The sequence below is a fragment of the Nicotiana sylvestris genome, chromosome 4, assembly GCF_000393655.2.
Source record: "Nicotiana sylvestris chromosome 4, ASM39365v2, whole genome shotgun sequence".
NCBI lineage: Eukaryota > Viridiplantae > Streptophyta > Magnoliopsida > Solanales > Solanaceae > Nicotiana > Nicotiana sylvestris.
In genome coordinates, this window is record NC_091060.1 from 18,406,403 (window position 1) to 18,478,491 (window position 72,089).

The window sequence follows — 72,089 nt, forward strand, 5'->3', positions numbered from 1 at the left end:
TGAAGAAGATGGTAGAGAATCACAAGCAGTGGCATGAGAAGTTACCCTTTGCTCTATTAGGGTACTGCACCATAGTTTGCACGTCCACTGGAGCAACCCCCTACATGCTGGTTTATGGTGCCGAGGCTGTCATCCCAGCCGAGGTGGAAATTAATTCTTTGGGAATCATACAGGAAGTTGAACTCAGCGATGCATAGTGGATAAGGAGTCGCTATGAACAATTGGCCCTTATAGATGGAAAGAGGATGAACGCAGTATGTCACGGTCAACTTTATCAGAATAGAATGTCTAGAGCTTTCAACAAAAGGGTCAAACTGAGACAGTTCGCAACAGGGTAGCTGGTATTGAAGAAAATTTTCCTGCATCAAGATGAAGCCAAAGGGAAATTCTCTCCCAACTGGCAAGGTCCGTACATGGTTCACAGGGTCCTGACAGGAGGAGCACTCATACTTGAAGAAATGGATGGAGAAATCTGGCCAAAACTAATCAATTCAGACGCAGCGAAGAGATACTATGCCTAGATTATTTCACATTTCTTTTCTGATGTAATTGAACTACGCTTGACCTGATTCCCGTTTAAGATGGGATAAGCTTGACCTAACCCTAGTCATTCCTCATAGCCCGCCGCCTCTGAAACCTTTTGTCTCCTCTCTCCTCTCAACCTAACCCTAAATCCTTTTCAACCGCCTCTCTTCTCCAATTTTCTTCGGCAACCACTCTTCAACCCCAAGCCTCCAATGGCTCCTCAATTGCCTTGCTCATCCTCTCTGAGGCCTTCAAGGGCCCTGGGCTAGGCTGACTTGTATCTAGGGTTGTTGTTTTGGCTGTTCATGGCTTCTTCGGCGTGATTTTGGGCAAAGTCACACTATATTTGTTACGATCTTTGAAGTTTTAAGTAGGTTCTTCCATCTTTATTTAGGTTTCTTTTGAAACCCTAATTTTTGTTTGTATCTCTTAGATCTGGGCCATTTTTTAACGATTCGAGTCTGTTCCTTCTATGTTTTACACTGTTCTCGAACCTCTATTGAAAAATCATCTACTTCAAGCTGTTTTTACTTTCTTTAAAGTTAGGGTTTCTTGGAGTTTCTTCTACACTAGTTCAAACCGATTTTTTTTATGTTTAAACATCTATCCTTTGCATATCTCAACTGATTCTGTGTTTCTACTCCTCTCTTTTTTAACTCGTCTACGTGAAAACCCTAGTTCTTGGTCTTAACCCTGGGTTCTGAGTCTGTATTTGATAATTTGTTTGTATGCTTGCTTGTTTCTCATAAATCCCTGAGTTTTCTGTGATTTTACCCTACTATACTCATTAGGGTTTCTAATTTTTTTGCTTCTTCCGCCTGTACTATATTTATTCTGTTAAACTTCTCTAATCAGTACTATGTTCCATGCGAATCCCTGATTTTATGTGATTTTTACCCTACTATGCTATTAGGATTTCTGATTTTTGCCTCTTCTTGCCTATTGTATGTTTATTTCGTTTGTTCATAGAAATTTATGGTAATTCCCCCCTAAATCAGTACTATTGTCCATCGGAATCCTTGATTCCCTGTGATTGATATGCTTCTAATCACTTGTAATATTCTCTACTGATTTTCAACCTTTAAGTTATTTTTCTTGCCTTATTTTATGGTCGACTATGTTGTCAACCGACTCTTATGTTATTTCCTTAATTGGGATATTATGTACTTAGCCTTAATTACATGTTCTATACTTGCACTATGCTGAAACCATTTCCTTGTGTGTTACATCCCAGTCTTATGTGATCTCTTTCCTTATTTGTCCTTACCGTTTGAAATTAACTCCCTTAATTAAGGAAGTACTTCTACTAATTTTATACTAATTGATACCTAGTTCCATAATTACTGCTTGATTTTGGTTCTTACCTTATTATTCTACCTAGTTTCAAACTATTTATATGCTCTCTCATTAACACACACAGACACGAACTCTTGGTTCAAAACTATCTCCCATACTTAAAAATTTCTGCTCTCTCTCTCTTGTGCTACTTGCTACTGCTTTAAGTTATCCGGCTGCAAGCCAAGGCTAACCATTTTTTTTCTCTTATTCTTTCATTCTTCTCACTATCCTCTTTACTAGTATGTCCTAGTTTGAATTCAAAGTTCCAATAACAATATGATTCTCTTATTGTTTCAGTTCATCTTGTTTCTAGTTTGCTTCTATTTGTGGTTTTGTTGTGAAACTTGTAGTTGAGGGTTACATTATTAGCATGTCATCATGTCTTCCCCTCCCTTGAGATCAGTATATTTCCCTTTTTGTTTGTTTTTGAGCATGTCTACACCAATCATCTCTTACTTGTTATATGTTTACCACCATGAATTCCCCAAATCCCTATCCCCCTGCATGTAAGTCTGTTCTTTATGTCTGATTTTTGTGACTATGTCTAGTTAGCTGCTTCTGGGAATGACTATACTAATTCACAGGTATTTGCTTAATTATGTGTCATATGTATTCCCAAACCCCCTTTACCCCTATTTGTGACCATCAAACCTACCTTGATGTTGTGACTCCTGGTTGTGTATGAACCTATCCTAAGGTGTTTGGACTTTGTTAACTACTCCAATCTCTTTTTCAAACAGTCTTTGTTGCTTTACTAAATTACTTTCAAAAAGACTTTTGTTTTAATACAGTTTTTTTTTACTAAAACCTTCCAACTTGTGTAAATTACTTTCACTCTACTCTTATTCAATAAGTCCTGCCCCCTCCAGTATGTGTACTGCCTTGGGATCCTCTTGAGAACCCTCAGAAATCTGGCATACTGAGGTTGGTCCTTCCACACTACACTTATTCAATTCTTGGTTACCAAGTCTAGGTGTAAGCACTGCCCGGGATCCTTGAGATCCTTAGGGAACTTTGATGCACCTAGACTATGTTATTGTCTATGGAATTGAGGCATATGAGGTCATTGGAGGCTTTGGGGAATCTGGGCCTAATTGAAAGCTCCCTATATAATAGCTTCTTGATTTTTTATTTACTTATGTAATTCATTCATTGGTCTGTAATAATTTGTAAACAGATATTGGAGTATTTAGTGAAAAAGGTGGGTAGATACATGCTTATGGGGTAATACAAGTAGCCTAGGACCTTACTTTTAAATTTGTTTGCTCTACTAAACAGAAATCGTGCTCCTAGGACCTTACTTTTAAAATCTATTTGCTCTACTAAATAGAAATCATGATCATAGGACTTTACTTTTAAATATGTTTGGCTCTACTAAGTAGAAATCATGTTTATAAGGTTCTACATCTTGTCACGTCTAGAAACCATGCCTATAGAATTCAGATAATTTCGTAATAAGAATCATGCTTTCAATGTCTTAAAAAATCAGATTAACTTATAGATGTCATGCCTATAGGACTTAATTTGGATTCTGGTGCAACGAGTGTTATGTATGTTTCCACGCCTGCAAATCATTAAAACCAGTATTACACTTAGATATCATACATATAGGGAATCATATTCGAAATTCTGCCTTTCAATCTAATCTAGTCTAAATAAGTCAACTTGATCACGTCTAGTTCATTTCTGAATTGGTTTTATTAAGTATTTCATATTTCCTAAAACAAGTTCTTTAAAACTGCCTCAATTTCATTAGATATCGTGCATATAAGTATTATAGAAGTCTGTTTCAAAACCTGCTTTGTTTCTGTATTAATATAAATATCAGTACTCCGCGTATAGGCAAGCCCTTAGGGCGTTTTCAAAACTGCATCTCTGAAACTATCTCTATTGCTTAATGTTTTCTTATCCTAACAGGCTTTAAAAATCCATAGGCAATTGCTAGGGTTATAACTTCTGAGTCTAAATGAGGTTGTTTGTCTTCTGCATATTCACCTAGATATCCTACCTTAGGACATTGTCTGATAAAAGACCTTAACTGTGTTTGAGTCGTGCTGCTTATGTGTTTGTTTGAGGAGGAAACTCTGAGCCTCTAATTGCTCCCTTTATGTGTTGAAAGTCCTAAGTGTTTTTGATTGTCGCCTTAGAATTTTCGCCTTTTAAAACCTTAGGGGTCCGTCTAGAACCACCTATAGGTAGAGGTCCTAACTCCCTCCAGGACCATTAAGAAGGGACGGGTACCAGCACGCAATAGAAATCGTTGACCAAACACTCGCTTTGCATGACCAATAAGGGGATGGGAAGGGTAGATATGGGATATGATAACTGCGCGCTAATGTCACGTGTAGACCCTCATCGAGGAGTATTTACCAGACATTGTGTGGGGTAATCCTATAGGATAACCAACCTAGGACCCCTCCTTTACCAAAATTTCTTTTTTTATTTTCATTTAAAAACCTTTGTTTGGCAACTTGTCCAAATCTTTACTACTTGAGTTATCCCAACGTGCTTTGCTTGCGACCTATTTGATTCAATTGTTTACTGGTAATGGACTAATTTGTGAATATAAGTTTGGTTGGGACTCACAGCTGTGGACCAAGAGGGGTGCCTAACACCTTCCCCTTGAGGTTACTTCGAGCCCTTACCCTAATCTATGGTAATGCAGACTAACCCAATAGTTAATCATTCTAGGTGCTCTAACGCACCATAATCCGTTAGGTGGCGACTCTTCCAATACCCAATTCCTAAAAGGAAATGAGTTACTATCCCCATGAATGTCGAAACCCGGACTTCCTCGTCAAAAGGGAAAAAAGGGGGCGCGACACTATCTTTTTATACTGGTGAGACTATCTTTTTGCACATCAACCGTGGAACTATATTTTCAACACTCAATTGGATTACTAGTCTTAGTATTCTTCTTGAATCAGCTAGTAAATGTGTCTTAGGAAATCGAGGTTTAATCAAAGTATCATACATAATCAGTGTGTTGAAGAAATTGTTTGAGTTTGCAAGTTAGAGTAACTTGTAAGTCAAATAGTTGAAGTAGGAGAACTGGTGGTATTGATTGACAGGTCTTGTAATAAATACATTTTGCTCATTTATTTTAGTGAAGTTAAAGTTAAAATTCTACGTGGTAGGTCGTGGTTTTTGCACCTTTGAGCCAAGTAATTTTTTACGTAAATATTGTTGTGTTTGTTTTACTATTTATTTCGCTTACACTTAAGGAGTAAGGTAAAGAATCAAGTTCTTTAGTAATTTAGAAAGACACTCAAACTAACATGATTTTTTAAATATCAAGAAGGAATTAACTTCTTTTTTTCAAAGTTGCCCTTGAAATAAAGAACATAGGAGTATTTGTTATAATTCACATGAACAAATTAAGGTTTATATGATCAATTAAAGTAGACCAAGAGGGATTACATTTGTTCTTAATTCTACAAGTCATATAGTCATAGTGATGAACACAATTATTCTGCAACAAAAGTTTCGTGTATTAAAATTTCCCAACAACAAAAAGGTATTTAGCGCCAACTTTTTATATACACATTTAAAATAACACCTTTGGCATGGTCCTAATATATCTTACCCAAAACTGCAACAGAAAAAGGAAGATTTAAGCCTTTTCTTTTTGTGAAAGAAACAATCTTATTAACACCAACTGAAACAATACAGAAATCCAAAAAAAAAAAAAAAAAATTTCACTAGCTATCCCTAGAATATCTAGTTCAACTCTCAACCTAGTATCCTTCCGGGCCTTAGGGGTGTTCATGGTTAGGTTTGGATCCATTTTTTCCTAATAAGAAATAAAATTAAGTCAATTTTTAAAATATTGGAACCAAACCAATTAAGTTGGTTTTTTATCGATTTGATTTATGTTATTTTTTTCAGGTTTTCGAATTTTTCTTAAATATGAGACATACAATACCAAAAACGTATTCCGGCGACTACATTTTCAAACCAACTGCTCTTTGAGAAATCTATCATTTATCAAGATATATTGATAATAATTGAATTAGATAGTGATGAATAATTTAAGGAGTCAATTAAAAATAAATTATTTTTAACATGAAATATATTCTCGTACTTAGTGTAGACACCGGATTTTTGACCCTCCCCGAGAATTTTTACATTTTTAGCGTGAATATGTGAAATTGGGTCTAGTATAACTATTTTAACTATTTTTACTTTATTTTGTTGCAAAAAGAAAATTACAAATATATATATATATATATATATATATATAAATTTTAGTTTATGTATCTCTCATAAACTTGAAAAATACAAAAATTGCACTTTATTTTTGTACTTTATATAATTTCGAAAATTACAAAAAAATATAATTCTATTAATGTTTTGTAGTCATTTTAATTTGGAAAAAATGCAAAAATATTACTTTATATTTTATCTTTATATAAAAAACGAAAATTACAAAAAATAGTTTTATTAACATTTTGTAGCTATTTTAAATCTTGAAAAAATATACTTAAAAAGATATAGTTTTGTTTAAATATTAGTCTTATTTTTGTTAGTTATTTTGCTTACATAGGACTAGTTGAGCAACGTCGTGTACCTATTTCTCGGGTCCGGGCAAAAGAATAATATTCGGGTTCAAATTACCCGGTTTTAGGCCTAATTTTCGGACCTAGCCCATAATAAACCGAGTCCACGACACATGGGGAACCCCACCACGCGTGGGGAACACAAGCCTCGAACCCCACCACGCGTGGGGCTCATTTTTCTGGGCAAATGGACACAAATACACGGACTGGACAGATTTTGAAGGGAGGATTTTGAAAATTGAAGAGGGGGACTTGGAAAAAGAACCCACATGCACTGTTCACCTTTCTTCTTCAAAAGAAGAAGAGAACCAACGAACAGGGGGGAAATTTTTTGAAAACGACTGTTCACCTTGGAGGAGGACTATTTCATCGTCTTCCTCCTTTCCTTTGAAAACCAAAAAACCTACTGAACCCTAATCCCTCGTCGTCACGCCAAAACCACCCCAAACAACCAGCTCATTCTGCCTCCTCCATCACCACCGTCAACAAACCACCATTGCTACCCATCCAGCGTCGCCACCAGCTTCACCAACACCACTCCGTCACCTTCCCCGGCACCCCTACTATCGCAACCAAACTTTACAACCACCGGCAGTCCACCCTTGCTGCTTCACTCATCATCCTCCTCGCATCACCATCTCGTCCAAACACCAGCTCCCTCTCCGCCTCAAACCACCACCAAACGACCACCCGTCCCCTCCAAAACTCCAACGCCATAACCGTTGTCACCTGAACACCACGTCCAAACGACCAGCTGCTCCGACGACACCATCTCCCTCGTCGTCTCGCAACCAGCCCAAACCACCACCCGAACACCACCACCGCAGCTGCTTCCACCTCCAGAAACCACCCGTCAAGCAGCAGCTGTTGCTGCTGCATCGCCACCACCAAAACAACCATCGTCCCCAGCTGGCATCGCAGCTGCTTCTGCCTCCCATCATCACCGTCAACAAACCACCCAAAACCCTATGAGCCCCTACTCCCTCGTCGTCAAACACCTCTGCCCCCTCGACCCCTTCTGCTTCATCTCTTCGCACCAATCTGCTGCGTCGAGAAAAGTCAGTAGAAGCGAGCATGGCAGGTTGTTAGCACTTTCGGGCCGAGCTTTCAGTTTTCCGTGAGGTCGTTTTGTTCGTCGAGGTCCGGTACGTCGAGGTTGGTCGTTGAGGTCGCTGTAGAGGTTTGGTCCATGGCTCTATGCGTTTCTGTTTGTTCAGGTTAGTAAACCTCAATGTATTAGATAAAGAAACGCTATTTTAAATGTTCGAAGATGCAATATAGAAATTGGTATGATAATTTTCTGCTTATGTTTCACCGTATGCATTTTGGTTCATCTTTGTGTTATGTTATTCTTGTTTACTTGATGTCATTTGATTTAGTTGTATTAGGAGTTCTAGGACACAGTTTGACGTTGATTCGTTTTTCCCTTCGTTTTCCTAGTTTATTTGGACAAAATTAGTATTAGTACATGTTGTTACTACGCCCGAAACACTCATTCGCTTAACTTCTTTTATTAAACTTTTGACAAGTTATGAGATTTTAGTTGTAAAGAAGCGGTAAGGTTTAGTATGGTTAAAGGCGTAAAAATGACATCCTTTTAAAATAAAAATAATAATAATAAAAAAAACGAGGCAAGCTTCGCAAAAATAAAAATGTACATATTGCGGAGCCTTCAAAAAAATGTATATATTAAAATACTTAGATTCCGGGACGGGCCATTTAGCAAATTTCACGGCCCTACCAAAAAATAATAATGCGCTAGTTGCTTTAGGAGCGTCTTTAATAATGTTATCTCCCTGAACTCGGGTGCACATTTATGTGACCCAAATCCAAATCTCAACGGAATCGAAATGTGTCTCTAATCACGTGTACATTGATTGTGACGTGGTCTGAGATGCATTTCCATGACGTTGCAAATTCTGTTTTAAATAATGAATGAGACGAGCCTCGACAAACAAAAATGTAGAAGCTGCGGGGCCCTCTAAATGCATATATATTAAAAATACTTAGAATTCGGGACATGCCGTTTAGCAAATTTTACGGCCTTCCCCAAAACAACCATACGTTAGTTGCTTTAGGCGCGTCTTAAATAATTTATTTTTCTTAATTCGGGTGCACATTTATGTGACCCAAATCCAAATCTCAACCGAGTCGAGATATATCAATAACCACGGGTGCATTGATGTAACGTGGTTCGAGATATGTTTTCACGACGTTGCAAGTCCTATAAAAATAACAGTGAATGATAAAAGCGGTTAAAAGATAAAATTGGCACATAAGTTCACATTTGTATAAAATCAGATAATCAAGCCGAATATAACAGTTGAGCGACCGTGCTAGAACCACGGAACTCGGGAATGCCTAACACCTTCTCCCGGGTTAACAGAATTCCTTATCCAGATTTCTGGTACGCAGACTGTAATATGGAGTCATTCTTTTCCTCGATTCGGGATTAAAATTGGTGACTTGGGACACCCTAAATCTCCCAAGTGGCGACTCTGAAATAAATAAACCAATCCCGTTTCGATTGTCCTTTAATTGGAAAAAACTCCCTTGCACCCTCGCGGGTATGTAAAAAGGAGGTGTGACAGCTCTGGCGACTCTGCTGGGGAATAATGGAACCTAGAATCTCTGGTTCAGGGTTCAAGAATTCGAGCTTAAAATAACTGTTATAGTTGGCTTTATTTATTATCTGATTTTTACATGATATATGCTTAATGTGCTAAATGATGCTTTTACCGCTTTAATATTATCTGAATTGTGTATATAAAACTGCTACGAAACCCTTCTTTCTGAGTCTTCTGAATTTATGGTGTACACGTGCGCGTGGCCCACCTTTCTGTTAAAGTCATACCAAATAAGACGAAGTTGGGACAAGTAACTAGGCCGGGTAGACTTTCGTGCTCCCGGTACGTTGCCCCCACTTCGGCTCAAACTGTCCGTTTGGGTAAGCCAGGTTTAGAACAATATGCCTCAGGTTTTTACCTAGAATAACTCAGCCATGTACCGGATCCCTAGTAGGAACGTTTATTTGCATCATGTGCATTTGACTTAGGGGACTCAACACAGGGGTTGGGTCCGTCTAGGACAAGCAACCTGAAAATAATAGACCATCTTTCGGCATCCTATGTGCTACATGTTGTATTTAGTCAAGGGCGAATGGGTCATTTGGTCATTTCCAGCATGGTGTTATTTTAATCAAAGCATGGGGAACATTTGTGGAATCCAAGAAGCCTTGGAATTCCCTATGTCCCCCACGCTTCATTTTTGGGAAAAGCACCTAGGGAACATTTGTGGAATCCAAGAATTCTTGGAATTCCCTATGTCCCTCACGCTGCATTTTTGGGAAAAGCACATGGGGAACATTTGTGGAATCCAAGAAGTCTTGGAATTCCCTATGTCCCCCACGCTTCATTTTTGGGAAAAGCACATGGGGAACATTTGCGGAATCCAAGAAGTCTTGAAATTTCTTATGTCCCCCATGCCACATTTTTGAAAATATAATAAATATAAAAAATAAAATATATATGTATATATAAAAAAAACATTGAAAATTCAAAAGAAAGATTGTGTATGTTTTCATCATCATCCACAAATTAGAAAATAGTGGAAAATAGGAGAAAATAACAGTGTAGAGATGTGACTACTTATTGTTAGGAAAAAAAAGCAAATGTCCAAGTAGTGTCGAAACTCTGCCGGAATTTTGAAAAAAAAAATATATGTCTTATTAGTTTGTTTTATTAAAAGCAAAGGAAAAGTAGAAAAAATCATCATTCTTTTGTCTTATTTTTCTAAATAAAAAAAAAGTCTTGTTTTTAAAATAGGTTTATTTATTTGTTTATGAAAATGCCGAAATTAAAATAATCCAAAAATATTTTCCATTAATGAATTCTTTAGAAAGTCTTTCTAATTGTTTTAAAAAATAAATATATATATATATATATATAATAATAATAAAAAATCCGAAAATATTTTGATTCTTCTTTCAAAATTGAAAAGAAAATTCAAAATTCAAAAACATTTTGAGAAGCATTTCTTTTATCAAAAGTAAAATTCCGAAAAATACTTTCTTCTTATTCTTTAGAATAAAAAAAAAAAGCAAATGAAATTCAAAAAATATATCTTAGAAGTATTTCTTTCAAAAAGAAGATCAATCGAAAATCCAAAAAAAAAACACTTCAGTTATTCTTTTAAAGTAGTTCTTTCACAAAAAAAAAGGGAGTTAGTTCATCTACTTATTCATGATTGCCCGAACTACGCGGGTTTGATTCTCACCGGATGTGAGATACGTAGGCAACCCTCATCGGGTTCAACCCCACATTTTGCTAAAAAGCCAAAAACAAATAAATAATAATAATAAAAATATGTCAAATTTTAATTTTGTCATAAAGAAGTCGGGTGACGCTGTTTTGTCAAAACATAGCTGAATGTTCTCGAAAGGGACGCCGGAAGGCTGACTTTGCATAAACAGCCACCTTCGGGTCATTTTTTATTTTGATCCAGTTGACCCACTCAGCCTTAAAAAATCTTCGTCCCCGAGGCGCTAAAGGGCCGTGTTTGCAACACCAAGTTTTTATTATAATTTGAAAAGAAAAAAAATAAAGAGTCGGCGGTCAGGTGAATACCGTTTGAATTTTGTCATAATAAGCCGAGTCAGCTTCGGCCGCGTCTTAAACCGTTCTTGCCGAAATAGCCTTAGAGTATCTTTCATGTTGTCGAAAGGTTACTTTAGTAAAAGAATGGACAAGTTGGTAAAGTGTCATAAAATAATCCTCCTCGGCCTCAAAATTCATGTGAAATTCGGAAGGGGCCACATTTGCAAAAATAGCCATTTGGTTGCATTTGTCGAACAGAGAAAGGGAGTTAGCCTTTTGTTTTTGAGTTTATAAATCTCTTGATTAAAGTATATGGGTTATTTGATTTTCGAGTTTGTAGGTCATCTTCAAACCTTTGAAACCCAGTTTGTTTTAATATGAAAATTGAAAAAAATTGTTTGTTATTGTTTATCTCTTATTGGTCCGAACTACGCAAGGTCTGATTCATGCGGGGTCATGATACGTAGGCAATCTCCATAAGATTCGACCACAACAAAAAAATGAAAAAAAATCAAAAAGGAAAAATGAAAAAAAGAGAAAAAAAGAGAAAAAAACGGAAAAAGAGAAAAAAAAGAAAAAAGAAAAAAAAACATCATCCAAAAAAAAGAAAACAGAAAAAAAAACATCATCCAAAAAAAAGAAAAAGAAAAAGAAAAAAGATGTTGTTAATAATGAGGACCGACTGAGTCCATTCTAACCTGTTTGTTTCACAAATAAAGTTAAGGTGGTTGGTTTGTGGTAAGTCGAACAATGACACTCAGAATCCTTTACTTGCACCTCATGATACACACTCTGTGGGGATCAGGCCTGATAACAGAAGCACGTGAATCCTAGTGGGAACTTGTTGACGGAGGTTGATGATATTGAAGCTGGTAATGGTCTTGGCAGTATTGATGCAAAGCTCAGTGGCTAAGATGCCAGTTTTGATAAAGTGGGAGGACGCTCTGTTCCTTGGTTAACAAGAAAGAGGCATTGGTGGCTTATTTTGTTGTCATTTCTTTTGTTCGGATTATTAGGATTGTAATTCGGATTTTGTCCTGTGTCAAACTTTCATATCTTTCCATTTTTGTCATAGCAGTTTGTTTAAATTTTGTCCAGTTGGTGTTAGGATTTTATTCTGGTTGTTTTGTCTATTTTATTATTCAAACCATTTCGCCGGTAGTCTAATGCAAAGCCGGTCTTTTGTTATTTCCAGTCGTCTTTTGTTTAGTCCTTCTATCATTTCGTTCAATGCCGATTCTAGGGACATGACATGCGCACCCAGTTTGGGCCTAATCTTAAAAGTTAATCATAAAACCATAGGAAGGTGATCAAAGCATTCAAAGGAAATAAGAACGGTTTTGGATTATTTGAAGCCCGAGTCATGTGGAACTGGGGCAAGTTAAACACAAAGAAAACCGTTAAAAGCAAGATTCGCCAAATTGGCATGAGGGTCATTCATGATAATAAGAGTGTCGCCCAACGGTGCTTTAGAAGTGACAAATGAACAAATTTAAATTGTGTTGTTTGCACTTGGCATGTTTTGAAGATTGGAATGACGAAGGCATTTTGTTCTACTACCTAAACACTTTATCCTTCGTTAACCCCTTTTGAGCCTTATTTATCTTCTTTCATACCCCTCGTTCGTAATCAGTAGCAACGAAGAAAAAAAAGGAAAAGAAAAGAAAAGAAAATGATAACAAAGAAAAAAAGAAAGTCAAATGAAAAAGAGGAATTGGGAACTACGTTTGACCTGATTCCTCAAAGAGGATACGTAGGCGCTTCACGGCTCGGTCATAGTTTTGAAAGAAAAAATGAAAAAAATCAATTAAAATATCCCCAAGCAAGAAACTGGGGAAAAGTTGTGTTTGTTGTCAATAAATCTAATTCCGAAGGTTGTAACTAATAACCCCAAAAATTAATGTATTTTTTGAGCCTTTTATACCCTTTCTTTCTAGCCTATCCAAAACCCACATTACGGTCCAAAGAAAGACCTTCTGATCAGTCTTTAAAAAATGCCAAGTCAGACAAATGAAGAGTCTTACCGGCGAACATAACATTCTGTTCCACAGCAGAAAGGACTCTAATCTCCAACAGAAGGAGTCATACCAGCAACACTCCAAATCCCCAGCTGGAGAGATATAAAACGAGAGAGTCTTATTGGTGAAAACCTTCACAAGCACCATAAGGCGATGAAAGCTGAGAAAAGAACCAAAAATGAGAGAGACTTGATAGTGAAAACCCTTCGGGCACTACAAGTCGAATAAGATTGAGAATCATATGGGGAATCGCCAATTGAAGATCTTGAAAGATGATTGACGGTAGAGGATAGGCCACATACGCATGTCATGGCCATTAGAGTCGGTATCTGCATTTGATAGATTTTTATTTATAGTTTCTTTTGTAAAAGAGTCATCGTTTCCTTTGTCTTTTATTTTGTTTCTCTTATCTTTCTCCTTTCATAGAAAAACCCCCCAATAGAGTCTGTCTGGTCAGAACAAGTATGAAATGACTTCAAATATGCCATCAGCTTTTCAAGATGAGATTTGACTAGTACATCCAAATGGTATAGTCAGCAAGGAACAAGCGCGAGGCCAGTGTCAAAAAAGATATCCCTAGCAAAAGGAATTGACAAAAGGATTGACGAGCGTCAAGAGAGATATCCTTGCCAAAACCAAGGTTATAAACCTCAAGGCCAAGGCCCATGAACAGAGCAAGGAGAGCAGTGAGCATGATTTGGCGAAATCCATACTACACTAAAAGGTCGGGAAAATGCCAATTTCCGAGCTATGCCACAAAAGAAGAGGGATATCCCCAGCAGGAAGGGATTATCCCCAGCACACAATATCATCCCCAACAAGTTGTGGAACGCAGAGCAAGGAAGGAGAAATGGAAAACCATCCCAGTGGGAGTATCACAACCAACCATCGTGTTTTAAACTAACAGGTAAATAAAGTGGCATTGATGACAGAAATGCATGCCACAAGGGATTATCAAACTGGGGCAGAAAATTTTCTTTTCGTTTAGAAAATTTTCTGAAAGTCAGATACCCATTCAGGGAGGAATAAAGATAACGTCAGCCTCAAGGGAAATGGTCTTAGAACCAGTGTTGCCCCCAACAGCAAATGGATAAAACTTGAGCTCAGTGAAGCACTGGTTCTGAAGGAATCAGAATTCCCCAGCAGTATTATCCACGACAGCGTTATCCCCAGCTGATAACGTTTTACCCCCAACAGGTAAGTAAATAATCCCAACAGTGTTATCCCTAGCAGGTTTGAGGAGTCCAACACAAGTTTGGTGAAAATCGGTATCCTCAGCGGTTCCTTTCAGGTTAAGGCAAAACAAGTCTCAAAGGAGTTAGTCTTCAAAGGAAGAAGCTAATAATAATAATGATAAAAACAAAAGAATAATAATAAAAAATAAAAAATAAATGGGGAAGGTAGAAAGGGAAAATTCATCCCAATCCCCAACAAGTATTCAAGGTAAGACATCTTCAAGTCTTAAGGATATTTTGGGTTTATCCGCCCTCAAACAGGATATGTCGGGTTCATCCGCCCTCAAACAGGATATTTTGGGTTCATCCGCCCTCAAACAGGATATATTGGGTTCATCCTCCCTCAAATAGGATATGTTGGGTTCATCCGCCCTCTAATAGGATATGTTGGGTTCATCCGCCCTCAAATAGGATATGTCGGGTTCATCCGCCCTCAAATAGGATATGTCGGGTTAATCCGCCCTCAAATAGGATATGTCGGGTTCGTCCGCCCTCAAATAGGATATGTTGGGTTCATCCACCCTCAAATAGGATATGTCGGGTTCATCCGCCCTCAAATAGGATATGTCGGGTTAATCCGCCCTCAAATAGGATATGTCGGTTTCGTCCACCCTCAAATAGGATATGTTGGGTTCATCCGCCCTCAAATAGGATATGTTGGGTTCATCCGCCCTCAAATAGGATATGTCGGGTTCATTCGCCCTCAAATAGGATATGTTGGGTTCATCCGCCCTCAAATAGGATATTTTGGGTTCATCCGCCCTCAAATAGGATATGTCGGGTTCATCCTCCCTCAAATAGGATATGTCGGGTTCATCCGCCCTCAAATAGGATATGTCGGGTTCATCCGCCCTCAAATAGGATATGTCGGGTTCATCCGCCCTCAAACAGGATATGTCGGGTTCATCCGCCCTCAAATAGGATATGTTGGGTTCATCCGCCCTCAAACAGGATATGTTGGGTTCATCCGCCCTCAAATAGGATATGTCGGGTTCATCCGCCCTCAAATAGGATATGTCGGGTTCATCCGCCCTCAAATAGGATATGTCGGGTTCGTCCGCCCTCAAATAGGATATGTCGGGTTCGTCCGCCCTCAAATAGGATATGTCGGGTTCATCCGCCCTCAAATAGGATATGTCGGGTTCGTCCGCCCTCAAATAGGATATGTCGGGTTCGTCCGCCCTCAAATAGGATATGTCGGGTTCGTCCGCCCTCAAATAGGATATGTTGGGTTCATCCGCCCTCAAATAGGATATGTTGGGTTCATCCGCCCTCAAATAGGATATTTTGGGTTCATCCGCCCTCAAACAGGATATGTCGGGTTCATCCGCCCTCAAATAGGATATGTCGGGTTCATCCGCCCTCAAATAGGATATGTCGGGTTCATCCGCCCTCAAATAGGATATGTCGGGTTCATCCGCCCTCAAATAGGATATGTCGGGTTCATCCGCCCTCAAATAGGATATGTCGGGTTCATCCGCCCTCAAATAGGATATGTCGGGTTCATCCGCCCTCAAATATGATATGTTGGGTTCATCCGCCCTAAAATAGGATATGTTGGGATCATCCGCCCTCAAATAGGATATTATTTTCAAAGAAGGAAGAAACCAGGCGCCCACCTGAATAATGAGAGGAACACATTTAAGTCTTTAAATTTCATAGCAGGTGCCCACCTGAATAACGAGAGGAATACTTTTATGTCTTAGTTTAGACAGGCGCCCACCTGAATAACGAGAGGAATACTTTCAGTTCTAGGTCGTCCACCAGTAAAATGCGGGAATACATTTCAGTTCTAGGTCGCCCACCAGTAAAATGCGGGAATAATTTCAGTTCTAGGTCGTCCACCAGTAAAATGCGGGAATACATTTAAGTTCAAGGTCGCCCACCAGTAAAATGCGGGAATACATTTAAGTTTTAGGTCACCCACCAGTATAATGCGGGAATACATTTCAGTTCTAGGTCGCCCACCAGTAAAATGCGGGAATACATTTCAGTTCTAGGTCGCCCACCAGTAAAATGCGGGAATAATTTCTGTTCTAGGTCGCCCACCAGTAAAATGCGGGAATACATTTAAGTTCTAGGTCGCCCACCAGTATAATGCGGGAATACATTTAAGTTCTAGGTCGCCCACCAGTATAATGCAGGAATACATTTCAGTTCTAGGTCGCCCACCAGTAAAATGCGGGAATACATTTAAGTTCTAGGTCGCCCACCAGTATAATGCGGGAATACATTTCAGTTCTAGGTCGCCCACCAGTATAATGCGGGAAATACGTTTAAGTTCTAGGTCGCCCACCAGTATAATGCGGGAATACATTTAAGTTCTAGGTCGCCCACCAGTATAATGCGGGAATACTTTTAAGTTCTAGGTCGCCCACCAGTATAATGCGGGAATACATTTAAGTTCTAGGTCGCCCACCAGTATAATGCGGGAATACATTTAAGCTCTAGGTCACCCACAAGTATAATGCGGGAATACATTTAAGTTCTAGGTCGTCCACCAGTAGAATGTGGGAATACTTTTAAGTTCTAGGTCGCCCACCAGTATAATGCGGGAATACATTTAAGTTCTAGGTCGCCCACCAATATAATGCGGGAATACATTTAAGTTCTAGGTCGCCCACCAGTATAATGCGGGAATACTTTTAAGTTCTAGGTCGCCCACCAGTATAATGCGGGAATACATTTAAGTTCTAGGTCGCCCACCAGTATAATGCGGGAATACATTTCAGTTCTAGGTCGCCCACCAGTAAAATGCGGGAATACATTTCAGTTCTAGGTCGCCCACCAGTATAATGCGGGAATACATTTCAGTTCTAGGTCGCCCACCAGTAAAATGCGGGAATACATTTCAGTTCTAGGTCGCCCACCAGTATAATGCGGGAATACTTTTAAGTTCTAGGTCGCCCACCAGTAAAATGCGGGAATACTTTTAAGTTCTAGGTCGCCCACCAGTAAAATGCGGGAATACTTTTAAGTTCTAGGTCGCCCACCAGTAAAATGCGGGAATACATTTCAGTTCTAGGTCGCCCACCAGTATAATGCGGGAATACATTTCAGTTCTAGGTCGCCCACCAGTAAAATGCGGGAATACATTTCAGTTCTAGGTCGCCCACCAATATAATGCGGGAATACATTTAAGTTCTAGGTCGCCCACCAGTAAAATGCGGGAATACATTTAAGTTCTAGGTCGCCCACCAGTATAATGCGGGAATACATTTCAGTTCTAGGTCGCCCACCAGTAAAATGCGGGAATACATTTAAGTTCTAGGTCGCCCACCAGTAAAATGCGGGAATACATTTCAGTTCTAGGTCGCCCACCAGTATAATGCGGGAATACATTTCAGTTCTAGGTCGCCCACCAGTAAAATGCGGGAATACTTTCTGTTCTAGGTCGCCCACCAGTAAAATGCGGGAATACATTTCAGTTCTAGGTCGCCCACCAGTAAAATGCGGGAATACATTTCAGTTCTAGGTCGCCCACCAGTAAAATGCGGGAATACTTTCTGTTCTAGGTCGCCCACCAGTAAAATGCGGGAATACATTTCAGTTCTAGGTCGCCCACCAGTAAAATGCGGGAATACTTTCTGTTCTAGGTCGCCCACCAGTAAAATGCGGGAATACATTTCAGTTCTAGGTCGCCCACCAGTAAAATGCGGGAATACTTTCTGTTCTAGGTCGCCCACCAGTAAAATGCGGGAATACATTTCAGTTCTAGGTCGCCCACCAGTAAAATGCGGGAATACTTTCTGTTCTAGGTCGCCCACCAGTAAAATGCGGGAATACATTTCAGTTCTAGGTCGCCCACCAGTAAAATGCGGGAATACTTTCTGTTCTAGGTCGCCCACCAGTAAAATGCGGGAATACATTTCAGTTCTAGGTCGCCCACCAGTAAAATGCGGGAATACTTTCTGTTCTAGGTCGCCCACCAGTAAAATGCGGGAATACATTTCAGTTCTAGGTCGCCCACCAGTAAAATGCGGGAATACTTTCTGTTCTAGGTCGCCCACCAGTAAAATGCGGGAATACATTTCAGTTCTAGGTCGCCCACCAGTAAAATGCGGGAATACTTTCTGTTCTAGGTCGCCCACCAGTAAAATGCGGGAATACATTTCAGTTCTAGGTCGCCCACCAGTAAAATGCGGGAATACTTTCTGTTCTAGGTCGCCCACCAGTAAAATGCGGGAATACATTTCAGTTCTAGGTCGCCCACCAGTAAAATGCGGGAATACTTTCTGTTCTAGGTCGCCCACCAGTAAAATGCGGGAATACATTTCAGTTCTAGGTCGCCCACCAGTAAAATGCGGGAATACTTTCTGTTCTAGGTCGCCCACCAGTAAAATGCGGGAATACATTTCAGTTCTAGGTCGCCCACCAGTAAAATGCGGGAATACTTTCTGTTCTAGGTCGCCCACCAGTAAAATGCGGGAATACATTTCAGTTCTAGGTCGCCCACCAGTATAATACGGGAATACATTTCAGTTCTAGGTCGCCCACCAGTAAAATGCGGGAATACATTTAAGTTCTAGGTCGCCCACCAGTAAAATGCGGGAATATATTTCAGTTCTAGGTCGCCCACCAGTATAATGCGGGAATACATTTCAGTTCTAGGTCGCCCACCAGTAAAATGCGGGAATACTTTTAAGTTCTAGGTCGCCCACCAGTAAAATGCGGGAATACTTTCAGTTCTAGGTCGCCCACCAGTAAAATGCGGGAATACATTTCAGTTCTAGGTCGCCCACCAGTAAAATGCGGGAATACTTTCAGTTCTAGGTCGCCCACCAGTATAATGCGGGAATACATTTCAGTTCTAGGTCGCCCACCAGTAAAATGCGGGAATACATTTAAGTTCTAGGTCGCCCACCAGTAAAATGCAGGAATACATTTAAGTTCTAGGTCGCCCACCAGTAAAATGCGGGAATACATTTAAGTTCTAGGTCGCCCACCAGTAAAATGCGGGAATACTTTATGTTCTAGGTCGCCCACCAGTATAATGCGGGATTACATTTTGTCTGTTCATTCCATATTCTAGGTCGCCCACAAGTATAAATGCAGGCATGTCATTACCAATATGAGATGCACTTCCTCAGTTTTGTTTTACCATAGGAGACGCACTTCTTAAGTTTAAATCTTACCAATAGGAGACGCACTTCCTAGTTTGGCTTTTTCAGGTTATATTTTATTGCAGGAGACGCACTTCTGGAATTGAGATTTCACCCTTAGGAGATGCACTTCCTAGTTTGATTCATTTTAAGTTCGACCATAGGAGACGCACTTCCTAGTTTAGTTCATTCCGATTCGACCATAGGAGACACACTTCCTAGTTTGAGTCATTGAGGTTTTATTTTAGCAGACGCATTTGCTAGCAAAAGTTTTTGGTTTTACTCGTAGGAGATGCACATCCTAGCCTAGTCTTTAGTTTACTCATCATTGCATCAGTAGTGTAAATGAGTTACAATTTTGCTAACGACTCACAAATCTTCCCAGCACAAACTGGGTTAGGAAATTTTGTTTGTTGTGTTTGTTTTGGTTGTCAGGGACCCGCCTGGAGAACAAGGACAAAGAAAGGAAGAAATCAGGCGTCCACCTGGAGAACAAGGACAAAGAAAGGAAGAAATCAGGCGTCCACCTGGAGAACAAGGACAAAGAAAAGAAGAAATCAGGCGTCCACCTGGAGAACAAGGACAAAGAAAGGAAGAAATCAGGCGTCCACCTGGAGAACAAGGACAAAGAAAGGAAGAAATCAGGCGTCCACCTGGAGAACAAGGACAAAGAAAAGAAGAAATCAGGCGTCCACCCGGAGAACAAGGACAGAGAAAGAAAGAAATCAGGCGTCCACCCGGAGAATGAGGACAAAGAAAGGAAGTAATCAGGCGTCCACCTGGAGAACAAAGACAAAGAAAAAAAGAAATCAGGCGTCCACCTGGAGAACAAGGATAAAGAAGAGAAATAGAAATCAGGCACCCACCTGGAGAATAAGGGAATACAATTGAAGTATTGAAGTCAAAAGCCCGCTCATATGAGAAAGGAGCACACTTAGAATCAATAAAGCAGAGGAATACAACAGGAATCCCCAGCAGGAAGCAATAAAAATCCCCAGCACCGGGAAGCAGAAGGCTACAGCAAAAAATCCCCAGCATTCACAAAAGGCTGGTCACAAAAAAAAACAAGAAAAAAAGAGAGAGAAAAAAAAATGAATCCAAAGTACGGAAGTGGAGAACAAATGTGGCCTGCTCAAGAACTAGCGCCTACAACTAGCAAGTATCAAGGTTCAAATCCAAAGTCTGTATGAAGCACCATTCAAGACTCAAGACCAAGTTTCAGAAGACTTAAAGATAGGAATCCTTGTAACTAGTAGCTGATAGGCTTAGTTAGTCTTTTTCAGTTTTCATTTTTGTTGTAATGACAGGACCGCGGACCGGAACCTCAACGGAACGGCACCTCGATCGGCTCTTCACCTCGGTACACTCTACCATCTCTCATTCCCGAACTACACGTGGCCTGATTCCTGTATAACCAAGGATATGTAGGCAGCTCAGATACCAGGGCTCGGTCACATTCCCTTCCTTTCCTTAGTGTAGTCCGTCCAAGTAATGGTCGGGTCAAAAACATGTCTAGTCGTTCTTTGTCGGAAAACTCTTCGTGTTTCCAGTCAAAGAGGGGCAGCTGTAGACACCGGATTTTTGACCCTCCCCGAGAATTTTCACATTTTTAGCGTGAATATGTGAAATTGGGTCTAGTATAGCTATTTTAACTATTTTTACTTTATTTTGTTGCAAAAAGAAAATTACAAAAAAATATATACATATAAATTTTAGTTTATGTATCTCTCATAAACTTGAAAAATACAAAAATTGCACTTTATTTTTGTACTTTATATAATTTCTAAAATTACAAAAAAATATAATTCTATTAATGTTTTGTAGTCATTTTAATTTGGAAAAAATGCAAAAATATTACTTTATATTTTATCTTTATATAAAAAACGAAAATTACAAAAAATAGTTTTATTAACATTTTGTAGCTATTTTAAATCTTGAAAAAATATACTTAAAAAGATATAGTTTTGTTTAAATATTAGTCTTATTTTTGTTAGTTATTTTGCTTACATAGGACTAGTTGAGCAACGTCGTGTGCCTATTTCTCGGGTCCGGGCAAAAGAATAATATTCGGGTTCAAACTACCCGGTTTTAGGCCTAATTTTCGGACCTAGCCCATAATAAACCGAGTCCACGACACATGGGGAACCCCACCACGCGTGGGGAACACAAGCCTCGAACCCCACCACGCGTGGGGCTCATTTTTCTGGGCAAATGGGCACAAATACACGGATTGGACAGATTTTGAAGGGAGGATTTTGAAAATTGAAGAGGGGGACTTGGAAAAAGAACCCACATGCACTGTTCACCTTTCTTCTTCAAAAGAAGAAGAGAACCAACGAACAGGGGGGAAATTTTTTGAAAACGACTGTTCACCTTGGAGGAGGACTGTTTCATCGTCTTCCTCCTTTCCTTTGAAAACCAAAAAACCTACTGAACCCTAATCCCTCGTCGTCACGCCAAAACCACCCCAAACAACCAGCTCCTTCTGCCTCCTCCATCACCACCGTCAACAAACCACCATTGCTACCCATCCAGCGTCGCCACCAACTTCACCAACACCACTCCGTCACCTTCCCGGCACCCCTACTGTCGCAACCAAACCTTACAACCACCGGCAGTCCACCCTTGCTGCTTCACTCGTCATCCTCCTCGCATCACCATCTCGTCCAAACACCAGCTCCCTCTCCGCCTCAAACCACCACCAAACGACCACCCGTCCCCTCCAAAACTCCAACGCCATAACCGTCGTCACCTGAACACCACGTCCAAACGACCAGCTGCTCCGACGACACCATCTCCCTCGTCGTCTCGCAACCAGCCCAAACCACCACCCGAACACCACCACCGCAGCTGCTTCCACCTCCAGAAACCACCCGTCAAGCAGCAGCTGTTGCTGCTGCATCGCCACCACCAAAACAACCATCGTCCCCAGCTGCCATCGCAACTGCTTCTGCCTCCTCCATCATCACCGTCAACAAACCACCCAAAACCCTACGAGCCCCTACTCCCTCGTCGTCAAACACCTCTGCCCCCTCGACCCCTTCTGCTTCATCTCTTCGCACCAATCTGCTGCGTCGAGCCCCCTCGATCCCTTCTGCTTCATCTCTTCGCACCAATCTGCTGCGTCGAGAAAAGTCAGTAGAAGCGAGCATGGCAGGTTGTTAGCACTTTCGGGCCGAGCTTTCAGTTTTCCGTGAGGTCGTTTTGTTCGTCGAGGTCCGGTACATCGAGGTTGGTCGTTGAGGTCGCTGTAGAGGTTTGGTCCATGGCTCTATGCGTTTCTGTTTGTTCAGGTTAGTAAACCTCAATGTATTAGATAAAGAAACGCTATTTTAAATGTTCGAAGATGCAAATATAGAAATTGGTATGATAATTTTCTGCTTATGTTTCACCGTATGCATTTTGGTTCATCTTTGTGTTATGTTATTCTTGTTTACTTGATGTCATTTGATTTAGTTGTATTAGGAGTTCTAGGACACAGTTTGACGTTGATTCGTTTTTCCCTTCGTTTTCCTAGTTTATTTGGACAAAATTAGTATTAGTACCTGTTGTTACTACGCCCGAAACACTCATTCGCTTAACTTCTTTTATTAAACTTTTGACAAGTTATGAGATTTTAGTTGTAAAGAAGCGGTAAGGTTTAGTATGGTTAAAGGCGTAAAAATGACATCCTTTTAAAATAAAAATAATAAAAAAAAAAACGAGGCAAGCTTCGCAAAAATAAAAATGTACATATTGCGGAGCCTTCACAAAAAATGTATATATTAAAATACTTAGATTCCGGGACGGGCCATTTAGCAAATTTCACGGCCCTACCAAAAAATAATAATGCGCTAGTTGCTTTAGGAGCGCCTTTAATAATGTTATCTCCCTGAACTCGGGTGCACATTTATGTGACCCAAATCCAAATCTCAACGGAATCGAAATGTGTCTCTAATCACGTGTACATTGATTGTGACGTGGTCTGAGATGCATGTCCATGACGTTGCAAATTCATTAGAAATAAAGAACGAGGTGAGCCTCGCCAAATAAAAATACAAATTGCGGGGCCCTCAATAAATATTGCTTTAAAAATTGTTTAGGCTTCGGGATGGACCGTTTAGTAAAATTCCACGGTCCTACCCAAAATAAATACGCTAGTCGCTTTAGGCGCGCCTTTAATAATTTAATTTCCTTAAACTCGGGTGCACATTGATGTGACCCAAATCCAAATCTCAACGGAGTCAAAGTGTGTCGACGACCACGGGTACATTGATTGTAACGCGGTTCGAGATACATTTTCACAACGTTGCAATTCTTGATAAAAACAGTAAATGATAAAAGCGGTTAAAAGTTAAATTTTGCACATAAGTTCACACTTGTATAAAATCAGATAATCAAGCCGAATATAACAGTTGAGCGACCGTGCTAGAACCACGGAACTCGGGAATGCCTAACACCTTCTCCCGGGTTAACAGAATTCCTTATCCAGATTTCTGGTACGCAGACTGTAATATGGAGTCATTCTTTTCCTCGATTCGGGATTAAAATTGGTGACTTGGGACACCCTAAATCTCCCAAGTGGCGACTCTGAAATAAATAAACCAATCCCGTTTCGATTGTCCTTTAATTGGAAAAAACTCTCTTGCACCCTCGCGGGTATGTAAAAAGGAGGTGTGACACTTAGCAAAACAAAATTACTAAATCAAACTAGTATATAAACGCAAAAAACTAGATTATTATAACAGCAAAGAATTAGACTAAAAATGCAAATGACTAACATGTAGCATTAAAATTTTAGAAATTTTGTATAAAAATACACATATATATAAGTGTAATAATAAATTTTAAATAGTCATTTCTATAGTCAGTTTGGTTCGATTTTTTTGATTATTTTTTATTAAAATCAAAACCAAACAAAACCAAAAAAATAATGGTTCTTTTGGCCGGTTTAGTTCGGTTTTCGATATAGTTCTATCTCTCTGCCGTAGCTTCCTATATTATACATTCTATGTTTACATTCATTTTTGATTTGTTACAACAAAATGATTCCAAGCAGTTTTGTTCATCGTACTTGGAACGAAAGTGCACAAAAGATCCGAACTAAAGTGCGCGATAGTTAATACATATGTAATACATATAATGTAAATATTTAATACGAAGTACAGTGTTAAAAATACATTAATTTTGAAAAAAATTGGAATGATTGAATGTGAATTTGGACCACCGTTTCTCGAAATTCGATCACCTACTTTAATTTATTCTACACCACGGATAGACCATAAATCTTCAAAAAAACATAAAATCCGAGCTTTTTTATGGGACTTATGTGGGTTTTAATGGAAGAAAAGAATTTTAAAATGGGATTTTTACATTCATATATCATATAGTAAACTATATTACCTTTCATGCTTAACTTTTAATATAATTACCTTTTATATACCTAATTCTTATTTATGTACATTTTAGGGGTTTTAATGGTATTAATTAGTCTCCTAATTCAACTCTACCGTATATTCCCACTCCCCCCAAGTTTCTCTCTCCAAATCTCACCCCCTCACCCACGTATCAAACCACACCCCACGATTTTCTCTTCAATCACCCACTATTTCCTCTTTTAAAACCAGCGAAAATCTATAACCCCTCCACCACTGACAATCATTAAAAAGCTTTGAAGCTTTGAATTCGAATTTGGGTTTTCAAAAGACATTGTTTGTTTGGATTGGATGTTGTTCCAAAGAATTGAGAATTCTCTCTACGACTCTCTCTATCTCTCAATCCCAAATTTCAGTAATATAAAGTAGGGGTGGCAAATGGGCGGGTTGGGCTGAATTTGGGCGGGTCAAGATGGGTTAGGTCAATAAATGGGTCATTGCCCAACCCAGTCCAAAGTGTACTCAAGCTAAGATGGGCTGAGTCAAGATGGGTTAAACAATGGGTCATAACCCAACCCGCCCAACTTGACCCATGTTTTAGAACCATGTTCATCTTGCATAAAAAAAAGTCTTTTACCTTAAATGTGTAAGTTGAAATTTCTTTTGGGGGTTAGGGTAGGGGTGGAGTGGGGTTAGGGTAGGGGTGTTGGGGCGGGTGAGTAGTGCAAAAAAAACGAAAAAAAATAGAAAATAGAAAATTTAAAAAAAAAGTAAAATATTTTTTTTGAGAGGTTTGCTGGGGGTGGGGGTGGGGGATGTGGAGAGGAGTGGATGCAGGAAAAAAAATAGAAAATTGAGAAAACAAAAAAAGTAAAAAAAAAATTGAGGGGAGGGGGTTTTCACGGGGGCAGGGGGTAGGGTGGGGGATGGTTGGTGCAGGAAAAAAAACAGAAAATTAAAAATACTAAAAACAAAGTAAAAAAAAAATTTAGGGGTAGGAGGTTTTGCGGGGGGTGGTGGGTAGGGAGGTGGGGGTGGATGGTGCAGAAAAACAAAATAACATAAAATTGAAAATACAAAAAAAAAGTAAAATTGGGGCAACTAAATAAATTTTTATATAAGTTGGGTTAAGATACCTTTTGTTATAGGTGAGTTTCATGGGTTGTATTTGGGTTGTTTAATAGGTCAGAATGAGCTATAAAATATAATGAGTTAACTTGGACCCAGCCCAAATTTACCCATGAGCTAAAATATTTATAACCCAACCCATTAATCTCTGGGTGGGTTGGGCGGGTTAGATGGGTTTGGGCTCAAATTGCCACCCCTAATATAAAGTAAAAGGAAAAGAGAGCAGCAATTCCACCATTGACAGCCATTAAAAAGCTTTGAAGCTTTGAATTCGAATTTGGGTTTTCAAAAATCATTATTTGTTAGGATTGGGTGTTGTTACAAATAATTGAGAATATGGTTTGGAGTTTATATCTCAATTTTGAGGGGTTTTGGTGAAGATTAGACTTGGTTTTGGCTGAATTTCATATAGAAGAAGAAGAAGAAGAAGAAGAAGAAGAAGAAGAAGAAGAAGAAGAAGAAGAAGAAGACATGACATACATAATATTTTTTTATTTATGAAAGTTGAACAACATTGTATAAAAATTGTATTTAAGTGGTATTATATTGTAGTTGTATATAACTAAGTAGAAATAATAGACGAAAATTATAGATAAGTTGTATAATATATAATTAGTTGTATGAAATTTGTTTTTACTATGTATAAATCAGATACAAAATATACAAAAGACATATTGTATAAATTTTGGATAAAATTTGTATGTTATTGTAGTTATATTTAAATGGGTAGAAATAATATATGAAAGTTGTAGATAAGTTGTAGATAAGTTGGATATATAATTAGTTGTATGAAATTTATTTTACTATGTATAAATCAGATACAAAATATACAAAAGATATATTTTATAAAATTGTATAAAAATTGTATTTGTGTAATAAGGAATAGGTATTCATTCTATCTGTAGTATTCACTTATTTAACCATACTTGCACTATGTTTTATGCTAGCCGTCGAAATCTTCTTCTTTCATTCAATTTGGGACTGACAACAATTTACGTGTACAAGTTCACGAAGGCAGATTCGATTTTGATTCATTAACAAAATAAATTATTTGCATTAAATTTTGGCTGATATTTTTTCATGTTTAAAGATAAAAACAAGAAAAATGGCAAGCAAAAATCTTCCAGATTGTTCTCGTTCCAGATTCCTCGTTTCTTATGTCTTTTTGCCCATGAAGTATAAGTTCGAATTCGCGTGATTTTTGTTAATACTTGTGGCAATGGTTATAACGATTTTTTTACGTTTTCTCCGTCAGAAAAACCCTATTTCCCGTAACATCAGAAAATTAGAGGAGGATAGATCCACCGAATTGTGACATATGAGTGGAAACATAAGGAAAGAGAAGATGAGGAAAAGGGTGTAACTAAATCCCTTAATTAAAAGCACTAATAATGGATTGGGAGCCTTTTAAGGTGGAATATGTATATATTGTAAACAAAACTTGTGTAGGTAGGTTAATTTACTAAACATGAACATTTAGGGTAATATAGTTTATTATATGGCATAGGAATGTAAAAATCCCATTTAAAATTGTGGGGAGGGGGGAGGGGGGAGGGGACCGTCGACTGCAGGGGAGATCCAAGGGTCAAGCCACTAAAGCAAAGGCTTTAGGCCCCCAAATTTTTCGGGAGAAATTAAAAAATAACCAGATTTACAAACGGTCATTCAAAAATAGTCACAGTTTCAAAAGTAATTGAAATTTAACCATTTTTTATGTAAAGATAAATCTGAACGAAAACACTGTTCAAAAGCCGGAAAAATACTCCAGTATAATATACGGGAGTTCTAGTAGACTTATGTTTGAACTCCAGTATAATATACTGGTCCAGCATAATATACTGGAGTTTGGAGCACCAGTGCTCCACTCTCCAGTATATTATACTGGAACTTTTCGCGTGTTGAAGTTCCAGCATAATATACTGGAAGTTCATACACAGGTGCACCGATCTCCAGTATATTATGCTGGAACTTTCCGTGTTGCAGCAAAATAGTGGCTATTTTTTAATGATTTTGCAAACGCTGGCTATTTTTGAATGACCAGTTCGAAAACTGACTAGCCCGTGCTATTTTTACAAATCTTTCTTTTTCTTTTCTACTTGTATTTGTATTGAGACCCCGATTAATCTAGATTCATACCGTGTAAGGCCTAGTAAAAGAGAGAACACATTTTAACAGGATTTATTTTAACCACATGACTCGAACCCAAGATATAAAGAGAGAACATATTTTAACAGGATTTATTTTAACCACATGACTCGAACCCAATATATCTAATTAAGGTAAGTTGGATTATATATATCTCACAATAATCTTTAGAGGTAGGGTTTAAATATATTGGATATGTTAAAATTAAAAAAATATTTTATAAAAAGTAAAGATAACTTTTAATTTGGTATTGATGTAACTGTTTAAGCAAAAATTGGAGAAAGAACATCACTCCACTTAAAACCTTGTCATGAATATAAAACTTTTCATTATATAAATTTTACGATTGACATCATTAGTGAGGTACCTATATTATTATTCTCCTTTTACATTTCTCAATAAAAATGAGAATAAACTTTTAGAATCCGTTTTTTGGTATCTTCAATAGTCCAAGTCTTATTTTTTTATCTTTCTCATCAGAAAACGGGTACTACATTCTTATATTCTCTTCTTGGTTTCTACAAAAGCTTAAGTTCTCGATAAGTTATATTGTTCTCTGTAGAAAGAAAAGAGTTTTATTTTTTCTATAAAAACAAGAGTTGAAGAGTACCGTTGAATAAAACTATATTGCGCATTCTTTTTTTTCCTTTTTCTCCCCCCCCCCCTCAAGTTTCAAGCGTTTCAACAAATATATTAGAACATCAAAAATTATTTCGATATCAAGTTATAAACTTCTTGAATTTGGTTCTATTATCTAAGATCAACAATATCTTAGGAGATATAACTATTAATAACTTTACATCTTAAAAAGCTAGAAAAATAGACTTCAATTAAAAATATAGATGAATTTTTTTTTCTTTCTGAAAGGCCTCATATTAAAAATTGGCTTTAGGCCACCAATCTTCTTGGACCGCCCCTGGTCGACTGCTGGAGAAGAAGGAAAGTTTTAATTTATTGGAGTATAGCGCATGTATTACATGCACTCAACGGCGGATCCACGTTTAGTGGCGTGGGTGCTTAAGCACCCATTATCTTTAGGGTAGGGTCCGTGTAGTTTATGAGAAATTAATAGAAAAATCAAATATACGAGAGATGAGCACCCACAAAATAAAAGCTGAGCTGAGTGCTTTGGTTTAGAGATTTAATTATAGGCCTCTATTTTGTTTATTTCCGGGATCGAAACTGGTGTGACACGTAAGTGCTTTTTTTATATGTCTTGCGATGGGGAAGACCTTTCCTTGTTTGATTGTTTCCGTTCTGTTCTTTTCTATTTTCCAGTTGCCCTTATTTGAGCTATTTTTTCATATTTTGTTACCTTTTTGCTTTCTTTTTTTCCCCTTCAAATTCGCTTTTCTTTCTTTCTTTCTACTACATCACTTAAAAATATTTCAAGTATGGAGATTGATGAAGTACTTTTATTGTCCAAAAATAGTACTCCATTTAGTTTTTGTTGTAATGTTCACAATAATATATTTTTGAGCAAAAATCACTTTTAGTTCGTGACCAAAACTATTTATCACATAGCAACAAAAGTATATAAAATTTATATCCTTCTTGTATAAAACATACAAAAATGTATGTGTATGTGTGTATATATATTTTGCATTGAGTTGTCTCATTTTAAGTTTCAAATAGTGATATACTATGCGTCAACTTAATTAAGGACAATTTGCATATTAAATCCTTTTATATATGAACTTCGATGCACTAGTCATAATATATAGGGCTCACGCATGCCTATAAGCATAAAGAACTAGAAGAAAATATTTTTATTTATGAGAAAAATAAAACTTAAGGCTCAGGAAGATATGCAATTTGCTTTGTTAACCAATGAAAGAAGAAAGATATCATCGTTAATGTCCTAATTTTAATAAAAAAACATATTCAACTTATAGATGAAATCTATTCTTAACGAATTGTCATCGTCTTTTTAATTATTTCAACAAATGAAGATTTTCGATATTTATATATATTTAATTATTTGTTATAAAATATTAAGCCCACATTAGTAATTTTTAGATGTTTTCGCTTATCCAATTTTTTTATGAGCTATAAGCCAACATCTTTATTCCCAAAAGACCAAAATATTTAATTTTTAAATTTATTTTATTTGAGAAATCTTATTGTTTGTTTACTTAGGTCACAAATATATCAATAATTTTCATAAAATATTCTCTCAGAAGTCCTCATAAATCACAATTATGTACTTGAGGACTTCTATAGCCAAGATTTCTTTGCGATCAACATTCATTTTTTAGTAGCTTATACTTTTTTTAACTTTTATTTTACAAGCCAATCACATTATTTAATAATATTTTATATTTTTTAAAATAATATATTTATTTGTATTTGGTACACGCACACCCTAAGATTAGTATATAAAATGGTACTCAGCTCGTTTTTTCACCTATTTTGGTCTCTTGAGTTCAAATAGTCGTTCCGGACTCGTTTACAACTTGATTGGGCCTTTAGCAATGGGCTGAAAGCCTGACAATCCAATAGTAGGGTGTAGCAGGGAACTACTATCTGTATTTGGAAGAAAACGCAATAAATGAGTGGGACTATTCCCTACTGATTACTAACATTTTTTGGCTTCATTAATAGTGCAAATAAATGTTCCATGTGTTGGCTGCAGTTGGAAGATACCCTCATTTAATTTTCTTTCCTACTTTTTTCGCTTTTCTTATTCTTAAATACATACCATTTTGATGTATATGTACATAGGCGGAATCAGTTATTGAAGTTTATGAGTTTTAAATTTGTTACGGAACCATAACTGTCTTAGCTATTGGGTTTGCAATTAAATATTTATATATATTTAATGAATTTTCTAATATAAATACAACAAGGTTGAACCCCCTGCTCTGCGGTAGAAGCAAATTCAAGACGGTCCAACTAAACTCATTGATTTCATCTCGAAGGTGTATACATGTACAAAAAAATAAAAATATATCATGTATAATATGATCATATTCATTCTAAACCACTAGGTCTAGATTCTGAACACGTAATTTCAGAAGTACAGTAAGTTCAGTGCTAAGAACTTTAAATAATGAACACATTAAATTCAAATCTTAAATCTACCTCTGCTTATACATAATACTATGACGTACTTTGTATACACAAATTTAGAGGCCAAATTAGAATTTGAAATTTATGGGTTCTGAATTTTCCACAGAGCCCATAGTTCGTTTTAGATATTGGGTTCGTAATTAAATATTTATATATATTTAATGAATTTTCTTGTATAAACACATTGTTCAAGCAAAAGTGACTGGTTCGGCGCACACTAAAGGCTAGCTTCGCCTCTGTTAACACAATGTCACATACTTATGTTTGAATATTTGATTTTTTTTATAGGACTTGTATTAATGTTTTGTCTTTAGCTGAGGGTCTATTAGAAACAACATTTCTGCCCTCCAAGGTTATCTGCGTACACACTACTCTCTTCAGGCCCCGCTTGTGGAAACTCACTGAATTTATTATTATTGTTGTATTAATGTTTTGTCTTTAGCCGATAGTCTATTAGAAACAACGTTTCTGCCCTCTAAAGTTGTCTGCGTACACACTACTCTCTTCAGACTCTGCTTGTGGAAAGTAGTTATTAACGTTATTATTATACTATTTAGAGTACATAGTGGAGTAGTAGAAAGTAGTAAGCTCTCCCTCAAAACTCAAAACTCAAAAGTATATCTTTTCCATATATAGTGTCAATGAATGGATTGATGGAGAAGTACATTTACTTCCTAGCTACCTAACAAACTGGCAATACATATTAATCCTTCTCTGCTTTAATTTCCTATCTGTCTTGAAATATGACCTTTACACTCTTCGGTTTTATTACTACTCCCCAACTTTGTTAAGCTATCACTACTTGGACCCTTTTTTTCTTCCCATCGAAGTTGGTCAAAGTATTCAGCAGAGTTTGTTTTCCATCTGCTAATATCAAGGTATGTTACTTACTGCATATTTGATTCAAGCAAATGTACAACTATTCAAAATCTTCATTATTTGAGTGTTTGTCTCAAGTATTAGTGTATGCAGGGGCGAAGCTATGTACGGCCAAGAGTGGTCAATTGAACACCCTTCGCAGAAAAATAATACATAATTGTTATTGGTTAAAAAATAAACTTTGAACATCCTTGTATAGCCCATTGGCAAAGGGTGTTGAAATTTTGAGCACCCTTATTGAATTTCTTGGCTTCGCCGCTCAAAGGCGGAGGTAGGATTTGAACCTTATGGGTTCGGGATTATAATACTGTGTTCTAAATTAATAATTAATACATATTCATTGGATACCTTCATACAAATACATGGTTTGAACAAAAGCTACTTGGTTCAGTCGAACCCGCTACCAACACTGTGGTTCCGCCCCTGTCGCCACCGAGTGTATGTGTACACTCAAAGGGCAATTAGGGTGGTTTCTATGACTTCAACTGAACACATTGCTTTCATCTCGAACTATATACATATGCTGCAAAAAATTTATAAAATAACCACATATAATAAGATCACACTCTCCTTTTTGTTTCCAGTGTGTGTGAAAAAGAAAGAAGGCAGGGGAGGGAACTTGTAGATGTGAAAAGATGGGAAGTAAAGAAAGGGAAATCAAATCACCTGAAGTTCAATTGGGAGAGAATAATTCTGATTCAGGGAAACGGGGATCAAAGAAGTTGGGAATCTACTTCATTGAATCGGATAGTAGGAGAACGCCTTTGGGGCGTGGTTACAGTGCCGGAGTAGGAGGAGCTACTCCTGTGAACATACATGGGAAGCCTATCCGCGATATGTCAAAGACCGGTGGCTGGATAGCTGCCTTGTTCATATTTGGAAATGAAATGGCTGAGAGAATGGCTTACTTTGGCCTATCTGTCAACATGGTTGCCTTCATGTTCTACGTTATGCACCGCCCTTTCTCTTCCTCTGCCAATGCAGTTAACAATTTTTTAGGTATATCACAGGCATCCTCTGTGCTTGGTGGTTTCATCGCTGATGCTTACCTCGGTAGATACTGGACTATTGCCATCTTTACCACCATTTATCTTGCGGTAATGAATAAAATGCTTGTCTAGTGTATTTTTCCGGTAACCAGAATTTAATCTTTATGGATCCAAAGTTCGTAGTTCTTTGAAAATATGGGTTCAAAGCATGCTAATTTACAGGATTTTTACATATATATTTATGGTCGATTGAACTCATTCCTCAAATTTTGCATCTGCAACTGCTAGTGATCATTTCAATCAAGTGAAGAAGATAAAAGGTTAACTTTTTTGTTCTCTCCTCTTATTTATGGTTATGTAGGGATTAACAGGAATAACGTTATTAGCAACGATGAAGGTATTTGCTCCAAATCAAGAAGGGTGTGATCAGATTGCTCTTCTTCTAGGCAACTGCAAGCCAGCTAAATCTTGGCAAATGACGTACCTTTACACGGTGTTGTATGTGACGGGGTTCGGAGCAGCAGGGATAAGGCCTTGTGTTTCATCATTCGGGGCTGATCAATTTGACGAAAGAAGCAGGAACTATAGGTCACACCTGGACAGGTTTTTCAACTTCTTCTACCTGTCGGTCACAGTTGGGGCGATCGTGGCCTTCACTGCAGTCGTGTATATTCAGATTAAACACGGATGGGGAGCTGCCTTTGGTTCTTTGGCCATTGCTATGGGCCTTTCCAACATGTTGTTCTTTGCTGGTACCCCTTTATATAGGCATAGGCTGCCCGGAGGCAGTCCTCTTACGCGTGTGGCCCAAGTCCTCGTTGCTGCCTTCCGCAAGAGGAACGCTTCCTTTCAAAGCAGTGAGTTTGTGGGCTTGTATGAGCTTCCAGGTAAAAGATCTGCTATCAAAGGAAGCAACAAGATAGCTCACACTGATGATTTCAGGTAAATTCAACTGTTGCTCCTTTTTTTCACTTCTTCCGTACCGTTGAATTGTGTGAGCGTCTTATCTAAAAGCTTAAGTTGTTTGTTAGAGACACGTTGATTTATGAAGGAACACATACTGGCCGGTGGTAGTTGTCACGCTATGTCGGAGCAACCCCCTTAAATCACATTCTACAATCTAAACCCTAATTATAAGCAATAGAAATGTGAGCGTGGGAAAATATTGTATCCCGTATCTGTTTAGCTGTCCACCGTCCATTGTATGTGTGCTTATATAGGATAACTAGGGCTGGACTCTTTTCCAACAATTTACTTAACTATGTCTTCAACACAATCTAATACTCTATATATATGTATATATGATCAATGTAGATGTTTGGACAAAGCGGCTCTGCAGCTAAAGGAAGACGATGGTACAAATCCGTGGCGGCTTTGCACGGTGACTCAAGTAGAGGAAGTTAAAATCCTGCTAAAACTTATTCCAATTCCATCCTGCACTATAATGATAAATGTCATCTTAACAGAGTTCTTGACTCTATCGGTACAGCAAGCGTATACATTGAACACTTACATGGGACATCTAAAACTTCCTGTCACATGCATGCCAGTATTTCCAGGCCTCAGCATTTTCCTGCTGCTCTCACTCTATTACTCCGTGTTCGTTCCAATATCCAGGCGCATCACTGGCAACCCTCACGGTGCTTCTCAGCTACAACGAGTTGGGATCGGTTTGGCTGTCTCAATCCTCTCGGTGGCATGGGCTGGAGTCTTTGAGAGGTACCGGAGAACTTACGCAATACAACATGAGTACGAGGCTAGCTTCTTGACTCCTATGCCTGACCTCAGCGCGTATTGGTTACTAATCCAGTATTGCCTGATTGGGATAGCTGAAGTTTTTTGTATAGTGGGATTACTTGAATTCTTATATGAAGAAGCTCCTGATGCAATGAGAAGCATCGGTTCGGCTTATGCTGCAGTGGCCGGTGGTCTTGGCTGCTTTGCAGCCTCCATTTTGAACACCGTAGTCAAATCTGTCACTAGGGGAAAAGGCGAAAGACGAGAATCATGGCTTTCCCAGAATATAAACACGGGGAGATTTGATTACTTCTATTGGCTCCTCACAATCATGAGTGTCATCAATTTTGCTGCTTTTCTTTACGCAGCAAATCGTTATCAGTACAGAACGAAGGATGAGATTCAGACAACCGACAGATCAAGTGAGAACGGACCTGGATCCGATCATACCAGCACTAATGCATCAGATCCCGTCAGAACTCCAAAGTTAAGTGTGGTTGGCTGAGTAGTACTAAAGTGAGAGAAGGCCTCCCACTACCGGTCAACAACCATATATAGTTGTTCCTTAACAAAGATGAAAAGACAAAAAAATCCATTCCCTCATTGTTTGAAGCATTGTGTTCGACAAGTTCTATTCTTGTAAGTGACATAGAAATAGCTAAGAAAAGCTAAGACATGAGAAAGGAAGTAGAGATAAACTCTCAGTTCCTAGAGATAGGATATATCAATTTGCATTGCTTGATCTTAACTTTGTAATATTCTTGAAATTGTCCATGTTCTAAAAATTCAGCTTTCAACTAAATCATTTTTTCAATGATCTATGTTTTTTTATATCGTTTTAGGCGAATTAAATACATATGTTTGTGCCAAGAGCTAACAGAAAAGGGAAGAGTAGAGAGAATAAAAATAGAAAAGACTATAACTCCAGGATATATTTCAACATTAATTTCTACATATCTCAAAATTTGTTTCTCATTTTCATCTTTTATAGCTGGATGGATTATAGATGGCGGCAACTAAAGAGGTAACCAGACTTACCACAATTTCAAGAATATGTTGACTTTCTTTCAGTTCTGTTATGGTAAGTAAAAGTTGTTTCGTCTAGTACGAGATCGCTTTACGCAGAGGCGAACTCAGGATTTGAAGGTGGCGGGGCACATGAGTGAACTGTTCAACCAGTGCCTGTTCGAACTTTTGATCTTAGTGGATTCCAAGCAAAATATACGACCCTTTTTATAATATATACACTTATATATTCAAAAAATTTACCGAAATTAACAGGGTCCGATACATGCAATCATGCATAGGTCCGCCTCCGACTTCAGACCACCAACTTAGCAGAGCCGGCTTTAATAGTCTATGGGGTAAGGCAAGTGCCTTGGGCCCCAATTTTGGGGGGGGGGGGCATTTTTTAGGAATAATATATACTATTTTATAGGTTTATAGGTTTTTTTAAAAAATAAATTTTATATATATATATATATTATTTTTGTACTTTTCATATAAAAAGAAAGAAAGACTTTTATATATATTAATAAAGTAAAGTTTAAAATAGTAGAAAAATAGTTTTCAATTTGATTTGATTTAACAATTCTACTTTTTACTCTTCTTCCCAAGTAATCCCAACGTTTCGATTTCATTTCACTCGTCATACTCCAAATATGAGACATACCCTTCTTCCTTCCTCTATATTCATGTTCATCTTCTTTCTATTAAATTTCTTTCTTTCTCCAAGACTCCAACAAGCTAACAACAAGATATTTTGGAATCAAAGTCTCTTCAAACTTCTTGAATTAGTCAGTCATTGGGTAATATCATTCTAATTTTCTAGTATTATTTTTATTTGTTATTTATTATTTTATTAATTTTACTCCATACATATTGTTTAATTTTTTTTAGAATATAAATATGTCAACAAGAAAATATGCATAAGGTTATTCAAAAATCCAAAAGAAAAGAAAAGTTGAAGAGTTAAAAAAATTAAAAAAATTTAAGGCCTCACTTTCGCCTTATGCCCCATATAATGTCGAGCCGCCCCCTGCAACTTAGTTGTGTGGTGCTGCTATTAGCATATCAACCGGTACACCACAGGTTAGCTCAACTGATCTTTTAGGATATTAACTGACAAATCTAGCCCGTCCAATGCTGCAATAAATCCATAAATCCGGAAATAAAACAAAGTTATTCTCTTTCTTCAAGTAGGTAAAGTAAGCAAACGAGCCATTTAGTCTAAAACTATATTAGAACAAAGCAAATAATATAAGTCTACCTTCCACCATTAATTACCGGAAGGTAGTGCGAAATTGAATGAATTGATTGAAGATAGCTATAGCTTTAGTACCGAATTGGGGATTGGTTTGAAACTAAGCTTGTTAACAAGGAATGTGAATTCTAGTCGATAATTAGATACATTTAAGCTTAGAGATGGTTAATATTTAGCTAAGTATTATCTCGTATATATACAGAATTAACAGAATCAACATTGTATTAGTCAAAATCTGACCGTCACGGCCGAGCTTACTAACGTCCCGCCGAAGTGACCTGGCAGTAAAAGATAACATATCCCACTCCACATCTCATTCTCGACACCTGTCGAGTCAGTAGGAGCAACGTCTAAAAGAATAACCAAGGCACCCTTGGTGCGGGAGAACGTCAGACCAAGTAAATGGCAAGGATGTCTTGACTATATATAGTGGGGGAAAATCCTCGAGAAGGGGCGGTCTCCTCCCCCTTCTCTCTCCCAAGCCCTCTTCTTGTAATCTTCATAGGAAAGAAGTAATCTGCAGAAGAACATGTAAAGTTATCTCCCCCATCGATTGATGGAAATCACAATGTTGAACTTCAATAAGATCGACTATAGCGTATGTACTGTCTATACTGTTAGCTCTTTGATCTGGATTTTTATGTCTGATTAAGATTTACTCCTTCATTTTCTTTGATTGATTTATTCAAAAACGTTCCGATATCTTTTGAGTCAAACAATTTGGCGCCGTCTATGGGGATTTCTAAGCGAAATTTCCTAGTCTCTCCCAGATCAAAGACAAGAAATACGATCACCCACCGAAAAAAGTGCGCAGGAAAAACCCAACCCACGCGGGACAAAGGCGCATCACGGTAGGGGAAGGAGAGCTGAGTAGAATCACCAAATTTAGAAATCTTCGCCCCATCAACCATCGAAATGCCAAACAAGACAAACAATGTTACCAACCTGTTTTCTTCCATCGGACCACCGGGTGGGGTAAGGAACGTATCATTCTAACTCACCTTCTGCTCTTTGCTCAAGCAGGAACACAAAGGCCATACGGGCGAGCGAGTAAAGAAACATCTCAATTAAAGAACGAAAAATTACTGCAAAATAACCGAAATACCGCCCGCCGGTGACACTCCAAGCCGGAAGGCAGGAGTCAGGCAAGGAAACTACAATGTGTGCGCAGAATGAACCTAAGCGAAACAACAACGTTTAGAATTCTCCGACGTTGAACCCTCTGATGCAAGCAATGTCAAACGAACTGGGACTCCCCCAGAAAATGTCTGATTCTCCAAAAACTGGGACTAACGACATATTACTATTTCGATAAGTTCGAATTAACACCCTTTAAGGCCAAGGGACTTCGCCAAAAAGAAAAGTTCGACCTCGATCGAACGAAGACGGGTTACTATTTCGATAAGTTCGAAATAACACCTTTTAAGGCCAAGAGCCTTCGCCAAAAAGAAGAGTTCGACCTCGATCGAACGACGAATAGTTACTATTTCGATAAGTTCGAAATAACACCTTTTAAGGCCAAGGGCCTTTGCCAAAAAGAAGAGTTCGACCTCGATCGAACGACGACGAGTTACTATTTCGATAAGTTCGGAATAACACCTTTTTAAGGCCAAGGGCCTTCGCCAAAAAGAAGAGTTCGACCTCGATAGAACGACGACGGATTACTATTTCGATGAGTTCAAAATAACACCCTTTAAGGCCAAGGGCCTTCGCCAAAAAGAAGAGTTCGACCTCGATCGAACAATGACGGGTTACTATTTCGATAAGTTCGAAATAACACTCTTTAAGGCCAAGGGCCTTCGCCAAAAAGAAGAGTTTGACCTCGATCAAACGATGACAAGTTATTATTTTGATAAGTTCGAAATAACACCCTTTAAGGCCAAGGGCCTACGCCAAAAAGAAGAGTTTGACCTCGACCGAACGACGCCGGGTTACTATTTCGATAAGTTCGAAATAACACCTTTTAAAGCCAAGAGCCTTCGCCAAAAAGAAGAGTTCGACCTCGATCCAACGACGAGGGGTTACTATTTCGATAAGTTCGAAATAACACCCTTTAAGGCCAAGGTCCTTCGCCAAAAAGAAGAGTCCGACCTCGATCGAACGACAATGGGTTACTATTTCGATAAGTTCGAAATAACAACTTTTAAGGCCAAGGGCCTTCGTCAAAAAGAAGAGTTCGACCTCGATCCAACGACGACGGGTTACAATTTTGATAAGTTCGAAATAACACTCTTTAAGGCCAAAGGCCTTCGCCAAAAAGAAGAGTTCGACCTCGATCGAACGACGACAGGTTACTATTTCGATAAATTCGAAATAACACCTATTAAGGCCAAGGGCCTTCGCCAAAAAGAAGAGTTCGACCTCGATCGAACGACGACGGGTTACTATTTCGATAAGTTCGAAATAACACCCTTTAAGGCCAAGGGCCTTCGCCAAAAAGAAGAGTTCGACCTCGATCGAACGATGACGGGTTACTATTTCGATAAGTTCAAAATAACACTCGTTAAGGCCAAGGGCCTTCGCCAAAAAGAAGAGTTCGACCTCAATCGAACGACAATAGGTTACTATTTCGATAAGTTCGAAATAACACCTTTTAAGGCCAAGGGCCTTTGCCAAAAAGAAGAGTTCGACCTCGATCGAACGACGACGATTTACTATTTCGATAAGTTCGAAATAACACCTTTTAAGGCCAAGGCCCTTCGCCAAAAAGAAGAGTTCGACCTCGATCGAACGACGACGAGTTACTATTTCGTTAAGTTCGAAATAACACTTATTAAGGCCAAGCTAAGGGCCTTCGCCAAAAAGAAGAGTTCGACCTCGATCCAACGACGACGAGTTACTATTTCGATAAGTTCGAAATAACAACTTTTAAGGCCAAGGGACTTCGCCAAAAAGAAGAGTTCGACCTCGATCGAACGACGACGGATTACTATTTAGATAAGTTCGAATAAACATCCTTTAAGTCCAAGGGCCTTCGCCAAAAAGAAGAGTTCGGCCTCGATCGAACGACGACGGATTACTATTTCGATAAGTTCGAATAAACATCCTTTAAGTCCAAGAGCCTTCACCAAAAAGAAGAGTTTGACCTCGATCGAACGACAACGGGTTACTATTTCGATAAGTTCGAAATAACACCTTTTAAGGCCAAGGGCATTTGCCAAAAAGAAGAGTTCGACCTCGATCGAACGACGACGGGTTACTATTTTGATAAGTTCGAAATAACACCCTTTAAGGACAAGGGCCTTCGCCAAAAAGAAGAGTTCGACCTCGATCGAACGACGACGGGTTACTATTTCGATAAGATCGTAATAACACCTTTTAAGGCCAAGGTCCTTCGCCAAAAAGAAGAGTTCGACCTCGATCCAACGACGATAGGTTACTATTTTGATAAGTTCTAAATAACACCCTTTAAGGCCAAGGGCCTTTGCCAAAAAGAAGAGTTCGACCTCGATCCAGCGACGACGTGTTACTATTTCGATAAGTTCGAAATAAAACCCTTTAAGGCCAAGGTCCTTCGTCAAAAAGAAGAGTTCAACCTCTATCGAACGACAACAGGTTACTATTTCGATAAGTTCGAAATAACACCTTTTAAGGTCGTTGGCCTTCACCAAAACGAAGAGTTCGACCTCGATCGAACGACGACGAGTTACTATTTTGATAAGTTCGAAATAACACCCATTAAGGCCAAGGGCCTTTGCCAAAAAAAAGAGTTCGACCTCGATCGAATGACGACAGGTTATTATTTCGATAAGTTCGAAATAACACCATTTAAGACCTAGGGCCTTCGCCAGAAAGAAGAGTTCAACCTCGATCGAACGATGATGGGTTACTATTTCGATAAGTTCGAAATAACACCTTTTAAGACCAAGGGCCTTCGCCAAAAAGAAGAGATTGACCTCGATCGAACGATGATGAATTACTATTTCGATAAGTTCGAAATAACACCTTTTAAGGCCAAGGGCCTTCGCCAAAAAGAAGATTTCGACCTCGATCGAACGACGATGGATTACTATTTCGATAAGTTCGAAACAACACCTATTAAGGCCAAACTAAGGGCCTTCGCCAAAAAGAAGAGTTCGAACTCGATCCAACGATGATGGGTTACTATTTCGATAAGTTCGAAATAATACCTTTTAAGGTCTAGGACCTTCGCCAAAAATAAGAGTTCGACCTCGATCGAACGACGACGGATTACTATTTCGATAAGTTCAAATAAACACCCTTTAAGGCCAATGGCCTTCACCAAAAAGAAGAGTTCGACCTCGATCGAACGACGATGGTTTACTATTTCGATAAGTTCGAAATAACACCTTTTAAGGCCAAGGGACTTTGCCAAAAAGAAGAGTTCGACCTCGATCGAACGACGACGGGTTACTATTCTGATAAGTTTGAAATAACACCCTTTAAGGACAAGGGCCTTCGCCAAAAAGAAGAGTTCGACCTCGATCGAAAGACGACGGGTTACTATTTTGATAAGTTCAAAATAACACCTTTTAAGGCCAAGGTCCTTCGCTAAAAAGAAGAGTTCGACCTTGATCCAACGACGATGGGTTACTATTTTGATAAGTTCTAAGTAACACCCTTTAAGGCCAAGGGCTTTCACCAAAAAGAAGAGTTCGACCTCGATCCAATGACGACGGGTTACTATTTCGATAAGTTCGAAATAACACCCTTTAATTCTAAGGTCATTCGCCAAAAAGAAGAGTTCAACTTCGATCGAACGACAACAGGTTACTATTTCGATAGGTTCGAAATAACACCTTTTAAGGCCAAGGGCCTTCACCAAAAAGAAAAGTTCGACCTCGATCGAATGACGACGGGTTACTATTTTGATAAGTTCGAATAAACACCCTTTAAGTCCAAATGCCTTCGCCAAAATGAAGAGTTCGACCTCGATCGAAAAATGACGGGTTACTATTTCGATAAGTTCAAAATAACACTTTTTAAGGCCAAGGTCCTTCGCTAAAAAGAAGAGTTCGACCTCGATCCAGCGACGATGGGTTACTATTTTGATAAGTTCTAAATAACACCCTATAAGGCCAAGGGCCTTCGCCAAAAAGAAGAGTTCGACCTCGATCCAATGACGACGGGTTACTATTTCGATAAGTTCGAAATAACACCCTTTAAGTCCAAGGTCCTTCGCCAAAAAGAAGAGTTCAACCTCGATGGAACGACAACAGGTTACTATTTTGATAAGTTCGAAATAACACCTTTTAAGGCCAAGGGCCTTCGCCAAAAAGAAGAGTTCGACCTCGATCGAACGACGACGGGCTACTATTTTGATAAGTTCGAATAAACACCCTTTAAGTCCAAATGTCTTCGCCAAAAAGAAGAGTTCGACCTCGATCAAAAGATGACGGGTTACTATTTCGATAATTTCAAAATAACACTTTTTAAGGCCAAGGTCCTTCGCTAAAAAGAAGAGTTTGACCTCGATCCAACGACGATGGGTTACTATTTCGATAAGTTCGAAATAACACCTTTTAAGTCCAAGGTCCTTCGCCAAAAAGAAGAGTCAAACCTCGATCGAATGACAACAGGTTACTATTTTGAAAAGTTCGAAATAACACCTTTTAAGGCCAAGGGCCTTCGCCAAAAAGAAGAGTTTGACCTCGATCGAACGACGACGGGTTACTATTTTTATAAGTTCGAAATAACACCCTTTAAAGCCAAGGGGCTTGGCCAAAACGAAGAGTTTGACCTCGATCGAATAACAACGGGTTACAATTTCGATAAGTTCGAAATAACACCTAATAAGGCCAAGCTAAGGACATTCGCCAAAAAGAAGAGTTCGACCTCGATTCAACGACGACGGGTTACTATTTTGATAAGTTCGAAATAACACCCGTTAAGGCCAAGGGACTTCGTCAAAAAAAAGATTTCAACCTTGATCGAACGACGACGGGTTACTATCTCGATAAGTTTGAAATAACACCCGTTAAGGCCAAGGGCCCTCACCAAAAGAAGAGTTTAACCTCGATCAAAAGATGACGGGTTACTATTTCGATAATTTCAAAATAACACTTTTTAAGGCCAAGGTCCTTCGCTAAAAAGAAGAGTTTGACCTCGATCCAACGACGATGGGTTACTATTTCGATAAGTTCGAAATAACACCTTTTAAGTCCAAGGTCCTTCGCCAAAAAGAAGAGTCAAACCTCGATCGAATGACAACAGGTTACTATTTTGAAAAGTTCGAAATAACACCTTTTAAGGCCAAGGGCCTTCGCCAAAAAGAAGAGTTTGACCTCGATCGAACGACGACGGGTTACTATTTTGATAAGTTCGAAATAACACCCTTTAAAGCCAAGGGGCTTGGCCAAAACGAAGAGTTTGACCTCGATCAAATAACAACGGGTTACAATTTCGATAAGTTCGAAATAACACCTAATAAGGCCAAGCTAAGGACCTTCGCCAAAAAGAAGAGTTCGACCTCGATTCAACGACGACGGGTTACTATTTTGATAAGTTCGAAATAACACCCGTTAAGGCCAAGGGACTTCGTCAAAAAAAAGATTTCAACCTTGATCGAACGACGACGGGTTACTATCTCGATAAGTTTGAAATAACACCCGTTAAGGCCAAGGGCCCTCACCAAAAGAAGAGTTCAACCTCGATCGAGCAACGACAGGTTACTATTTCAATAAGTTCGAAATAACATCTTTTATGGCCAAAGGCCTTCGCCAAAAAGAAGAGTTCGATCTCGATCTAATGACGACGGGTTACTATTTTGATAAGTTTGAAATAACACCCTTTAAGGCCAAGGGCCTTCACTAAAAAGAAGAGTTCGACCTCGATCGAACGACGGCGGGATACTATTTCGATAAGTTCGAAATAACACCTCTTAAGGCCAAGGGCCTTCGCCAAAAAGAAGAGTTCGAACTCGATCGAACGACAACGGATTACTATTTCAATAAGTTCGAATAAACACCCTTTAAGTCCAAATGCCTTTTCCAAAAAAAAGAGTTCGACCTCGATCGAATGACGACGGGTTACTATTTCGATAAGTTCTAAATAACACCTTTTAAGGCCAAGGGCCTTTGCCAAAAAGAAAAGTTTGACCTTGATCAAATGACTACGGGTTACTATTTTGATAAGTTCGAAATAACACCCTTTAAGGACAAGGGCCTTCGCCAAAAAGAAGAGTTCAACCTCGATCGAACGACGACGGGTTACTATTTCGATAAGTTCCAAATAACACCTTTTAAGGCCAAGGTCCTTCGCCAAAAAGAAGAGTAAGACCTCGATCCAATGAAGACGGGTTACTATTTCGATAAGTTTGAAATAACACCCTTTAAGGCCAAGGGCCTTTGCCAAAAAGAAGAGTTCAACCTCAATCAAACGACGACGGGTTACTATTTCGATAAGTTTGAAATAACACCCTTTAAGGCAAAAGGCATGTGCCAAAAAGAAGAGTTTGACCTCGTACGAACGACGACGGGTTACTATTTCGATAAGTTCGAAATAACACCTTTTAAGGCTAAGGGCCTTCACCAAAAAGAAGTGTTCGACCTCGATCGAACGATGACGGATTATTATTTCGATAAGTTCAAAATAACACACTTTAAGGCCAAGGGCCTTCGCTAAAAAGAAGAGTTCGACCTCGATCGAACGACGTCGGGTTACTATTTTGGTAAGTTAAAAATAACACCCTATAATGTTGAGGGCCTTCGCCAAAAAGAAGAGTTCGATATCAATCGAACAACGATAGGTTACTCTTTTGATAAGTTTGAAATAATACCCTTTAAGGCCAAGGACCTTCGCCAAAAAGAAAAGATCGACCTCGATCAAACGACGACGGGTTACTATTTCGATAAGTTCGAAATAACACCCTTTAAGGCCAAGGGCCTTAGCCAAATAGAAGAGTTCGACCTCGATCCAACGACTACGGGTTACTATTTCGATAAGTTTGAAATAACACCCTTTAAGGCCAAGAGCCTTCGCCAAAAAGAAAACTTCGACCTCGATCGAACGACGACAAGTTACTATTTCGATAAGTTCGAAATAACACCTTTTATGGCCAAGGGTCTTCGCCAAAAAGAAAAGTTCGACCTCGATCCAACGACGACGGGTTACTATTTCGATAAGTTCGAAATAACACCTTTAAGGACAAGGCCTTCGCTAAAAAGAAAAGTTCGACCTCGATCGAACGACGACGGGATACTATTTCGATAAGTTTAAAATAACACCTCTTAAGGCTATGGGCCTTCGCCAAAAAGAAGAGTCCGACCTCGATCGAACTACGACGGATTAATATTTCGATAAGTTCGATTAAACACCCTTTAAGTCCAAAGGCCTTCGCCAAAAAGAAGATTTCGACCTCGATCGAATGACGACGGGTTACTATTTCGATAAGTTTGAAATAACACCTTTTAAGGCCAAGGGCCTTTGCCTAAAAGAAAAGTTCAACCTCGATCGAACGACGACGGGTTACTATTTTGATATGTTCGAAATAACACCTTTTAAGGCCAAGGGCCTTCGCCAAAAAGAAGAGTTTGACCTCGATCGAACGATGATGAATTACTATTTCGATAAGTTCGAAATAACACCTTTTAAGGCCAAGGGCCTTCGCCAAAAAGAAGAGTTCGACCTCGATCGAACGACGAATAGTTACTATTTCGATAAGTTCGAAATAACACCTTTTAAGGCCAAGGGCCTTTGCCAAAAAGAAGAGTTCGACCTCGATCGAACGACGACGAGTTACTATTTCGATAAGTTCGGAATAACACCTTTTTAAGGCCAAGGGCCTTCGCCAAAAAGAAGAGTTCGACCTCGATAGAACGACGACGGATTACTATTTCGATGAGTTCAAAATAACACCCTTTAAGGCCAAGGGCCTTCGCCAAAAAGAAGAGTTCGACCTCGATCGAACGACGATGGGCTACTATTTCGATAAGTTCAAAATAACACCTTTAAAGGCCAAGGGCCTTTGCCAAAAAGAAGAGTTCGACCTCGATCGAACGACGACGGGTTACTATTTTGATAAGTTTGAAATAACACCCTTTAAGGATTAGGGCCTTTGCCAAAAAGAAGAGACGACCTCGATCGAAAGACGACGGGTTACTAATTCGATAAGTTCAAAATAACACCTTTTAAGGCCAAGGTCCTTCGCTAAAAAGAAGAGTTCGACCTCGATCCAACGACGATGGGATACTATTTTGATAAGTTCTAAATAACACCCTTTAAGGCCAAGGACCTTCGCCAAAAAGAAGAGTTCGACCTCGATTCAACGACGACGGGTTACTATTTTGATAAGTTCGAAATAACACCCTCTAAGGCCAAGGGACTTCGTCAAAAAGAAGATTTCAACCTCGATCGAACGACCACGGGTTACTATCTCGATAAGTTCGAAATAACACCAGTTATGGCCAAGGGCCCTCGCCAAAAGAAGAGTTCGACCTCGATCGAGCAACGACAGGTTACTATTTCAATAAGTTCGAAATAACACCTTTTATGGCCAAAGGCCTTCGCCAAAAAGAAGAGTTCGATCTCGATCCAACGAGGACGGGTTACTATTTCGATATGTTTGAAATAACACCCTTTAAGGCCAAGGGCCTTCGCTAAAAAGAAGAGTTCTACCTCGATCAAACGACGGCGGGATACTATTTTGATAAGTTCGAAATAACACCTCTTAAGGCCAAGGGTCTTCGCCAAAAAGAAGAGATCGAACTCGATCAAATGACGACGGATTTCTATTTCGATAAGTTCGAATAAACACCCTTTAATTCCAAGGGCCTTCACTAAAAAGAAGAGTTCGACCTCGATCGAACGACGGCGGGATACTATTTCGATAAGTTCGAAATAACACCTCTTAATGCCAAGGGCCTTCGCCAAAAAGAAGAGTTCGAACTCGATCGAACGACAACGGATTACTATTTCGATAAGTTCGAATAAACACCCTTTAAGTCCAAAGGCCTTTGCCAAAAAAAAGAGTTCGACCTCGATCGAATGACGACGGGTTACTATTTCGATAAGTTCTAAATAACACCTTTTAAGGCCAAGGGCCTTTGCCAAAAAGAAAAGTTCGACCTTGATCAAATGACGACGGGTTACTATTTTGATAAATTCAAAATAACACCCTTTAAGTACAAGGGCCTTTGCCAAAAAGAAGAGATCAACCTCGATCGAATGACGACGGGTTACTATTTCGATAAGTTCGAAATAACACCTTTTAAGACCAAGGTCCTTCGCCAAAAAGAAGAGTAAGACCTCGATCCAATGACGATGGATTACTATTTCGATAAGTTCGAAATAACACCCTTTAAGGCCAAGGGCCTTTGCCAAAAAGAAGAGTTCAATCTCAATCGAACGACGACGGGTTACTATTTCGATAAGTTTGAAATAACACCCTTTAAGGCAAAAGGCATGCGCCAAAAAGAAGAGTTTGACCTCGTACAAACGACGACGGGTTACTATTTTGATAAGTTCGAAATAACACATTTTAAGGCCAAGGGCCTTCGCCAAAAAGAAGTGTTCGACCTCGATCGAACGATGACGGATTATTATTTCGATAAGTTCAAAATAACACCCTTTAAGGCCAAGGGCCTTCGCTAAAAAGAAGAGTTCGACCTCGATCGAATGACGGCGGGTTACTATTTTGGTAAGTTAAAAATAACACCCTATAATGTTGAGGGCCTTCGCCAAAAAGAAGAGTTCGATATCGATCGAACAACGATAGGTTACTATTTTGATAAGTTTGAAATAATACCCTTTAAGGCCAAGGACCTTCGCCAAAAAGAAAAGATCGACCTCGATCGAACGACGACAGGTTACAATTTCGATAAGTTCGAAATACCACCCTTTAAAGCCAAGGGCCTTAGCCAAAAAGAAGAGTTCGACCTCGATCCAACGACTACGGGTTACTATTTCGATAAGTTCGAAATAACACCCTTTAAGGCCAAGAGCCTTCGCCAAAAAGAAGACTTCGACCTCGATCGAACGACGACAAGTTACTATTTCGATAAGTTCGAAATAACACCTTTTATGGCCAAGGGCCTTCACCAAAATGAAGAGTTCGACCTCGATCCAATGACGATGGGTTACTATTTCGATAAGTTCGAAATAACGCCCTTTAAGGACAAGGGGCTTCGCTAAAAAGAAGAGTTCGACCTCGATCGAACGACGACGGGATACTATTTCGATAAGTTCAAAATAACACCTCTTAAGTCTTAGGTCGTTCGCCAAAAAGAAGAGTTTGACCTCGATCGAACTACGACGGATTACTATTTCGATAAGTTCGAATAAACACCCTTTAAGTCCAAAGGCCTTCGCCAAAAAGAAGAGTTCGACCTCGATCGAATGACGACGGGTTAATATTTCGATAAGTTTGAAATAACACCTTTTAAGGCCAAGGGACTTTGCCAAAAAGAAAAGTTCGACCTCGATCGAACGACGACGGGTTACTATTTTGATATGTTCGAAATAACACCTTTTAAGGCCAAGGGCCTTCGCCAAAAAGAAGAGTTTGACCTCGATCAAACGATGATGAATTACTATTTCGATAAGTTTGAAATAGCACCTTTTAAGGCCAAGGGCCTTCGCCAAAAAGAAGAGTTCGACCTCGATCGAACGACGACGGATTACTATTTCGATAAGTTTGAAACAACACCTATTAAGGCCAAGCTAAGAGCCTTCGCCAAAAAGAAGAGTTCGACCTCGATCCGACGACGATGGGTTACTATTTCGATAAGTTCGAAATAATAACTTTTAAGGCCAAGGGCCTTCGCCAAAAAGAAGGGTTCGACCTCGATCGAACGACGACGGATTACTATTTCGATAAGTTCAAATAAACACTCTTTAAGGCCAAGGGCCTTCGCCAAAAAGAAGAGTTCGACCTCGATCGAACGACGATGGGTTACTATTTCGATAAGTTCAAAATAACACCTTTTAAGGCCAGGGGCCTTTGCCAAAAAGACGAGTTCGACCTCGATCGAACGACGACGGGTTACTATTTTGATAAGTTTGAAATAACACCCTTTAAGGATAAGGGCCTTCGCCAAAAAGAAGAGTTCGACCTCGATCTAAAGACGACGGGTTACTAATTTGATAAGTTCAAAATAACACCTTTTAAGGTCAAGGTCCTTCGCTAAAAAGAAGAGTTCGACCTTGATCCAAAGACGACGGGTTACTATTTCGATAATATCAAAATAACACCCTTTAAGGACAAGGGCCTTCGCTAAAAAGAAAAGTTCAACCTCGATCGAACGACGACGGGATACTATATCGATATGTTCAAAATAACACCTCTTAAGGCTAAGGGCCTTCGTCAAAAAGAAGAGTTCGACCTCGATCGAACTACGACAGATTACTATTTCGATAAGTTCGAATAAACAACCTTTAAGTCCAAAGGCCTTCGCCAAAAAGAAGAGTTCGACCTCGATCGAATGACGACGGGTTACTATTTCGATAAATTTGAAATAACATCTTTTAAGGCCAAGGGCCTTTGCCAAAAAGAAAAGTTCGACCTCGATCGAACGATGACGGGTTACTATTTTGATATGTTCGAAATAGCACCTTTTAAGGACAAGGACCTTTGCCAAAAAGAAGAATTCAACCTCGATCGAACGACGACGGGTTACTATTTCGATAAGTTCGAAATAACACCTTTTAAGGCCAAGGTCCTTCGCCAAAAAGAAGAGTTCGACCTTGATCCAACGACGACGCATTACCATTTCAATAAGTTCGAAATAACACCCTTTAAGGCCAAGGTCCTTCGCAGAAAAGAAGAGTTCGACCTCGATCGAACAACGACGGGTTACTATTTCGATAAGTTCGAAATAACACCTTTTAAGGCCAAGGTCCTTCACCAAAAAGAAGAGTTCGACCTCGACCCTACGACGATGGGTTACTATTTTGATAAGTTCTAAATAACATCTTTTAAGGCCAAGGGCCTTCGCCAAAAAGAAGAGTTCGACCTCGATCCAACGACGACGGGTTACTATTTCGATAAGTTCGAAACAACACCCTTTAAGGCCAAGGTCTTTCGCCAAAAAGAAGAGTTCGACCTCGATCGAACGACGACGGGTTACTATTTCGATAAGTTTGAAATAACACCCTTTAAGGCAAAGACATGCGCCAAAAAGAAGAGTTCGACCTCGATCGAACAACGACGGGTTACTATTTCAATAAGTTCGAAATAACACCTTTTAAGGCTAAAGGACTTCGCCAAAAAGAAGAGTTCGACCTCAATCGAACGACGACGGATTACTATTTCGATAAGTTCGAAATAACACCCTTTAAGGCTAAGGGCCTTCGCCAAAAAGAAGAGTCCGTCCTCAATCGAACGACGACGGGTTACTATTTTGGTAAGTTAAAAATAACACCCTATAATTCTGAGGGCCTTCGCCAAAAAGAAGAGTTTGATCTCATCGAACGACGACGGGATACTATTTCCATAAGTTCAAAATAACACCTCTTAAGGCCAAGGGCCTTCGCCAAAAAGAAGCGTTCGACCTCGATCGAACGACGACGAGTTACTATTTCGATAAGTTCGAAATAACACCCTTTAAGGCCAAGGTCCTTTGCCAGAAAGAAGAGTTCGACCTCGATCGAACGACGACGGGATACTATTTCGATAAGTTCGAAATAACACCTTTTAAGGCCAAGGGCCTTCGCCAAAAAGAAGAGTTCGACCTCGATCGAACGACGACGAGATACTATTTCGATAAGTTCAAAATAACACCCTTTAAGGCCAAGGGCCTTCGCTAGAAAGAAGAGTACGACCTCGTTCGAACGACGACGGGATACTATTTCCATAAGTTCAAAATAACACCTCTTAAGGCCAAGGGCCTTCGCCAAAAAGAAGCGTTCGACCTCGATCGAACGACGACGGATTACTATTTCGATAAGTTCGAATAAACACCCTTTAAGTCCAAATGCCTTCGCCAAAAAGAAGTGTTCGACCTCGATCGAACGACGACGGGTTACTATTTAGATAAGTTCGAAATAACACCTTTTAAGGCCAAGGGCCTTTGCCAAAAAGAAAAGTTCTACCTCGATCGAACGACGACGGGTTACTTTTTTGATAAGTTCGTAATAACACCCTTTAAGGACAAGGTCCTTCGCCTAAAAAAAGAGTTCAACCTCGATCGAACGACGACGGGTTACTATTTCGATAAATTTGAAATCACACCATTTAAGGCCAAGGTCCTTCGCCAAAAAGAAGAGTTCAACCTCGATCCAACGACGATGGGTTACTATTTTGATAAGTTCGAAATAACACTCTTTAAGGCCAAGGTCCTTCGCCAAAAAGAAGAGTTCGACCTCGATCGAACGACGACGGGTTACTATTTTGATAAGTTCGAAATAACACCCTTTAAGGCAAAGGCATGCGCCAAAAATAAGAGTTCGACCTGGATCGAACAACGACGGGTTACTATTTCAATAAGTTCGAAATAACACCTTTTAAGGCTAAAGGCCTTCGCCAAAAAGAAGAGTTCGACCTCAATCGAACTATGACGAATTACTATTTCAATAAGTTCGAAATAACACCTTTTAAGGCCAAGGGCCTTCACCAAAAAGAAGAGTTCGTCCTCGATCGAACGACGACGGGTTACTATTTTGGTAAGTTAAAAATAACACCCTATAATGCCGAGGGCCTTCGCTAAAAAGAAGAGTTCTATCTCATCGAACAACGACAGGTTACTATTTCGATAAGTTTGAAATAACACCCTTTAAGGACAAGGACTTTCGCCAAAAAGAAGAGCTCGACCTCGTTCGAACGACGACGAGTTACTATTTTGATAAGTTCGAAATAACACCCTTTAAGGCCAAGGGCCTTCTCCAGAAAGAAGAGTTCGACCTCGATCGAACGACGACGGGATACTATTTCGATAAGTTCGAAATAACACCCTTTAAGGCCAAGGGCCTTCGCCAAAAAGAAGAGTTCGACCTCGATCGAACGACGACGGATTACTATTTCGATAAGTTTGAAATAACACCCTTTAAGGCCAAGGGCCTTCGCTAGAAAGAAGAGTTCGACCTCGATCGAACGATGACGGGATACTATTTCGATAAGTTCGAAATAACACCTCTTAAGGCCAAGGGCCTTCGCCAAAAAGAAGCGTTCGACCTCGATCGAACGACGACGGATTACTATTTCGATAAGTTCGAATAAACACCCTTTAAGTCCAAATGCCTTCGCCAAAAAGGAGTTCGACCTCGATCGAACGACGACGTGTTACTATTGCGATAAGTTCGAAATAACACCTTTTAAGGCCAAGGGCCTTTTCCAAAAAGAAAAGTTCGACCTCGATCGAACGACGACGGGTTACTATTTTTATAAGTTCGAAATAACACCCTTTAAGGACAAGGTCCTTCGCCAATAAAAGAGTTGAACCTCGATCGAACGACGATGGGTTACTATTTCGATAAGTTTGAAATCACACCTTTTAAGGCCAAGGTCCTTCGCCAAAAAGAAGAGTTCGACCTCGATCCAACGATGATGGGTTACTATTTTGATAAGTTCGAAATAACACTCTTTAAGTCCAAGGTCCTTCGCCAAAAAGAAGAGTTCGACCTCAATCGAACGACTGTAAGCACGTGATTTTTGCCCAATATGAGAATTACTCCCAAAAAATTCAAAAATAAAGTAATTTTTCTTGGTGTGCAATTTTGTGATGTTTTGTGATATTTTGAATAATTATTTGTATTTATCTGTGCATGTTTATTTGCTAAATTAATAAAAAATACAAAAATATGTCGCATTTTGCATATAGGATTTAATTCTACAATTGTTAGTAATTAAATTTGTTTTACAAAAATTAAAAATTACAAAAATAGGCATTGTTTGCATTTTTAGCATTTAATGTCCAAATATACAATTTTATGCTTAATTAATACTTAATTGTGCGTTAATTGTTATTGGGAGTTAATTTGCGCTTTTATAACTTAATTTAGTTCTTAATAATAGTTTAAGTATTTTTATAATTTAGCTTTAGAAAAAATAAAAGAAGAAAAGAGAGCGAAAATATAAAGAAAGTCGGAATTAGGCCTCTTCTTCAATTTCAAGCCACAGGCCCAAAAATGGCCCAATCTTCCCTACGACCCAGTCCATTTCGAACTGGGTCGACCCAGTCCATAACCCAAAAGACCCAATACCCCTATCTTGCATTTCAAAGACACAAAAGAAAAGAAAAAATAAGAAAAAACCCTAAAAACTAAGGAAAGCCATCCGCCCCCTCCCCTTGTCTTCTTCTTCTCCATCTCCAAAATAGTGAGCTACCATGGCTACCCAGCAGCCACCCTCCTTCGTCGAACACCACCCAAGCACCATCCAAACACCACCAAACGACACAACCTCTTTCGCGACCCCAACCCTATCCGCCATTGATGAAGCTCGTCGAGCTCAAGCAAACAACCAAACGAACATAGCCTCGATGAGTCAGCTGTTGTTCGAAGCTCCCATCGCCGCTGCTCGTCACGACCAAGCTCGCACACTGCCATCGGGAGCAGTCCATTCCGCCATGGACGTCGTCGACAGTTGCTGCTGCTCGCTGCTTCGGACTGCTGCTGCTTCTTGGCGTCGTGTTGCTGCTCGCCGCTTCGTACTGTTGTTGACGACACAAGGCAGTCCGGTTAAAGTCCGGCAAAGGTGGAGGGTTTTTCGTCAAGTGAAGATCCTGTACGTCGTGAGTTCATCGTCAAGTTCGTTGTTTGTTTGGTCGTTGTTCGTCTTTCGATCCGGTTAGTAGTTTTTGAGTTTTATTTTGTCCATATTTTGTTTTGATATTTTCGAATCTAAAATCAACAAATGTTTGTTTTGTTTATCGTTTGAATTAATTTTTAGTTCATGTTCATGTGTTATTTGTTAAATCAATTTTCAGATTTTAAAATGGAAGTTTAATTAGTTGTTTTCATGTTTATTTCATGTTTGTTGTATTGTTTAAGTAAGAATTTGTTAGTTTGATGTTTGTTAGATTCAAATTGAAATTTAATTAACTATTTCTTCAATTTGTTTCATGTGTTTATGTATTGTTAGAAATTGTTAATATTGTTAAGTTCAAGTTTAAGTTCATAATTGTTTCTTCGTCGATCTTGTTATTTGTTTAAAGAATTTAGTTGTGTTAGAGAAATATGTTGGTTTAATCGTTTAATCCGTCATGTTTGTTGTCTTAAAATAGATTCATTCATGTTCATACTTTGTTTGGATGATCTTGAATCCGAATTTTGTATAGTTTGATTTCTTGTTTACCATTTATGATTATTGCTTGAATTGTTCTCATAATCTTGTTTAAAGTTTAATATAAGAATTGTTTGTTGTAATGTTGTTAGAGTTGATGTTAAGTTCAATATGATTGAATTTAGAAATCTTCATACTTTGTTTGTTGTTGTTGTTGAATCCGAAAATAGGATTGTTTGTTGCTAAAATATTGTTCAATCAAATTTTAGTTGTTCTTTGTTGTTCAATTCGTGTTCATGTGATTTGTTGTTGAAATGTTGTTAAAATCGTGTTCATGTGATATTGTTGTTATGATGTTCATCCATGTTCATATTGTTGTTTGAACATTGTTAGAAATTGATCATATTGTCTATATTTTGGTTAAGTTTGATTAATTGATGTGTTATAGCTGATGGGTAGTTTGGTAAATTTGTAATACGTTCAGGGGTAGTTTGGTAATTTCAGTAAGGTCGGAAGGGGTAGTTTAGGAATTGTACATTTTGAAATTGTTTATTTGAAGCATGGGGGACAAAATGAAATGGGGTGGGTTGTGATATGATTATTTAATATAAAGGGGGGACAAGATTTAAATTAAAGGGGAATCTTGCATTATTTTAAATAAAGCATGGGGGACAAAATATAATGGGGTGGTGTGATATGTTTATTTAATGTAATGGGGATGAGTGGAAAGATAATGGGTTGGGTAGAGAAAAAGTATTGATTTAATTGATTAAAAGGTTTTATGGGATGGGATTATATATATGTGAAGTCTTGAACACAAGACATAATAACAAGAAATACAGAGAGAAATAGGGAGAGAGATACGGAAAAAAAATACACACACAGATAGAGAGAAAAATTCCGAAAAATATTTAAGCTTTCAAAATAAAAATAAAACTAAAAAAATCTACTGCTTTCTTTCTTTGTTTGAAATTAGTATTAATGGTTGTTGTTTCATTTAAAGCTTAAAGCTTTTGTTTTTGGGATTACTACTCCACCGGTCTGTTACTGGGTTGTTACTGTTGCTGGGCAGTTGTTGCTATTGTACTGTTATTATTGCTGCTGATTCTCATCATCATTTTCTTTTGCTTCCAATATCAGGTACATATCTGAAAATTCATGTCATGAAAAGCTTCAACATGGCAAGTAAATGAAGTTTGATTATAAGGATGTTTTCTACTCATTTAAATTTTATTAGTTTAAGTTTCAGTTTTGTTTTAGTTGGTTAATATAGTATTAAATCAATTGGTAGATTAGTTCTCTTTCTTAATAACAAATGGCTTAGTTATTTTAGGAACGCGATCAACTCATTTCTTTTAATATATGAAATAATGTCAATGATTTTTTACAAAATATAGAGTTAGTGTTTGCAAATATTCGCATAGGCAGAATATAAGAATTGGTTTATTTATCTCAAACCCAATCTTCGTAAGCAAAATTAACCAAACAATTATAACCTCGGACTAAAAACAAGTGGTGTAAAAGAAGGATGAGATTTATAGATTGTAACTTTTTAAGTCAAAAAATGTGTAAATAGCGTTTGCTCCAAATATAACAATGAAAATTCTTCAAAAAATATTACTTCATTTATTAAATCAATTGTTTTCCTAAGTTTTATACGCAATTCGCTTTTTGGGTAGATAAATATTGTATTTACCATAAAAATGGTAGTATTAATCACACGTTGTTTATTTTTATTTTATTTTTATTTTACTCTTTAAACTCATGGTTTTTGAGGAATATAATTCACACGTAAAAAATATAATTTGCGGTCAACACTTAATGAATTGTGAATTCTTTTCAAGGAATTTAGAGGCATCTCAAATAGTGATTTCTCATGACTCTTACATTTAAAAATAGATGGATGCAATAAACATTTGTAGAGAATTTATATTACTGTCAAGAATATTTGCATAATTAAGGATGCGTTCGCGTGACTTGATTATACTTCTAAAGGCGATTCGGATTATGCGTTCGCGCAACTTCGAGCAAATTTTTAATAAAAAGGGGTTCTTCGGAGATCATCAATATTAATTTCATATAACCCGAGATGTGCAGTTCACTATTTAATCATACAAGAGCGACAGACGTTCTTAATTTTATTTAAGCACAATTTCGAACTTAAGTCTATTTTTATAATAATAAAAATTCGAAAATAATAATAATTATATTATCAATATCATTGTGTACACGTGCGCGTGACACAACTCCGCATGTTTTAAAAAATATAATTTATAACACGAATATACGTACGCGTGATTCGATTCAAAGAAGGGTCTTTAAATCTAAATAGAAGCGGTAACAATAAAATCATGCAATAAAAATGTATTTAACAAATCAAAATAATCAAGCCGAATATAACAGTTGAGCGACCGTGCTAGAACCACGGAACTCGGGAATGCCTAACACCTTCTCCCGGGTTAACAGAATTCCTTATCCGGATTTCTGGTGCACAGACTGTTAAATAGACAGAGTCATATTCTTTTCCTCGATTCGGGATTAAAATAGGTGACTTGGGACACCCTAAATCTCCCAAGTGGCGACTCTGAAATAAAGAAATAAATCCCGTTTCGACTGTCCTTTAATTGGAAAAAAACTCCTACGCACCATCGCGGGGGCGGTAAAAAGGAGGTGCGACAACGACTACGGGTTACTATTTCGATAAGTTCAAAATAACACCCATTAAGGCAAAGGCATGCGCCAAAAAGAAGAGTTCGACCTCGATCGAACGACAACGGGTTACTATTTGATTAAGTTCGAAATAACACCTTTAAAGGCTAAGGGCCTTCGCCAAAAAGAAGAGTTCGACCTCGATTGAACGACTACGAATTACTATTTAGATAAGTTCGAAATAACACCCTTTAAGGCCAAGGGCCTTCGCCAAAAAGAAGAGTTCGACCTCGATCGAACGACGACGGGTTACTATTTTGGTAAGTTCGAAATAACACCCTTTAAGGCCAAGTGTCTTCGCCAAAAAGAAGAGTTCGACCTCGATCTAACGACGATGAATTACAATTTTGATAAGTTCGAAATAACACCCTTTAAGGCCAAGGACCTTCGCCAAAAAAAAGAGTTTGACCTCGATCGAATGACGACGGGTTACTATTTTGATAAGTTCGAAATAACAACCTTTAAGTCCAAGGGCCTTCGCCAAAAAGAAGAGTTTGACCTCGATCGAACGATGACTGGTTACTATTTTGATAAGTTCGAAATAACACCCTTTAAGGCCAAGGGCCTTCGCCAAAAAGAAGCGTTCGACCTCGAACGAACGACGACGGGTAACTATTTTGATAAGTTCGAAATAACACCCTTTAAGGCCACGGGGTTTTGCCAAAAAGAAGAGTTCGACCTCGATCCAACGACGACGGATTACTATTTTAATAAGTTCAAAATAACACCCTTTAAGGACAAGGGCCTTCGCAAAAAAAAAAAAGAGTTCGACCTCGATCGAATGACGACGAGTTACTATTTCGATAAGTTCGGAATAACACCTTTTTAAGGCCAAGGGCCTTCGCCAAAAAGAAGAGTTCGACCTCGATAGAACAACGACGGGTTACTATTTCGCTAAGTTTGAAATAATACCCTATAATTCCGAAGGCCTTCGCCAAAAAGAAGAGTTCGACCTCGATCGAACGACGACGGGTTACTATTTCGATATGTTCTAAATAACACCCTTTAAGGCCAAGGACCTTCACCAAAAAGAAGAGTTGGACCTCAATCAAACTACAACAGGTTACTATTTCGATAAGTTCGAAATAACACACTTTAAGGCCAACGGCCTTCGCCAAAAAGAAGAGTTCAACCTCGATCGAACAACGACGGGTTACTATTTTGATAAGTTCGAAATAACACCCTTTAAGGCCACGGGCCTTCACCAAAAAGAAGAGTTCGAACTCGATCCATTGACGACGGATTACTATTTTGATAAGTTTGAAATAACACCCTTTAAGGCCAAGGGCCTTCGCCCAAAAAAAGAGTTCGGCCTCGATCGAACGACGACGAGTTACTATTTCGAAAAGTTCAGAATAACACCTTTTTAAGGCCAAGGGCCTTCTCCAAAAAGAAGAGTTCGACCTCGAACAAACGACGACGGGTTACTATTTCGATAAGTTCAAAATAACACCCTATAATTCCGAAGGCCTTCGCCAAAAAGAAGAGTTCGACCTCGATTGAACGACGACGGGTTACTATTTCAATAAGTTCGAAATAACACCCTTTAAGGCCAAGGACCTTCGCCAAAAAGAAGAGTTCGACCTCAATAATACTACAACGGTTTACTATTTCGATAAGTTCGACATAACACCCTTTAAGGCCAACGGCCTTCACCAAAAAGAAGAGTTCGACCTCGATCGAATGACGACGGGTTACTATTTCGATAAGTTCGAAATAATACCCATTAAGGCCAAGGGCCTTCGCCAAAAAGAAGAGTTCGACCTCGATCGAAAGACGATAGGTTACTATTTCGATAAGTTCGAAATAACACCAGTTAAGGCCAAGCGCCTTCACCAAAAAGAAGAGTTCAACCTCGATCGAACGACGATGGATTACTATTTCGATAAGTTTGAAATAACACCCGTTAAGGCCAAGGGCCTTTGCCAAAAAAGAAAGAGTTCGACCTCAATCGAACGACGACAGGTTACTATTTCAATAAGTTCGAAATAACACCCTTTAAGGCCAAGGGCCTTCGCCAAAAAGAAGAGTTCGACCTCGATCAAACGATGACGGGTTACTATTTTTATAAGTTCGAAATAATACCCTTTAAGGCCAAGGGCCTTCGCCAAAAAGAAAAGTTCGACCTCGATTGAACGACGACGGGTAACTATTTTGGATAAGTTCAAAATAACACCCTATAATGCCGAGGGCCTTCGCCAAAAAGAAGAGTTCGATCTCGATCGAACGACGACGGGTTACTATTTCGATATGTTTGAAATAACACCCTTTAAGGCCAAGGACCTTCGCCAAAAAAAGAGTTCGACCTCGATCAAACGACGACGGGTTACTATTTTGATAAGTTCGAAATAACACCCTTTAAGGCCAAGGGCCTTCACCAAAAAGAAGAGTTTGACCTCGATCGAATGACGACGGGTTACTATTTCGATAAGTTCGAAATAACACATGTTAAGTCCAAAAGCCTTCACCAAAAAGAAGAGTTCGACCTCAATCAAACGACGACGGGTTACTATTTTGATAAGTTCTTAATAACACCTTTTACGGCCAAGGGCCTTCGCCAAAAAGCAGAGTTCGACCTCGATCCAACGACAACGGGTTACTATTTCGATAAGTTCGAAATAACACCCTTTAAGGCCAAGGGCCTTTGCCAAAAAGAAGAGTTTGACCCCGATCGAATGACGACGGGTTACTATTTTGATAAGTTCGAAATAACACCCTATAATGCCGAGGGCCTTAGCCAAAAAGAAGAGTTCGATCTCGATCGAACGACGACGGGTTAATATTTTGGCAAACATCCTTTAAGGCCATAACCCATCGCCAAAGAGAATGTGTAAAATATTCCTATGGCCAAGGACCATCAGAAAGTGCAAAAAGACCGGGACTCACCGTTTGGGAATATGACTCGCACCGAAATCACGTGAAACGAAAATAAGGGTAGAATACAAGACAAATAACAGCGAAAAATTCTTCTTTATACAATGTCTCCGGGCAAATGGTCGTGGATTACATTAGTCCAAAGTCAACAACATAAAAAATACAAGGGGAAAAAAATAGAAAGGAACGAAAACAATCGTCTACGAACAAAAAACGGGGAAGAAAACAACAAACGAAAAACAGATCAATATCATTATCCCTCTATTCTGCATCATCATCACCACCCTCTCCACTGTCATCTCCGGGAAGTTCTTCTTCGGCGTCCACGCCCCATTGGCTTCTGGTGTCGTCGCGTCATATCCGCAATTGATGCAAGCCTCCCGCGCTTTCACTCGCGCCTCTTCATATGCAGCCTCAGCACATTACCCCCCCCCCCCACAAACTCTTGTATATATCCCGCTGGGCTTCGGCGTAAACCCAAAGCTCGTGCGTATGGCAAGGAACGGCGGTGGAGGAAGGTTCAATCTGAGCCAACAGCCGCTCATTTTCTGCCTCCAGTGCTACGACCTGATCTCCTAGAACTGATGTCTCTCGGTCAATCTCGCTAATGCGCTCCTCAAGCCTTGCCTCCATAAGGGTGCTCGTCGCTCTCTGACTCCTACTCGGACTGGAGGACGCGGATGGTGTTCTCCAGGGCTGTCGCCCTTGCTGAAGCCGCGGACCAAGCACTCTTGATGCTCTCCAACCCAGCAACCTTGTTCTCTAGCCCAGCCAATTTCCCCATCCATTCTACGCTTAGCGCCTCGATCTTGATCAAGTTCCGATCTATCTCCGACTGCATTGACCTCAATTTCTCCTGCAGATGCTCGCACTCTGTGGCGACACCTTTGCCCAATTCAAGCTCCTCGTCCTTTATCTGAAGTTGCTCCTCAAGCACACTCTTGTTGCGGATAGCCTGCATCAATTTCTGGTTCTTTTTCTCCAACTCCTTGCCAAGAGCCCGATTACTGGGGTTTGCCTTCAGCCGCTCATGCATCTCGCGACACTTGTTGCGGTAGCAACGATATTTCTCCAACATCTTCAAAAAAATCTTGGCCCGAATGTTGGCCCTCCGAATGCTCTCCACTTCCACCATATACATCTGAAAAATGAAAAGACGGGTTAGAATCATATCATCAAGAAAGACGAGGGAAAAGCGAAAGAAAACGTAGCATACCCTTAAGCCCATAGCGGCCACTTCGTCCATCAAGTCAGCATCGGGAACGATCTGAAGGGACGCATTCTCGGTTGCGGAGCATAGCATGCTAAACTGCGGCACTAGATCCTCTATGTCCCCCAAGAGATTGACATCCGAAGGGATATCAAGAATACGGGCCGAACCTCCCGCACGAACCACCGAGTGAGTAAAGCCCTCCTCAAACATCCTGACATCATCAGGTTAGAGGTCTGATTCGGATTCGTAATCGTCGACCACCACGCCTTTTCCTCTTTCAGCAGCGGAAGAGGAAACACGACCAACTGCGGATGATGAGGGTACGTCCGAAACCACAATGGCGGCCCCAGAAATCTGACCTTCCACCACGATAGGTTGCTGACCACCGATAATGGTGGGAATATCTTATTGAGCCAAGGCAACGACTGGTTCCATCCCTACGGGGGGAGCCGTGACAACCCCCTCTCCAGATCCCATCGAAGGAGAGTCGATTAGATGAATCACTGTTGGGGGCGCTGTCTCGAACTCCACTTGCCATTTTTTATGGCCCCTCTTCTTCCCCAGTGGGCGGAGATTCACCCTTCGGGCGAACGACACGGGTCGGAACTTCGACCTGAGAAGCGGTCCTCGCAGGAGTAACCAAGGCCGCAGACTCAACTGAAGCAGCCCTCAACGAAGGTCGGGCGGCAGGTACCGCGATTGGGCGAGTAAATGAGGCTGGCTGCCGGAAAGCTAACGGAGGAGCCCTCACTCTGCGCACATTCCCTGACACCGACGAAAAGCACGTGAGGAATTAAATACAAAGAGGGAAAAGAGAAAAACGGCGAACAGAAATGACATCTTACCAGAAAGAGGCATGCGCCCATACTTGTCATAGAAGGTCGCCCACGTGCGGACCTCCGCCGTATGAGGGAGAATCGCGCTCATCCACTCACGGATATTTTCGACAGGTGGAGGAGGCAATTTCTCAACTGCAAAGACATAACAGGGTTTAGTACTGTAACGGAAAATGGTCAGATATAACTCCGACTAGAAGCATGAGACTTACGTGCAAATTCCATTTCTCAGGAAACCCCGTTGGATTCGCCACAATGTGCTCAGTCCGCACATAGAAATAATTCTCATAAAAACGATGGTTAGTCCTGTCGTCCATTTTCTCCACCAAACTCTTCGACCCCCGAGGACGCATGTGAAGCATCGAGCCACGGATGAGCTGAGGGGCAAAGTTACTGAGCAGGTGATCCAAGGTGATCTCACGACCGGCGAGTTCTGCAAACTTGAGCAACATAAGGAACAGCTTGTACAGGTACGGCGAAAGTTGGGAGGGGCATACCTCATAAAAACGGGAGAAGTCTACCACCAGGAGAGGGAGGGGAAGTGTGTATCCAATAAGGAAGGGGTAGGCATAAAATACACAATACCCAGGATGGTAAAAATGAACTATGTCGTTTCCTACCGCCGGTCACATATCGACGTAGTCGGGGACCCCCCACCTGGTTTTCAACTCTTCAATGTCTCCTTCTCTCATAACAGAAGGGACAGGCTCCGGCTCCGTCCCGGCGCGACTGCTGAAGTCGGTCAATTCTCTCCCAGGGCGAGGCAAAATCTCAACTATCGATGGGACCTCCTCGTCTTCCACCGCATCTACCCCTCCAGTGGCCTGAGCAGCACTTTCCGGTGCCGAAATTGCAACAGGGAGATCGGTGCGAGAGGAATCACCAGCCATTTTGTCCAGAAGATGCGGCAGAAAGGCAACAGAAAGAAAGGATAAAGATTTTCAGTTAACTAAGGACAAACGAAAACTTGGAGTATCAGGAAGAAAGTATATCTGCAGAATTCTTTTGAGCAAAAGGTAAAGAAGAGTGTCAATCGAATGATAAGTTCCTTCTATTTATAAGTGACATAAATCGCCTGAGCACGAAACCCAAGAGTCGCTATTCAAACCTGATAGGGCACGAAACGTTTCAGTTCCCCAGGAACGTCTGTCATAATAGCGGTAACCACGAAATAACGCTTTTATACCAAATGACGTTTTAGTTCCGAAACAGCCACAATGGTGCACGGGTATCAAAAGAACGCTGCCACCTCGCTAAAACCCAAGTAACGTAACTAAGGAACGAGAAGTCAGATTTCGCTCGAATTCGTAGCAATCATGATCCGTCTACCGGGCCTGATAGGGGACGACCTCGACAGACAGAGGGACTAACTGTATTGGTCAAAATCTGACTGTCACGGCCAAGCTGACCAACGTCTCGCCGAAGTGACCGGGCAGTAAAAGATAATATAGCCCACTCCACATCCCATTCTCGACACCCGTCGAGTTAGAAGGAGAAACATCTAAAAGAATGACCAAGGCACCCTTGGTGCGGGAGAACGTCAGACCAAGTAAATGGCAAGGATGCCTTGACTATATATAGTGGGGAAAAATCCTCGAGAATGGGCGGTCTCCTCCCCCCTTCTCTCTCTCAAGCCCTCTTCTTGTAATCTTCATAGGAAAGAAGTAATTTGCAAAAGAACATGTCAAGCTATCTCACCCATCAATTGATGGGAATCACAATGTTGAACTTCAATAAGATCGACTATAGCTCTTTATCTTATGTATTGTTTATACTGTTAGCTCTTTGATCTGGAATTTATTATGTCTGACTAAAATTTACCCCTTCATTCTCTTTGATTGATTTATTCAAAAAGGTTTCGATATCTTTTGAGTCAAACAAACATAAGGATAAGGCAACTAAATTAAGCAGATTAGTCGATGCACAGAAGGCGGATCCAAGATTTAAATCCGATGGGTTTAATTTTTAAGGTTTTTAGCATTGAACCCATTATATTTTTAAAGCTATGGGTTCAAATCTACTTTTTTGTAATTTTAGTGAATTTTTACATATAAATTTTTACTCTGCGTCGAAAGTTATGGATTCAATTGAACCCGTAGTCACAACACTACATCCGGCCCTGTCGACGCATGTTAACTAGTAATATATCTCTAACTGATTTTTCTCTAATTTAGCATAATTTCCTATCCAAAAAAGGCATGATTTTATAAGTACTTGAGGATTATGACCTTGCATATGTGGAAACAAGCATATGCATGCCTTAATAATTTTAGCTATGATAAATTATGGTGATGACTACGAGTATAATTTGTTTTTCATACGAAATATTGACATAACTATATTTCACAACTTATTATGAAGTTCCAAAAGTAATATCGATGTCTATGTTTCACCACTAAGGGCAAATATGATAAAAGGGCAGCCGACTACACGAAACATTCCGCATTTCGGGTAAGGATCGTATTCCAAGGAATGTAATGTAGTCAGCCTACCTTGATGCAACCATTAGTGGCGAATTCTACGGCTCGTTTCCGTGTGACCTACAGAAACAACTTTACCATTGCTCCAAGGCTCCCTTTCATAAGGCAGAATATGATGTCTGCTCCAAATGAAAGCAAACAGAAACAAGACGACGAAGAAGAATCAAATACTTTTCACTAAAAATAAATATGCCAAACGATCTTCATCCGACTCATTTTCTTCATTTTGCCTTCCAAGATCTCCAATTCCGCTATAACAATAACAACATACTTTTCTGCTTTCACACTATAAATTACAAGAACAAGAAATCTAACAACACATATCTACAACACCCAAAAGAAAAACCTATACAACATTACCGAGTACTTCAGGTTTTTCAATAAAACTCGGTAGAATACCAAGAATATTTTCACCAGGCATTAAGAGCTACACAATGCCATCAACTGATTAATCACATACGAGGTCAAACTCGTAATCATAGCAACATGGAGAAACCAAGGGCGCATAAAATCCATAAATAACAGAACAATTTTCAATGGCAAGAAAATCTTTAATTTCATTCCTCACTTGAAAATTGCTAAAACATATAGTACAAAATTTTTGTGTTTGACTAAATGTACTTCAATCCTGAAATATATTGTTGTCTAGAGATCAGATACTGGGCTAAAGAATATATAACTCCAAGGAGTCCCAATATCTTAACCTTGATAATGTCCGTCATCAAAACTGATGGCAAATTAAGAGGTATTGTCAGCAACGGCATAGATTCAGCCTGTTTTGTGTAGCTCCACACGAAGCGATTAAAAAGGATGTGGCTTGGGAATGTTAGAATGAGAAGTGCCAAATTCTTGACTGCGAAAAACCAATCTGGACCTCCTACATCTAATCCCCACCCTGCATTCCCGTGCCATACATTTTCCCATATGCTATACAGGGTGGTTAACACCAAGTAGGCAGAGATAACAACAACAACAGGGAAGTACCTTTGCTTGTCCCCGAAACCCGCAACAAAATCAGAATCCTGATTAAGCAGCAGCAGGATAGGTGCCAAGAAGAAAATAGCACGGTTTGAGCCACCAGTGAGATTGACATTCAAGATCAGGCATATAGCAAAACACATGATCGTAGCAACATTACCAACGGCAGGCATCCAGGCACCCTCAGCAGCCATTCTCTTGATTGTAAAGGTTGGAACAGCAGAGGCTTTGCGTTGCTGCATGAACCTTAATCTCTGGGGAACAGTACTAGAGCTACTTTGACCTGAATGGCTGTGTCTAACTCCACCCCTATCTACTACCTTTTCTCGCAGCAGCGAAGCTAGCTCAAACTTCACTTCAAGTGCAATAAGCATAAAGATTGCAGCATATAAGCCAAGAAGGGAAGTCCTTGCACCTTCAACGGCCAGAAGGGTTGCCAGTTTGCTGTCTTCTTCTCCCATATCTTGCACCGCACTATCTCCAAGGATGGTTTTGTTTATTCTGACCTGGCCCTCCAACAAATATGTCACGGGAAAGAGAGCCACAAGAAGTGCAAATACCCATGGCAGAAGCTTTGTGCTTGAAGCAGATGGGAAGTGAGTGAAAACAACAAATACTGAAGTACAGACCATGGTGACAACAATGAGAACATGGAGGATTGCAGCCTGGAGAAAATATTCTGCTGATATGTAAATTCCAAGAGAAATGCCTATAGCAATGGCATAAAATGTCCTCAATTCAACGACGTATTTAATGGGGATGGTGGAAGTAACAGATGCCAGGGTGAGCAGAATTGCAACAATAAGCAACCATGAGGGCCACGTAGGCTTTGATGCAAAGAAGCCATAAATAGAAATGTCATCAGCAGATTGACGAGCAGCTTTGATTACGTCCGAGTGGTAAGTCCATGACAAGGGGATTGGCGGCTGCATTAGGATAAACAACAAACCTGTTGCAACCACCAGCACCAAGCATCTCTTTGCAGACTGCAAGATAAAAAGAAAAAGCTCCTAATTAGTTGCATCCAGTCAAGCCCTCCAACTAAAGCAACCAGAAAAGTGGTTATTTACGCAAAACAAGAAGATACTTATCAGGATATTGCACTTCCACGTGTTTGTAATATAAGTATCCCTATTCTATGACCATGAAATGTTTAAAGAACAGTTAAGAGCAAAAGATAACATGAACTAGGCTTCCCAAATGAGGTGTAGCAAACTAACAGAGAGTGGATCTGCGTAAGCAAACAGTCTTGATTTGAAGATTCACATTATTCCATCCCAATCCCAGATGTATAAACACTTAATTATTCTGGATATCTGTAATTATATAGTAAATAAATTATCTTTCTCATTAAGAGGAGGGTTCAGAACAGAAAATCAACATGTTAGCACATTTCCTTTTAGAGTAATAAATTTTATCTATTAACAATCACTGTTCTAATCATCAACAATTCTATTAATAAGAAAGCATCAAATACAACAACAAATAAGTTGGGGGGAATACCATAACATGTGAAAAGTGAAGTGCAACAATCGGGACGCAAGCCAATCCCGTCAAGAGCAAGCAGGAGCCTAAAAGCAAACCATCAGAAGGAGGTCTACCATGCCACCATTGAAGAGCTTCAAATACTGTTTCACGACAGAACCAAACTGATAAAGCAACAACAGCAGCATGAGCATAACCTTGCCAAGGTTTCATTTTTGAGGCAGTTCTTGACTTATCCCTGCAAGATAAACAAATTAGGAATCTGGAAGAAGGAACACAATCTTTTTAGTGCTGGTGAGTTTCGTTTTTTTTATTTTTTATTTGGGGTGGGGGGGTGGGGGTTGCAGATAACATATCAAGCTGGACCAGGAAGATACCTGTAAAGAAGCAGGGGAGGAGAAACAGCCAGCAGGAGGATAGCTGACACCCACAAAACTCCCTTTGACGTGATAAAAAGCACAGCCAGCTTTGAGGAGTATAGGCAAGTTAGAATCCAAACAGCCTTTGATCCAATGCGGTTGTCCACGGAAAGTCTCCTCACAACCGCCATACCAACAAAAGTAGTTATGACTACCATATAACTTGGGTACATCACATCATCCTCCAACCCATAATAGTAAATGCTAGAGTAACTAAAGAAACGATTTTCAATATAGCATAGCAGCAAAGCATGGCCAATCAAACCAATCTCGGTCAGAAAGCGAAATTGCGCTGGGAGAATAGCTAAACCAGGAATGGCCATTGCTAGGATAACACTACCAACAATGAGCTTGCAGAAGGATTTTAAAGGCATGCCCGACATCCAAATGTTTAGATCCCAGTAATTGTGCATTACGAACCATATAACCATCAAGCTTCCAAGCACAACAAAAGCAAAGTATGACGAGACACTCTTCCTCGTGAAGAAACGAGCCAAATAAAATCCTGCTACTGCTGGGAGTGGAACAAACTGCATATTGAAGTAAAGATCATTGACATATGTCCAATATTTTTTTTAGTTTTTCATTGGTTAAAAAAAGTCAAATGTATGGATCACTAAAATGTGGTCCAATGCCTGAGAGCTTCTCCGACACATTCAAGCAACAATTTTTATGCTGTTTCAATGTGTTAGATTTTTCAAATATCCATTTTTAATATTTAATGGCAAAGATTCCACAAGGAAAGTAGATTTAATTTTCTTTCACGGCACCACAAGGATATGCACCAAGAATTCGCCAAAATTTTTGCTTACCTTTTCATTTCAAGCTCACAGAATTAACAGTGGGTTCAATTATATCCAGTACTGCCATAGAGTCGTATCTGCCACTAATCAGTGAACTGGAGATTTTTCTTTTTTTTTAAAATAAACTTTTTTGGTTCACTTAACATTCATCAATTTGGTTTTAAATGCACAGCGGATATGCCACAGCGCCGCAATTGAAGGGGAGAAAAGAAAAGGAATGACTTCCCTCAAGTGACTCTCCAATAAATGCTGCAATTCTGTTTCACAACACTAGTGCAACTAGACACTAAATGCAGTCACAAGCCTTAATATCCTGGTCATTATGGATTGACCAAGACGTAGGCCACATGAAACCGTTTTTTTTATTAAGTAATAATGTTGTCAACATATTTTGGGCACAAAAAAAACCGTATACAGGAAGTATACCAAAAAGTAAAAAACTTACAAACAAATAAGGTTTTCTGCAAACAACACCCAATCTTCTATACATAAAGCAACCTTCATGGGTGCACCATAAGGAAATAAGGAATAAGAGGGTATTCCGCGGTTCTACAAAGTTCATCTATACACCCTCAAAAGCTCTCATATTTCTCTCTCCAAACAACCTACATAATTGCCAGAGGAGCAACATTTCATGCCCGTCTTCCTTTCCACCTATCACAATTCCAACTAAATTTAGCTTTCATGGTTCTTGGATCACCCAAGTTCTACCAAACCACTCCACATTTACTAAAACTTGCTGATTGGGATGAGGCACCTAATTCAAGCACTCATTTCCTCATTACATGTCCATAATAAAGTCAAAATCTAGCAGACATTCAGTATATTATACTCTCTTAAAGAATTCTATATCACCCACAGAATGCCGGATCTAAGTTTCAAAATAGACCATGAAATGACAAGTTCGTAGCAAACATTGTTAAGAATGTCAATATTACTCCATCCCTTCCCGTTTATGTGACTTTATTTCCTTATTGGTTTGTTCCAAAAAGAATGACTCTTCCTAAATTTAAAAACAATTTAACTTAAACTTCCTATTTTACCCTTCATAACAACTTTTTATAGTCACACAAATATAATCGCATGTTTTAGACCACAAATTTCAAAAGTTTTATAACCACACTAATGTTATTGCATGTTTAAGACCATTAAGTTTTAAAAGTTTTCATTTATTAAACTCCGTGTCCAATCAAATAGGTTCAGATAAACTTAAACAGAGGGAATAAATAGTGGTTGAGGGAATGAGTTGTTGTAATCTTACATTGCCTTGGGTAATCCTCACCTTTAGAGTTAGTTTTTGGAATTGAATTAGGCTCTAGGTCAATTTTCTTTACATGGTATCAAAGGCAGCCCCGTCTTTATCATTATTTTACCTAAGGTTAGGCTTCCATATTATGTTGTTCATGCTACAAATGTCCAGACAGAAGACGGGGCTAAGTATCTCAAATTAGCAAGGGAAAGAGTTGTTGTCTTCTTTAGTCTTGGGCAATCTTTACTACATGATTTACCATTTGACATTTGACAGAATATATGCACCACAAGTTTAGCCGCCATAAGAAGGGAGACAAGAAATTAGATAAGATTGTGGTGCCTAATACAAACAATTCAAACATCCAACCTTAGTTCCAGAAGAAAGGCATGATAGATCATAGATGAAGATGTAAACAAAAAATAAAATATAAGTGTTGAAATAGAGGCTACGGGTGTCGGGAAAAATTGTAACAAAGTGAAAGACAAGTTCCCAAAACGGTTGTGAGATCAACAACATTATATGAGAGTACATGTAAACCTTAAAGGTCCAATATATCCGCAAGATGAGCATCGCAAATATAATGATGTCAAGATGAATGTGCTAGGAAAAATAATTTCTTATAGAGGATACAAGTATCATACATGGAGGTAGAATAAAAGAGAGGCGCATGAGATGATTTGGCCATGTTCCACATATATTAAAAATATAACCTCTTAAGTTCGCCCTAGAAATGCATGACGGTATGTTGCTTCAACCACCTACAATCTCCTCAAATCAATAACTAAACGAAGAACATTACGTAGCAGAAGCAAACAATCATTATGGATAATACCAACTCACTGAAATTAATTTCACTTGCATTAGGCCTAGTTTTTGTTGGATGTATTTGGTCTGGTTAGCGATCAGTGTCAATGTAGAGGTTTATATGGCAGTGTAGAGATACAAGTGAGATTTAAAGAACCTTAAGTTTTAGCGAATCCCTGTTTCGTCTTAAAAGAAAATTATTTTGTAGAATAAAATGGGGCAAACTAGAGAGACTAGATATAGACAGTTAGCATATCTGATCCTAACTAATTTTAGATTGACGCTTAATTGATTAACTAATATTGATAACTCAAGATTGAGATACACTGTGGGTGAAGGAATTTATGGCCAATGGCTACTAGCTCATCTAAAGGCATGTAACATCACCCTCCACATTACTTCGTCGAACTTTAAGATTCCTCAATCAAAGTGCAACCAAGTGTTCCAAGGGTGCCCATCAAACTAGGAGAATGTTGAATTGTCTTCTTTAAGCATCTTCACTTACCTCTATTGAAAAAAACATCTTCCCTTGAATTTCTTTGGATATTTCACGTTTATCTCACATTACGTGACAAGAGGGGTTGCTCTGATGGTAAGCAACCTCCACTTCCAACCAAGAGGTTGTGAGTTCGAGTCACCCCAAGAGCAAGGTGGGGAGTTCTTGGAGGGAAGGATGCCGAGGGTCTATTTGGAAACAGCCTCTCTACCCCAGGGTAGGGGTAAGGTCTGCGTACACACTACCCTCCCCAGACCCCACTAGTGGGATTATACTGGGTTGTTATTGTTGTTGTTGTCCGTATCATTTTCCCACATAAATGAAGATCTAAAATAAAAGTCAAAGTTAGCAAAGTTTAAGAATTTATTGTCAACAACCAAATTAGCTTTGGGATTAAGGCAAAGTGATTCTTTTTCTGGTGACAGGTGGTATCCAGCCTAGCTTGTGTGCACCTCGACTATTCCACATGCTACCTTCTTTCCCACCATCACAGGTACCGGGTCCTTCAACAAACAATTTTCTGAAACTACACTGGGTTCACCATGTTGAAAGGCGCAAACGTAAGCTAATTTCACTTCACTTGTCAATAATAGAAAAGGTCAAATAACAAAAGCACAGCATGGAAATGGAAAGAATAACAGAAAAGTAAATTTAAGAAGACCAAAAACATGCCAATACATACCAGAACAGGAAATCCCACCACGATCGCGCCAGCAGAACTTACAATGACAGCTGAAGCAGTGAATCCTAGTGAGCTAAAAGCATCAGAAACCATACCAAGAGCATAAGCACCAGCTGCAGCTGCCCCTCCCAGCATAGTTATAGTGACAAGCAGGTAATTCAACGGCGGTGGAACTTGAATGTATCGTCCAAACGAATGGAACACAACCCTAACCTCCAAGCAAATGACAACAACAAACAAAGCAATAGCTCCATTCACCACGCGAATGCTCTGCAACTGATGCTCATTCTTCGTCACCCACCATAACCCCCCTCTCGTCGAGGCATACAGTTGAAACAAGAAAGGAATGAAGAAAAGCAGAAACAGATCACAAATAGAAGCCGCAGATACAAATATAACCGTGTAATGCGATGCAATATGAAACAAAAGAGGGAAAAACAAGAGATTCAACGTATGTACACAACTCTCAAGCTGCCCAAGGATAAAATTGTCATCTGGAACCCTACCACCGTGGTAACTCACTTCTTGCTTCAGTTTAAACGACGATAAACGAGGCACCGCAAAAAGCCAATAGAAAATGCAGTTAAACACCATAAGATAATAAGCAGCATTAACCATACCAACTGCAGAGACTGTTGCCCAGGTAAAAACTGTAGAAGCAATAATCGGACAACAAGCGAACAATAGCCGCTCGAGTGCAAGCACAATCGTCGGATATTCAATTTGAATCCACTTGAACTGAAGCGATACCCACACACCGATTAAGAAATTCGCTAAACTACAAACTGATACAGCGAATAGGCCGAGAATGATCGAATTGAAAGTTCCGAACAGTGATGCGCTGAAGAAGAAAGCAAATTGAGAGGCGATGAGTGAAAACCAGACGGCGAAAAACGAACCGGACTTGAAGTTGAGTGAATCGAGGATGTAAGCTATCATAAGACCCAATGTGAGCGTAGCGACGACGGGAGTGCCGCCAAGGTCAAGAAGGAAAGCGGCGCAA

General features: G+C 39.3%; 2 protein-coding genes across 2 annotated transcripts in view; one reads left to right on the forward strand and one right to left on the reverse strand.

Moving 5' to 3' along the window:
* Window positions 1-31,858: 31,858 nt before the first annotated feature.
* On the forward strand, window positions 31,859-35,490 carry LOC104229045 (protein NRT1/ PTR FAMILY 6.1). Its single transcript, XM_009781617.2, has 4 exons — window positions 31,859-31,949; window positions 32,535-33,047; window positions 33,301-33,881; window positions 34,254-35,490. Exons 2-4 carry the CDS (start codon window positions 32,586-32,588, stop codon window positions 35,179-35,181), a joined length of 1,971 nt encoding a protein of 656 aa, XP_009779919.1. The 5' UTR covers window positions 31,859-31,949; window positions 32,535-32,585; the 3' UTR covers window positions 35,182-35,490.
* A 29,207-nt stretch (window positions 35,491-64,697) lies between these two features.
* LOC104219361 (uncharacterized) overlaps window positions 64,698-72,089 on the reverse strand; it is a 7,741-nt gene continuing 349 nt past the window's right edge. The window contains exons 1-4 of the mRNA XM_009770036.2: window positions 71,087-72,089; window positions 67,008-67,579; window positions 66,649-66,868; window positions 64,698-66,131 (exon numbers count right to left, since the gene is read on the reverse strand). The exon at window positions 71,087-72,089 is cut by the window's right edge and continues 349 nt beyond it. Coding sequence (XP_009768338.1) covers window positions 64,779-66,131; window positions 66,649-66,868; window positions 67,008-67,579; window positions 71,087-72,089 — 3,148 coding nt within the window. The 3' untranslated portion in view covers window positions 64,698-64,778. The remainder of the gene's footprint in view (window positions 66,132-66,648; window positions 66,869-67,007; window positions 67,580-71,086) is intronic.

Bases quoted from the DNA above. Each gene is read 5' to 3' on its own strand.
- LOC104229045 (XM_009781617.2), top strand. From the start codon at position 32,586: ATGGGAAGTAAAGAAAGGGAAATCAAATCACCTGAAGTTCAATTGGGA. The intron at 33,048-33,300 runs GTAATGAATAAA...ATGGTTATGTAG, and splicing joins TTACCACCATTTATCTTGCG to GGATTAACAGGAATAACGTT. The intron at 33,882-34,253 runs GTAAATTCAACT...TGATCAATGTAG, and splicing joins GCTCACACTGATGATTTCAG to ATGTTTGGACAAAGCGGCTC.